Source organism: Photinus pyralis, unplaced genomic scaffold (assembly GCF_008802855.1).
Source record: "Photinus pyralis isolate 1611_PpyrPB1 unplaced genomic scaffold, Ppyr1.3 Ppyr1.4_LG2, whole genome shotgun sequence".
Taxonomy (NCBI): domain Eukaryota; kingdom Metazoa; phylum Arthropoda; class Insecta; order Coleoptera; family Lampyridae; genus Photinus; species Photinus pyralis.
Genome location: NW_022170403.1, coordinates 50,779,022 through 50,838,851, shown reverse-complemented (window position 1 = coordinate 50,838,851; position 59,830 = coordinate 50,779,022). Strand labels below are relative to the sequence as shown.

At 34.8% G+C, this 59,830-nt stretch overlaps 4 protein-coding genes across 12 annotated transcripts; 2 read left to right on the top strand and 2 right to left on the bottom strand.

Moving 5' to 3' along the window:
• Nucleotides 1-2,178: 2,178 nt before the first annotated feature.
• On the bottom strand, nt 2,179-12,248 carry LOC116163757 (gametocyte-specific factor 1 homolog). Of its 2 annotated transcripts, XM_031477860.1 has the most exons (7): nt 12,048-12,248; nt 6,197-6,281; nt 5,497-5,662; nt 4,063-4,185; nt 3,611-3,781; nt 2,570-2,757; nt 2,179-2,342 (listed from the first exon to the last, which is right to left on the bottom strand). In XM_031477860.1, exons 3-7 carry the CDS (start codon nt 5,638-5,640, stop codon nt 2,264-2,266), a joined length of 705 nt encoding a protein of 234 aa, XP_031333720.1. In that variant the 5' UTR covers nt 5,641-5,662; nt 6,197-6,281; nt 12,048-12,248; the 3' UTR covers nt 2,179-2,263. The 2 variants fall into 2 exon arrangements, with proteins under 2 accessions (XP_031333720.1, XP_031333719.1); XM_031477859.1 differs by lacking the exon at nt 6,197-6,281.
• A 6,716-nt stretch (nt 12,249-18,964) lies between these two features.
• LOC116164935 lies at nt 18,965-25,016 on the top strand. Its single transcript, XM_031479196.1, has 3 exons — nt 18,965-19,275; nt 19,329-19,548; nt 23,822-25,016. Exons 1-3 carry the CDS (start codon nt 19,141-19,143, stop codon nt 24,781-24,783), a joined length of 1,317 nt encoding a protein of 438 aa, XP_031335056.1. The 5' UTR covers nt 18,965-19,140; the 3' UTR covers nt 24,784-25,016.
• Nucleotides 25,017-28,763: 3,747 nt separating this feature from the next.
• Nucleotides 28,764-37,747, bottom strand: LOC116164764. The gene is made up of 4 exons (XM_031478984.1): nt 37,646-37,747; nt 37,274-37,591; nt 34,790-37,226; nt 28,764-30,412 (listed from the first exon to the last, which is right to left on the bottom strand). The coding sequence occupies exons 2-4, from the start codon at nt 37,559-37,561 to the stop codon at nt 28,914-28,916; spliced, it is 4,224 nt and encodes a 1,407-aa protein (XP_031334844.1). The 5' UTR covers nt 37,562-37,591; nt 37,646-37,747; the 3' UTR covers nt 28,764-28,913.
• Nucleotides 37,748-40,373: 2,626 nt separating this feature from the next.
• LOC116163189 (LIM and senescent cell antigen-like-containing domain protein 1) lies at nt 40,374-55,345 on the top strand. Of its 8 annotated transcripts, none has more exons than XM_031477043.1 (8): nt 40,374-40,510; nt 40,581-40,671; nt 46,829-46,945; nt 46,995-47,300; nt 47,354-47,612; nt 47,663-47,804; nt 47,855-48,063; nt 53,943-55,342. In XM_031477043.1, exons 2-7 carry the CDS (start codon nt 40,649-40,651, stop codon nt 48,055-48,057), a joined length of 1,050 nt encoding a protein of 349 aa, XP_031332903.1. In that variant the 5' UTR covers nt 40,374-40,510; nt 40,581-40,648; the 3' UTR covers nt 48,058-48,063; nt 53,943-55,342. The 8 variants fall into 8 exon arrangements, 7 of the variants coding, with proteins under 7 accessions (XP_031332903.1, XP_031332904.1, XP_031332900.1 ...); XR_004143690.1 differs by lacking the exons at nt 40,374-40,510; nt 40,581-40,671; nt 53,943-55,342 and adding exons at nt 43,318-43,636; nt 51,512-51,681; nt 51,728-51,937; XM_031477044.1 differs by lacking the exon at nt 40,581-40,671 and having other exon boundaries at nt 40,392-40,510.
• Nucleotides 55,346-59,830: the final 4,485 nt, after the last annotated feature.

Sequence of the window (59,830 nt, the reverse complement as noted above, 5' to 3'; positions counted from 1 at the left end):
CTCCTTTCCTCCTTATGAAAATAAAACTTATTTTTTGCTAAAATTAAAAAAGTTATTCTTTATTGAAAAACGTCCGTTTTCCGTAAGGCCGTGACTCACCTGTCACTCAGTGCAAGGTGTATGTACCATGTGATCAAAAAAGAGTTGCTGTCAGTCAGCTTATGGAATTTTTGTTTACATGGGGAATCACATTTTAACTTGCACTTCCAAAGGCAACTATAAACGTCAATCCTTCTTTGATCACCCGTTACTTGCAATTGTCAAATTAGATATAAAATACAAAAGTTGTATAAAGTAAAAAAAAACGTACTGTGTGTTGGTTGAGACTGCATTGTATCTCAGCTGTTTTTAAAGATAGAGACTTGCGGTTTTCGCGACCTTGTGCCACTTTTTTGTAGAACTTAATACCAACAACAGAATCAATTTAGCTATGTTTGTTTCTGAGATACAGGGTGAAATCGAAAAGTTTGACTTTTTGAGAGACCATATCTAGGATAGAAAAATGGTAAAAAGTGCATGTTAGATATTTTTACGTACAATCCATGGGCATAGTATAAAATTTTTTGGATCACTGTTCCTGAGATTCGACCAAAAGTTGATATTTTTTTAATGCAACATTCCCCCCAGCTAACGCCTACGAATGCTGCAAGGATCAGACTATACGTATACCGCACTCATAAGAAGGTAGGTAGTAGATGGCGCAGTCTTTGAAGATAATCATACAGAGAAAATATAAAACGGCACCACATTATTGTAAGGTAGAGATATTCAGCACCGTGAACAGACATAAATCAAACATTTTCACAGTTGGATCTATGACATTAACAGGTAATGACAGTTCGTTAGTTTAGTGGACAACAGAAACTACCAGCATACAAAATTCACTAGTCTTATTTTTCACTGTAATACTTGCTCGTGTTTCAACCAATCACACTGAAGGTGAAAGCTTCCCTATACTTTCTACCACTACCTTCTTAAATTGAATGGAATATAGTTAATATACAATTCATGACAAACATAATGGAGTGTCTGTGGATGTTAAAAAAAATAGGGTGGGAGTGCCCAAAATTATTTTCCAAATATATTGGTTGTAATGGAGATGCCATTAAAAGACTGAAATACTCACATGTACCCTTCACAAAATTGACAAAATCCAGTTATTAACACGTTGAAGGACACATATGGGATGCGTTTAATTCAAATTGTGACAGTATACTTTCTTCAATTGTACTTGCCAATTGTTCATTTTGTATTGCTATTTCGGGTTGAGAAATAAAACTAGTCATCATTCTAAAGCCCTTCCGTCCCGTTTTTTATTGAAGCTGATCAGCTTCCTGGCGTACTTTGTTGGGTGTCTCATACGCTATATGGCCACGACGCTGATAGACGTCAAGCTGGATACTCACCCTTACCAGTAATAGCAAAGAGTACTCTTTGGTAATAGTAACAAGAACAAGGTACGAAGAATCGCATACGATTTTCAGTAGCGGAATTTTTTGCCACTCTGCTCGTATTCGGAAACCATACTTTTAATCCGGCTCATTTTCAATAGCACTGATCCTTGAACCCATAGAAATCGATATGCAGTACCTATCACTAACTTGTCCTTCAGAAAATCACTAAATAACAAAAACAAACAACTTATAAACACGACTTCCCGCCAAAACGACAGTGAACAAACAGTGACGCCGTACAGCGTACCGCGCCAATTTGCATCGCGCGAATGCATAAAGATGAGTGATGCTGGTGGGAGTAGAAAAACCCTTAGTTATGACAGTATAACAAAAATGGAAATTGAAAGTGTGACAGAAGTATTCAAGTATCATTGGGTTATATTGCAAGATTGACGCTGCACAGCGTTTTGTCGAATACACGTACTTAAACGGAGGACGCTGTACGGCATCATGTCAAGTTTGTATGTAAATCTATAATGCTGTACGGCGTAAGTGTCCCTCAACGTGTTAAATAGACGAACGCTTACAGAGAGTAAAGGCTTCCTAGTGGACAATAGCATTTTGCGAGGCATTTTGTGTAAGTTTGATGGAGTACGTGCTGAAAGGGGGACCTTGGGATTTGACTTCATCAATTGAAGTCAACTGTCTTAAAACAGTAGTCATGTATTATTTTGATACACAGTGATTCGTTTTCATATAAGTTGGATTACATATGAACTCAGAATAGAAAATAATATCATTTACTTGTTACTGAAACACAAACATGAATAACAAAAAGGAACACAAAAGTAAGCGTATATTTTCTAAAACTAACAATTTTTTTGGGCCAGTCCTCGACCACGTCCAACCTTCTTAACAGATCCTGTGGGTTCTTGCCCTACACCCGCCCTGAAACACAGAATAACAAACTTAGTGAAAACTTTAATTAGAATTAAAAAATGATTGTCTAGGTATTTGTTTTTTGATATTCAGAAAAATGTACCACACATGCGCACTAAAATGTTTACATAAATGTTCAATTTGTAAGACTGCAGATAATTTCTCAATTTTCCAAAATTAATAATCACTAGTAGTTTATTATCTAATCTCTTATGAGCATGCAACCCACAACTTACATCTTTGCGTAAGAAATTTGTTCATTCTCATCAGGTTGCTTAGCTGCCATTTTAGGATATGCCACAGTACGCGATCCAATATCTATTTGGTTCATCAAATGAGACATGTCATTAGGGTCTTCAACACATTGCTGGTTTCCTGCTGCCATACTCATTCCATGGGGGCGTCGTAATTTTTGGGGCAGGTTCTGGAACAAAATTAAATCAGTATTTCTATTAGTATATCCTGCACACTTTCAAATGACTACCATGACACTATAGGCAAAACATTAGTGCACTGCACATTAATTTCTTTTATTCACCTAGTATGTATCAACATACAATGTATTTATTTAGATGCCCACTATAGGAATCTCAGTTATTAGAAGAGAAGAACGTTTTACAAGCTGATTACATACACTGTTTTAAACACACTTTTTCGATTTCAAGATATTTGAGAAAAACGAAAATTTGATGATTTAGTTTTTAAGACAAATTTTTTTTTGTCAACTACCAATATGGACACCTATGAAGAAACAAAAGCTAACGCTAATAAACAAATGAAAATCGGGGCTGCTTACTGACACCAAAGTAGTTGAACAACATTTTGTCTACTATAAGCACAAATCAATTAATATACACAAACAAAAGATTGCTAACCTTATGCATTTTATTTAGGTATACTTAAAAGCGCCCTCTATTGAGCAGCAGTATAAAGAGGTACCGTCTGAAACTGTAAAATGACGCTTCTGGATTTATGCAATAGATAATAGCATAATTTTACAGTTTTAGGCGTGACATGTTTATAGTGCTGCTCAATAGAAGGCGCTTTTAAGTATACCTAAATGTGTTACTCATAAAATGCATAAGGTTAGCAATCTGTTATTTGTGTTGTAAGGAACATTTTAGATAACTAGCATTGTTCCGTAAAAAGTTGCTTGACAATCAAAACTCGGTGTCCACAGCTTTGCCCCTGCTTGGAACCATGCGCTAAAATTTACAGTTCTGACAGTTCACAGGAATACCCATTCATTAATATAGAACGTTTTGTTAACTTTTTACCTGTTCTAATTCTCTCGGTGTTGGTTCCTTTTCCTTGGTGTCAAATTTTTGAATTCGTTGCCTCTCCTCCATTCTGAAATGTCGTCGTTGCGCCTGCGGTAAACCATTCTTGTTCCTCAGCACTGGTTTATTCACACAATGGGCCTCGGGGTTGTAGGTTGGACGATATTCCTAAAAAAGAATAGACGAGATTTTGATTTTTGGTTTCGAGTTGCTAGACCTGGGATATGACAAAATATACATCTGTTGTACAAATTAGCACGTTTTTAATAAAAAAAAATAGGGCAATACAGTGTAACTAATGGAAGAAAAGGATCAGATCAATATTTTTTAAAGGTAAAATATAGTTCGCCTTTGTAGAAAAAGCACTACTGAAAAAAAAAACAAATATACAGAACTAAACATTTAGAATCAGAAATCGGAAAGGAAATTGCTAAGAGGTAAGTACTTACGTCATCCCAAGTTTCAGTAGATTCTAAATTCAGCTTTGGAACGGGAAATTTCTCCTCACTGGATGAGCTTGTGAATATAAATTTATCCAAATTTTGTCTGTCAGGGCAGCTCTCCAAATGAAACTAAAACATGAATCCTTTATAATACATACTTACAATACATAACTAAATATAGATATATATGGGTCAACTTTAAAACCTAAGCAGTATAATATCGATAAAAAAAAGTGATAATCAACATACAAGATTTTAATTTAGAGTATCTAAAATTCTAAAACGAATTATTTTATTTCCCATTATAGTTTTTTTAAATATAATCATTTTAAATTACCTACTAACTTGATTTTGTGAAGTTTTTTCAGAATTGTTATATCTATTAGCCCTATGCTTTCAATACAGAATGTGTGGTCACAGATAGGGGGCACTGTAGTTGTGGGTATGCATAGTGGGTATGTGAATCTCAGGGTAAACTAAAGTCGTGGAGACACCAAGTGCAGCTTCTATAACAACAGCATAGTACAGCAAGCTTTCAATACCCTTCATTATCTTCTATACGTCCACAAATAAAAATTCGCTTGCTTTTTTGGTATATCTAGGCAATTAATTGGTTGACGTTTATTAATTGCAAGGTTACCAGTCTCAAATCGTGTCTCATTGGGCAGACTCGTTTACCCTGAAACTCACATACCTAGACGATGTCCTTCACCATATCGCCCTTTGTGAGTACCCTCTTCCGACAATCCGTTCTTGAGGTATATACCCGATCACGATAAGAGGTCGAGGAGGGCTATGGTTGGTAGAAATTAATTCCTTTCGTTGAGACCTTTCATTAGAGGACCATGAAGGATAAAACTAGTTCCACTCCCCCCTCCCTTCTCCTGCTCCCCGTACTTTGGTAAGAGGACAGAAAGAAGGGCAGTAGTTGGTAGAAAACGGTTCCTTTTGTTGAGACCTTTAATTAGAATACAATGAGAGGTCAAATTAATTTTTAACCCCTCCCCCCTCAGGCCCCGCCGCTCACTGATCGCGAAAAAGAATCGCACGGGGAAGTTATAGTTTGTACAAACCAATTTATTTCGATGAGGCCTTTCATTAGAATACCATGACGGGTAGAACATGTGTTACCCCCCCCCCATCTTTTAAAGTTCTTAAAAAATGCGTTAAAAATAAATGCAATTTTGGGGACTTGCATAGGCACAGGTTCCAATATAGAACTTCGCATTGTTAATACAGCATTGCAAATTGTCCGATGAAGCAGGCCCGTTTACAGACTTGTAGGCGAACATTGACTAACAGCTACGTTGGCCATGTGCGACTCATACACATTATGTGGCGAACTCAATGTAACAGCAACGTTTGTCTAATTCGCCATGTAATGTGAGTGCATTCAATTTTTCTGCACGAGATACGAGTTGTGTAGCAAAGAATACTTACTGGCATTTCTGGCGCGGGAATGACATGAGTCGAATTGTTCGGGCAGACATCACGTTGCATTTCGGGATGCTGCTGTCTGCATTTCACAAGATGCTGTTGCATCCTATGCGCCAAGATTAAATGGGCCGCATTGTATGGGCACATAAGTCGTTTAACATCATCTCCCCTATAACAAACAATTATTGCTAATGAATAGAGTTTAGGGTACTAAAAACAATCATAACCAATAACCATTACGCAGATACTTTTTCAATTATTGTACAAAGATTTTTAGAGCCCATTGAAAATGTTGCCAGGTTTCGACCCGGAACTCAGGAATTGTGTAAAGATTAAACAAAGGTGATAGGTAGAAGATCTATGTCCACGGCATGCAGATAGGTTGTGAAAATCTCCCAGAATGTAACCTCGAGTTCATTGTCAAGGTCACATTAGAAACAACAGGTAATGGCGAGTATTAAAAGACTTGCAACATTGAGTTCATCCAACCACTTTCTCGGCTAATAAGGCGGTAACTTGATGTTTTTAAAATTAGAAGAACTAGAAAAACATTAACATTAGCTAAATTTACTTTCAATAAGCAAGTTTAAATAAAGCAGGCAAAGCAATACTAAATATGAAACATGCTTGACAATCCTCGCACCGTTACTACATGCCAACATTAGCATACAAGAGTGAAGAAAATAACATTATCATTACATACCTTCAATTGAGCATGTAAATGCCTTAGTATTGCTTCACATGCGTCAGGCTCGTAGTTGATTTCGAATGCACATAATGGTGTTAAGCTAGAAAATGGTGAAACCTGTTCATTAATGTAACTTTAAATTTTTAATTAGATATAGTGTATAATAGAGGTGTGTACAAACTACTGGTTAAATATGTATATTGTTGTGTAACGACATCTTGTAGATCTTATTTCGGTTGAAACACCTAAAATAATGATGGGACACCCTGTATATGAAAATTATTTCAATTTGAGTAAAGTAAACCTGAGGGATAATTTACAAGTAAGCACAGAATTGGTTTATTTGAATTTGTATTTCTGTAGCGTTATTATTCCTTTTAGAATTATTGTAATTCATATTCAATTTAGTTAAGATGCTTTAAATGTGGGCACATCTGGTCGTTTGCGATAAGAGGTTTTTGTTATCGGACGTAAGTCGCTTTAGGTGCTGATAACAAGAGATACAGGTGGTCTACGATGTGCGCAATATTTTCGACGTAAGTGGAGACGCGTTCCTTGGCAGCCGATGTTATCTAATCTAATCATGATTGGTGCATTATTTCTAAATACCGGAGGAAGGAATTTATTCTATGATAGGAGTGGTATTCCCTTAAAAAAGGCAAAATTGGGGCTGCTGGTGTTAGTTCGTGATGGCGAAAAAAGTGTGTAAATTAGTTTACGCCAAGTTACGGGCGTATGGCCCTTTTAATTTTGTTGAAGACGCAGTTCGTCAGTTTAGAAAGAAAGTGTGTAAAAGAAACTCGAAAAGAAAGCAGAACAGCAAAGAGAAGAGCAGTCTTAATACAGCATTTAAATTATCCCCGAAGTTGTAAAACTTTGTGGAAAGTTGTTTAAGTTCAACAAAGCAGTTGTCTGCTTAGTGAAAGCTCTTTGGTGAAAGTGAAAAGTTTCTACCGTCTCAGTAGCCGCCCGGAATCTTTTTCATCTTGTTTATCATGCTAGTTCCAATTATTGAGTCCAGTTTCTTTAAAAACAAAGTGAAGTTTCCTGAAGCTGTCAGCGAGTGTTTTTATGTGTCTTTGATAAGTGTGCTTGAATATCGCAAATCACATACGACCAGATTATTTGGATTTTTTAAAAAAGAAAAAAAATCTCATAAGCAATTTTAAGATTTTATTTTACTTGTCGAACGCCTGCGTGCAGAATAATTTGTTTAATCCAGTTTTGCAAGCTTGTCTTTCTTCAAGGAATGTTGTTTTAATTTTTACATTTTTACATTACAATGTGTCTCAGAATAAAGTTTTGTCTTTGTCAATCAAATAATTGTTTATTTGTTTAACCAGACACCATACAGAATAAAAATTCCAATTACATAGCACTGGGGCTCTGAACAAACATTAGAACTTAAGATCTAATTTGATTTATTATTTCATTTAGGGGATCGTGAAAAAAGTCGATATCATTCACTGAGGAGAACTTATTTAAAGTGATTATAAAGTGACTGTGTGTTTATTCGAACCCATTGGGCGGTCCAGGTAGTGTTCCTATCAGTTCTCTTTTCACATCCAAAATTTATTTCAGGTGTCAAAATTTGATCGAGGACACTGAGTCTTCTAAATCATTAATTTAAGTAAATTTAAATAAATTCTACCTTATTTGTGTATTGAAAAAATGATCAAATGGGATCCATTAAGTTGTAAAGAAGAGTTCAAAAATCGCTACTTTGAGCATTCCAATGCTACCATTCCCAAGTTATGAGCTCTAAATCAATTTTGAAGGTGTAAAAATGGGCGTGTTCATAAGGCACAACTGTTGTGGAACAGTTATCGATACGTCTTATAATTACGTCGCTAGTTTTACGCTCTTTAGGGAGCAGTAGGCCATTTTTAATAGCGTTACATATGTCAAAGTAGGAATCGTGACATAAGATCACAACTGTTACCGAAACACTACGAGGTAGCGTATCAGTGGCTGTTATGTCTTATGAACGAGTCCACTTCTTCACGTCCACTTGTCACATAAAAGTTAAATGCATAGGTATTTGCTAAATTTAAATGTCATCATCAGTCACAATTTATGATCTTCTTTGGATCTCACTCGCCACCAATTTTCCAGTTCTTGTGATTATTTTATAAAAGGATATTAACTGTCTCTCACTCCTGTTGTGAGACTGAAATTCTTAGTAGCACTCATATCACTCAAAAGTAGCGAGGTGCCACGTTTTGTACGAAATATATACAGGTTGTCCCGGATCCAGTGGATTTGCATGGGTAACTTTGATTTATTGAAGAAAAGGATTAGGTTAAGTGACGTTTTCCATCCAAATCAGTTATCAGAATTTCTCTCGGAATTTCCATATCACGCTAAATGTAGAAGCCACTTTCTTATTTCTTATGGGCACCATATTGGATTTTTACGAAAAGAGATAAGAGGACAAAAAAGAAATTAATTTGAATGCATTGTCACCATAGCCATGTTGATTCACCTTGATCTAGTTCCCGTGGATGTTTTGTTGAGAAATGTGACGTCATTATTAATTATGTATGCGCATACTACATCTTCGCGCCCAATCTTGACAGATTGTAGACCACGCAGTCTGTGGCCGCGTTTTTTTTGTTACATCCACACCGTTTTCTACGTTACAAAAATCCGGAATCTGTGACAATTAAGATAATGAACTGCAACCTTACTTATTAATGTTTAAAATCGGATCCGCCATTTTGATGACCCTGTAGTACAAAAATGGCTGCCGAAGCGGAAATAAAATATGAAAGCCGCAGCCTTAATAACAAAAGTTAGGATAATGAGTCCACAAAAGCCCTTTGGCATGGGGAGGTACATTATTAGTGAAATTAGTATAATTCCTAACATAGCCTATAATCGGTAAGTTACATTACATTGAAGTTATGTAAAAATAGCCTCTTGGTAAGGGAATATTCTTATATTTTTCATACGCTGCTTAGTTTTTAAGATAGAGCGCCAAAATTGTCAGTATATTTGACAAGAAAAATTTGAGATAAATAGGGAAAACCGTTATTCAGTTTTGCAAATGTTGATTAAATACAAGTAGGACCTAGAATATGTATAGTTCATATTTCAGGAAATACTCAAACAATGTAATCTATATAAAATCAATCTAAAGTCTGAGTAAATCATAGACATCGATGTCAGTCAGATTTAAGTTAAATGAGCAAATTGAATTAAAATACTGTTACTTTGAGTATTTCCTGAAATATGAGCTATTATTCCACAGCATACTTGTATTTAGACATTTTAAAGACTGAATAACGGTTTTCCCTATTTATCTCAATTTTTTTCTTATCAAATGTACTGATAACTTTGTCTTTTTCTAATTAAAACAAGGTACGGAAGAATCATACGATTTTCAGTTGGAGAATTTTTTGCCGCTCTGCTCGCATTCGGAAACCACTTTTAAACCCGCTCATATTCAATTCACTGATCCTTGAACTTGTAGAAATCGATTGGCAAAGGATTGACATCGCTATCTCTTTTCGGTCTGGAGTTAGAAGAGGAACAGACGGACGAAACCCTCACATAAGGGCTCGTATGAGGGGAATTTTTTTTTCTTTCGAAAAATTCCCTTAAAAAAAGGCATTTATTGGTGCAAAAAATATTATCCATCTATTTCAAACAAGTTGAAAATCAACATACGCATGATGAAAGCGCATTTTTGGTAATGCAGATCAGTATTTCATTATCAAAGTTTAAAATTGCCGATCTCACGAGGAATCTAACCCAAAATCGAGCCCAAAATAGACTACAGCCTGCACATCTACACTACATCAGAAAGCTTTTAATGAAAATTTGAAATCTTTAGCTATTGTAATTGCTGAGATCTCAGTCGGACAGCCAGCCATAACGAATATAATAGCGTATTTTTTTCAGAAAATGCGCTAAAAACAAACTTTCGTGCTATATCCACTTATCCAGGGGTGGGCAGTATTGAAATATCCCCTTATTAAGAGGCTATTTTTACATAACTATTATTCTTTCTACTTTTTTTATATTCCCACAAGGCCACAAATAACCGAGATATAGAGCTAAAACTTTTATTTCATTTTTGGATTTTCGCGCTGTTGCCAGGTTCACGCAAGTCATAGGTCAAAATTGACATCATCAATCTCGGCAGTTTTGAAAAGTAACTACAAGTGTAAACCTCATCACTCTATTTCTTTCAGTTCTCAAAATATTCCCATATCGAAAACAAGCAATTTGGAACACCTAGTACAGTACACATAAGACAACATAATATGCCAGTAATACACATTGGGCCGTATGAATAAAAGTAAGCAAATGCTTATACTTGCAAAATTCAAAGTAAATACTCATAACTACCCCTTCATACTGGTCTCTTTAGCATGGTTTAGCAGCACTGCACTGCGTCCTGTCCTTCTGCTTAGAAGCGCTGCTAAGTCGCCCAGTGCGAAGGAGCACTTACCGAGTATTTACTTTGAATTTTGCAAGTATAAGCATTTGCTTATTTTTATTCATACGGGCCATTACCTATATTGATACTTTAAAGATCTTCATATCTGATCTTCAATTAAATTTTTTACTTATTACGCTTGTGAACATAAACAAAACATGAATAAATAAACCTTACCCCACTCACTAAGGTGTTCTATTAGATTCCTGCCTGCCAAAGTTTATGTTTATTATGTGTCCTTGATGACTTTCTTGCCAAGTTCAAAATAACCAAATTCAAACTTGTTCCACACCAGTAAACAAAATATTTATTTAGAAATATTCTCGCTCGAATAGTAGAGTATCTTAAGGCCCATTCTCACATAGGCGACGCGTAGCAGTGCAGCATTTGCTGCTTCCAGAAGTTTGTGTGCTTTTAAATGGGGTAATTCTCACTATAGCAGCGGCGCGGCGTGTCAAAATCTAACTGTCGGCAGAGCGTTGTATGCCACGTCGCTGCTATGTGAAAATTGAGAAGCAGCATCGGCTGCTGCCGCATACATACGCACTAATGGCCGTTTGCACCGACAAATTTAAGTGTAGCTGAGCTTAGCCTAGCTTTAAAATCCATGGCAACCATTGTCTAAATAATCGGTGCCATGAATTTTAAGCTACGCTTAAGATAAGCTCCACTTAATTTGTAGGTGCAAACGGCCATAAAACATTTTATTCACAATAATTGTAAAAAGGCCAGTGTAAAATAAAAGAACTAATTGTTGCTGTGAAAGACTATACAGACTTTTATAGTATTCTAATAGACGCTCAATAAATGGAATTCGCCTTCAGAAAAATGCTTTATAAAGTTTTTGCACCCAGTATTTCCACTTCGTTCTTTTTTGTTTCTTTTTCAACTTCGGCCAACATTACCAAAGCAATCATTTGATGATCACTAGGTGAATTACTCGATGAAGACATGCTTTAAAACTGAACTGAACCAGGCCGTTTGTTCTCTCACCAAAACTACCAAAAGGATAATTTGTTGCGCCGCGCTGGTACGTGTCGCTTATGGGAGAATCGTCCTTTAATCTACCCGATCCATTACGCCAGCACTTGCTTCCATCTCCAATTCGAGGGCCCATTATATGATGATGTCGCTGTGATATTACTTAATCACAGAATGTGGAAGTCTGCAGTTATAGCAGATGAACGTAAACTGCTTGAAAGTAAACAACACAAAAGAACAAATTGAAGACAGCGATGAAAGAAACTCAATCTCGAACGGAGATTAAATTCATGCTAAAACTTAAAGCAGCAAATTTCACAAACAAAACAGCGAAAATGGCGTGCCTACAAATATTCCGAATGGACAAAACATCTGTATCATTGAATAACTTTCACTTTAATATATTTGATAACATTAAATAAACAAAATGGCACTTACTTATTGGACATCATCTTGAGGCCGATTTGTATATAGGTAAGTTAACACAAGAATAAAATTAACTTAAAATAAACGACAAATGTTATTTCTTTGCCAAACAAATGTTAAAAATGAACGACCGTCTTCTTCAGATGCAGTTCGTAAATTAAAGCACTTAGCGTTAGCCGTTAACAGTTAGCACAGACTACAGAGCCATAGACCATCAACCAACACTTGCGTCTCTGTTGCACCGTGACTCCCTTAGCAATGCGCAACCGCAAGCCCTTGAATTTGAATTGGTCAGGGGTACACCTGTTTCGTTGCCCGCTGTTGCAGCGCTTACTTTAGACCGTATTAGACGATGCAATTTTTATTGCAATTCTTGCAGCAATTCATTGCAATTGCTGCAAGACATTCTGACATTTTCTTGTTTAGAACTGGTGCTATTTTTCTTGCAAGTTTTTTCTTTATTCATTGTTTTTTTTGCAATTTAGTAATATTTAATTTTTAAATTAATTGAAGTGGTACGCACTGGAGGTTTGTTATTTAAAACTCACCTAACTGATTATTTTATAATTATATGAGCAATTCAAAAATTAATATTGCTGCCGCATCGATAATTATTGCTTCTGCTGTTACTCTCTTTAAAAAAAAGAAAAAAAAAGAAGACAACGACGCCTTTTGGATCAGGCAGTGGCTCGCCAATCATGATCCCTCAAAGGGAAACCTAAAGTCACTCAACGAATTTCAATAACCTGAGATTTATCTAAACTATTAGAATGGATGGAAGAACTTTTTCCTATTTCGGTGTCACAATGATGATTTTGTACAACTGTTTTCGGCCGAAAACAGTTGTACAAAGACAGTGATTATAGTCGTTTTTTTTTTTGGTAACTCATCTCTTAAGTTGGCAGTTACTAGTTAGTACAAGTAGGTACTTCGTTGGGTACTTCCCATATATATACTCTTATATATATGATACTTCCATGTTATTGAACTTCAAAATGTCAGTCTTCTCTTATATATATGGTCTTACTACGCTGCCAACCTAAAACAACGGCATAAAAAGTGTTCCCAACATAAAACATGTTAGTTCTAATGTTCCCTATAGTTTCTGATAATGATTTTTTTAATTAAATTAAAGCACCGAAATAGAAAAAATAGTATGAAAAACGCGTGTTACAATGCTTTATTGTAATACTCCTATCTTGCGGACACTCGTGGCTACGCTTCGCGTCGCCACTCGTGCCACAAGATAGTCGTATTACAATAGGTCGCATTCACTTGTCATTCAATAGGTATACTATTGTGAAACCACTCGACACCTAATAAGTCCTGACATTGCAAACCAGGACGGCAAAACATCGGTTAATAATAACGTTGCGCTTTCTAGCTACGGGAAATTCATACAGAAGGTTAATGTATGACTTCAGAGTCAATTATTTCTCACTGTTCAACGGTCTGTAGCGCAATTTATAAGAATTTAAAAAAGGACTTTCATTAGTTCTGTCTATACACATTGACAGAAATCACATACAAACTCAACTCACATACGTTGAGAAGGGAATTAAACTCTGCAAAACAAAAAATAAATAACAGATTGGCATTAATCAAAAGTTGCTATTATATATGAATATTGAAGTCTTGTACTAAAATATGATCCCGGGAAAAATTTAATACAAAACTCTTCAATAAATAATGACATTACTTGACTAACTCGACCCCAAAGGGGCCCCGTACTTCAATACTTACTTCATCGCCAGTAATGTGTGATTTTCCTGACGTACGTAAAAACTATAGTCCGTCTAGAAAGTATCCGGAAAAAGAAAAGTTCAATTGTAATTATTTAGTAGCTATATATATTTATAATACTTGCATTATAAAATATAATAAATAATTAACCTTATTTGGGTATACTTATACAATCTCCATTTAACTGTAAACACTTAAATGAAACGTCCAGGTACACCCGAAACTAGGTCTCCGCCATAATGTTCGGTGATGGTGGTCAAAATCTCTAAAACTGACCGAAGGAAGTCTTTTTTATTTCGTGGCGCTGCTCGTTCAACTTCAGTTTTCATTATTCCCCATATTTTTTCACAGAGACTAAGATCTGGTGAAGCTGCTGGTCATGGAACTGTCGTCATGTCATTTGGTGTTTTTTGCATCCAAGCTTGAGTGTAGGCCGAAGTATGGCATCTTGCATTAACCTGGATGAGAACGCCATGGGAGGTTTGGACATTTTAATGGTAACAGATCCTTTAGATTGGATTTTTAGGTGATTTCCAATTTGGAAAGAATTACCTTTTTTTGGATAAAAAGGCATTATTAAAATTATAACGTTGACAAAAATCGATTCTTCGTTGCCTTACCCTATAGGCGGTTTTCTTCAAACTGGTCCATGCCTCATATCTTGTTCAATTTTTATCCTCTTCATTGTCTCATACACGACACTAATTTTTTAACGTTTCGAAAGGCTTTTCTATACAAATATTCCACCTTAACAATCAACAATATTTGACAAATAATGTTGTCACACAACTTTAACCCTAGCTTACTATCGGAACAACTTATACTTTGTACATTACTTTTGTCTTAGAATCTTGTAAAAAAGAAATACATTAAGGGGGCTAGGGATAGAGGATAGGCAACACACAATGGTCACTGAAATTTGCAATAAAAGTCGAAACTTTTGAGTAATTTTTAAAGCCCAAATATTAATTCTAACTAGAGGTCTTATCGGAAATTGATAGAGATATAGAAAGTCATTATGTTATCAAAAATCTCTAAACCTTCCCCATATAGTTTTATTCGTTGAAGTTTTTAAAAATAACAGCGACTATAGTTTCGGCGTACTGCCATCATCAGGCGACTAGAAGTGTATCACAATATAGCAAATTTGAAAACATTAAGAGCTAGTACTTACTGTGAAAGTTAACAGGAAAACGGTAAATTACAAACGTTGAAGACGGATAAGACGAACATGTTGTTTTTTTAATTATAAACTGGCCGAAGCCAAGTGAAAAACCTGAAGGGTGGTTAAAACGGAAAGGTTGTCCTAAGTTTCAAGACGAATTCGTTTTTTGATAACATAATATATTTCAACCCCCATTTCGAGGAACGATGGATCCAACTCAAAAAAAAAAAATAAAAATATAGAAAGTCATTAAATGTAGCGATTTATTTTTTTGATAAAATTATTTAAGTCGTGTATACATGATAATCTTGAATTTACTAAGAACGCGAATACTCGCCTTAGTAAAAAAAATATTTAAAAAGTAAATCCGCACAATTTATTTAGTAACTAATTGGATTAAAAATATATATTACGAACTGCTTCAAATTATGAAATAAAACGTAATTTTTACTCAAAAGTTTATATAAAATATAGCGACGGAAGAAATGCAATACCTTCCATACAATGACGATAGGCAACTCAGGTAGCACTTTTACCTGGAAAATATTATCACCTAATGACCATTATACTTATATACAATGGTTTATGACCCTTATTAGACCAGTAACAAAAGAATCTCAATGCCTTCCATTTATTCGTCTATTAGTACCAACGATAATTGACCGATAATTAAAAAAATATTGTACGTCAATAAATGTAATATTCAGGAGTAACAACGTTTTAATTTTTTAGACCCGTTTCATACATTTTTTTCATACATTTGATGTAGGTGTATTGTTACCTACTTATCAAAAAAGCAATTTAATAATATCGATTACATAAAAATTATGTACAATTTGGACGATGTACCTATTATAGATAAACATGACGAATTGTTTGTTGTCGGCACCTTCTTGAATCTAGCAGCTCTGTTAAAAAACTGTTCATAAAAAAATTGATAATCTTGTGTCTTACATACTTTAGGTGACAAATCTCAACGAAAATTTCAACTAGCAATTTTGTCCACCAATGAAATGCGGATTTCGTGTCACATTTCCATGGCAACCAAGGAATTTATCGTCAATTTTTTGATGTAAAAAGGTAATAATGTTTTGACATAAAACGTCACTTTTTCGTTGAGGGTCACTACGGTGTGAAATTTTCTTACCGAATACCACAGTGCTTGAATAGAATTTTTTTCTTGCTCACGAATATTTTGCGAAAGTTCAAATATTTGTGAGCTCGAAAAGTTTCCGGAAATAGCAAGCATTACAAGTGATAATTTTTTATTTCAGCATGTCGTTAGTAAAAAATTGTCAAAGTCCTCGTGTGAGATCTTGTCGAAGCTACCACATTCCCTTCGTCGGTACTCGCGTCCGACGTCCCGTGCATCTCCAATTTGCGTTTGAAGTTTTACTCCACCATCAGTAAGATCTTGGTGGGAGCCACCACATTCCTTTTCTCGGTACCCACTTCCGACGTCTCGCTCACCCGCAATTCGAGTTTAAAGTTTTTACTCACCATCAGATTGTTTTCAAAATGGTGCCGTTGGAAAGATCTTGTAAACGGACACAATAACTGCGTGGCGAAAATTTGTTTTTTTCCTTGGTTAACCTCATTTTACAAGGCGCACGTCTGCGAGGGGTAGTTGACTTAGGAATTGGGTACCGACAAAGGGAATGTGTTAGCTTGCGATAAGATCTTTTTGATGGTGGCTAATACAATACTGATCTGCCACACAAAAATGCGCTGATCTCTCTTCGATCCCACACGAGGACTTTGATAATTTTTTAATCTACCTATGCTTTTGATAATTCCACTGTAGGTTTGACGGCTAGCCAAATAAACTATTTTCGTAAACCATCAGGCGAATGGCGTGTTGGAATTGGAAAATTTCCGAAAATCTATTAAAACATTTTTTGTAATGAAAAATGAGTCATTTATTTTGTTGTAAATTAGATCAGAATTCAGATATATAATTTGATAAATGGGGGAAGGTTGAAAACGCAGCAAATACCGGGCTACATTGCGGAAGCCATGCGAAATATCGAAAACTGTTCATCTAATTGAAGAAAAATACCATTCTTACATCCGCGCACCTGTGAAAATCGTTATCATAATAGGTATAAGAAATCTATGGGGCCGTAGTTTGATCGGATGTGATAATTGTTTAAATAAATTTGTGCTATGACCCACAAAAATTGAACACCAGTTTTTCTTGTTTCGGAAATTGTTCCCTTCATTACCCAAGTCCAAATCTCAAAAAGTCATTATTGTAAATCCCTATATAGGAAGTAAGTAGGAATGATATCTTAGAAAGTAATACATTAGTAATATTTTTATATAGGTATGTAGAGCTTTCAGCTTTGATTTCCTATTCTATATTCAAAGGTTTCCAGTATTAGTAAAACTGTAAAACATCAGGAGAAAGTTAAAATTCCATAAATCAGTTACTTTTGTTGAATAGCCGATAATGAGGGTCTGGAATCTGGTTTTATTGTAGGAAGATGAGGTCATTTGCAGGTAGCTTACTTATGCCTGGTGAAACTTGTCGAATTGCACGATTGGTTGCCTATATAATTATTTGCGTAGGCGCAGCTTAAATTTTGAATGGCCTGTCCCTAGCCGCCTTAAAATTATGAAAAATAATAAATTCCGGGTAATTTCTAGACGGACTATATTATTTGACATACAGGGTGACAATTTGAAAACTTACCACCCCCCATATCTTAGTAAATAAACAAGATATTTAAAAAAATCAAAATCCGTTTCGGTAATTCGGAGGGGGAATCACAATTACATAGTTGGCGACGCACCCCCTCACACCCCTGCGCCCCAACTTTTAAATCTTAAATAGTGACCCCACGTGTGTGATACGTCGTTGGAAAAAATGCTTTCCAACCATACCAAATAGCATTACATTTAGGTTAGTAATTATCGTGCAAATCAAAAAATAGACTAATATATATGATACATTTTCTAAAGTTGGCTTTTATTTCAATAAATGTTCAAAATGGTTTCCGTTCTTGGTAAGACAGTATTATTACTATGCGATCAAAAATGAGTTGCTGTCGAGTCGCCCTTTGAAATTTTTGTTTACATGGAAAATCGTATTTAACTTGAACTTCCAAAGCCGACTCGACAGCAACTCATTTTTGATCGCCAGTTATAATCTATTCTCAAACTCTTGTCCAACCTTTTCAAATGTTGGTTTTGCAATATTTCGGCATTCTTGAATTATTCTGTCTTAGTTCGTCTATGTTCGCCGGTTGCGTTTTAAATACGACAGATTTCAAATGTATCATATTAGCTTATTTTTTGATTTGCACGATAATTACTAACCTAAATGTAATGCTATTTGGTATGGTTGGAAAGCATTTTTTCAGAGCTTTCCAACGACATATCACACATGGGGGGTCACTATTTAAGTTTTAAAAGTTGTGGTGTCTGGGGCGCAGGGGGTTGGAGGGGGTGCGTCGCCAACTATGTCATTGTGATTCCCCCTCCGAATTATCGAAACGGATTTTAATTTTTTTAAATATCTCGTTTATTTACTAAGATATGGGGGGGTGGTAAGTTTTCAAATTGTCACCCTGTATATTTACATTTTATAACGGATGGTATCAAACTTTCTTCCGTCTTTCCGGAGGGAGATTAGACGGAGGTAACGCTTAAAACTATCTTCCGGAACACAGTCATGTGAGTGCCCCAAAAGAGAGTATGATATATGTTGATGATGATATTTGTTATCTCCGCATAAACGATTTAACGTTTGTGCGTGATGTTGGATTCTTTTCCCTTGCTTTCCGAGTTTCCGCGTTTATTTATGTACGTAACAATGCGTTAAGCAGGGCTACTGCTGTCGTAGCGCCAATGTGGTGGTAATATTGAACGCGCACCTGTCGTTTGGCGTCTGCTATGGTTTCTCAGGAAAAATACTTTCCTTGTGCCCACCCTCATTCAGAACTCACGAGTCGTCACTGTTGTAACCACAGTCTTTTCACCGGGTTGCACTGTTTTAACGGCTACTCCAGTTCAAAAATGATCTCACTTCACGTAGAGTACATTTTTAAAAAAATCTAACCTAATATTCTCTCCCATAGGCCGTAATGTAAATAGTTTATTTCTACATTTTTATAAGTACCTATAATTGTGATTTTTCACTTCTCCGGTAAAAGAAAGCAATACTAATTCACCTAAAGGGAGATTACATTTACCATGTCAGGTTCTGAAACAGATGAAAGTCAACATGAACTGTCTTATTACGCAAAAGATAAGGTCAAATTAATGAAAGAAACCTTAAAAATTATTAAACCTAAAAAAATTAAGGCCATGGCACCTGAATGCATAAAGGTTAATTTTATCACTTGCGTTGTAACGAAGAGATGCTCACAATGTTATTTTAGCATTTGGGTATTGCAGAAATTAATTCAATGTTACTGGAGGAACTGCTAGGAATATCCAATAAAAGACTTACCTACATTTTTAATGGCGAAGATGTAGACAGGGAAACGAGTTCATCTGACTCTGAAGAAGACAAAATAGATATAATTTCCTTAGATGATATTTCGGACGATGACAGTTTGGACCTTACTAGTACTCGTTCGAAACAAAAATCTTGCGAAGGTATTTTTATGCAGTGTTGTGTACTGTATCACACTCGGTATCACACAATTTTCCAGTCAGTTGTCAACTATGCAAAATATATGTAATTAATCGTAACCTTTCTACACATAAGGTGAAACCTATATCGCCTTAGCAAACAGCAACTATCCATATTGACTGCTTTCTTTCAATCCGAGTTCTCCAAAATTATGTTTGATAATATCCAGCTTTCGCTTCCTATTAGTATGCGTGAGGCTATAATATTATTTGGCTGCCCCTCAGATTGCTATGTATTTACTTTGTATAGATTTTTTCGCTTTCTTTTCCTAGCTGCATTACCTACCTTTTAGCTGTGTTGATATTTATTTTCATTCCTCTGTATCAGGGATGGCCAAACTTTTGACTTGTGAGGTCTACTTGTGTTCATAAAAATCTTCCGATCGACTGTAAGCTGGAAAAATGATGTATACAGCTACCTTCCTTTAGACACAGGAACTTTTCTTTGCAGCTCAGTTTCCAAAAATCTGCTACCAAATATATTCAATATTTTAAGATTAATATTTATTTCGAAATCCAGACATTTTCAATGTACCTATATGGACATGTCAGATGTAGAATCACAAACAATACAACATACAACAAACAAAAACGTATTAAAAAATAAAAATAAATAAAAAATAAAAATCTTGGTAAATCTAAACTACCATTTAACAACAGATGTTTGATATTACCTACTTTTAAATTTGTTTAAATTAACTAGTGTATTAATATCGTCTGTTAATTTATTAAAAAGCTTTATGCCGACATAAACAGAAAATTTTTGTGAAAAAACTCTGTCCTATGCTGTGACCCTTGTAGGAGGATTTTATTCTTGCTGCTTGTGTTGTGTGCCGAGACCGTACCTGCAGTGTTCGCGAGGATATATGCTTTCATTTGCACTAGCTTCCAAAAATTGTCTATGTCAAAAATATTACTTTCACCTTTTTCTAATCATTTCATTTATCACCCGCGAACTAGCTTAATTACCTTCGCTGCCTACCGGCAGACCGCCGTCGACCCGAGGGACTATATCTTAGTTCATGTGCCCATTGGTTCACCTTTTCCTGTGAATTTGCGCAAATCTTTAAGTCATCTGCAAATACGCACTGGGCTACAGTCTCTGATGGTATTGGAGTTTATATTGGCTGAGCAAAAAAGTAAACTTAATATAACATTTTATTGCAATGCACGCAATCAAATCAACAACTTAATTACTATGACAATGAACGTCCATACCAACTTAACAAGCAGTACTTTACCTTGTTTAATGCCAACATTTCAACAACACTGGTTTTAATTGATGGTAACTATTTTCGGGTTCGCTTCACCCATTTCCTAAGGGTAAACTTGTCCTTATCTAAGACATTATGTCCAGAGCATATTTTATATCACTTCTACTAGGCGGCACTGAATTCAGTATTGGTGTGCAATACCTACTGAAGGCTCACTTCAGTGTCGCAGGGTCCCAGTCGCCGCACTAGGGCACCTCTCGGGTAGACCACCAACCGGAAATTTTTTTTAACAGTTTTATAAAATATGATTTTGTGCGAAACTTAGTGGTTGTTTACTTTTAGAGTCTCCCAGTGACTCTGAAATTGGCAATAATAAGTTAATTTTCGAAGAAGAAAAGTGTTTGCCACTGGTATTCTTACAAGCTCTAGGCAACAAAAAGTCTTTACTACCCGGCACTAGTGTTGCCTACTTTATAGCTGAAAATATGCTCTGGTTATGTCTGTGTTTAACTGCAGCATCAATCATGGTGTCAGGACGCTCTGCTCTTTTGACTGTCTACTTGTACAGTCGACATGTAGCATTCTCAGTTAGGTATATCCATTTTGTGTAGATGGTGTTTTAGCAGATTTCTTGTAAGGATCCCAAGATCTATTTTGTTGAGGGCGAGGGGGCATCCTGTCATAAAATTGTGTACACCAGATATCCTTTTTAGACAGGATAACCTTGGATCTCCCCAGATATTCTCCGATATTCCCTGGCCTTCAGTATAGTAAAAAGTGATTTGAAACCTCGTTTCGAACGCCTAGCCTAGCGAGAGGTCTATAGGTATAACTACGTACTGCGTAATTAGTAACTGGATTTATGTGGAATAGGTAAATAAGTACGCACGTGAGCAATAGTTAGTATACGTACAATAAACAATAAAAAATTTTTTATCTTATAGCAGATGTTAACTAAATTAACATTTTAATAGGTTTGAATAAGTAGGCTAACTCGCTTTTTAACCGTAAGGGTAGGTAAAGTGATTGCTTTAACCGCAAGGGTAGATGAAACAAATGATTGTGCATTCTAATGACATCTGTCATTCTTATTAAAAATGGGACGCGGAGCATGAAATAAAATGAAATTAAGAATAGAATACAATATTGTTTCTTTGGCAGCGACGGACATAAGTTTGCTATTTTTGACGTCTAAATTAAATTCAGAATTTTCTTAAGCTTTATACCTAATGATTTATATGGCTTCTGCTGTAAAGTAAAGTCTTGTATTATACACGACGATAAAGGGAAACTAACCATCTCGTGAAAGTTAATTCACTCAATGGTTAAAACATCCAGTGGCGTAGTAGGTACACAAAAATTTGGTTTGCTTCGTGGAAATATTTAGGCATTGCATTGCTTTTTATAACACAAACAAACAAACATATAACATATTAATAAAAAAATAACATAAGTGCAAATACCTTTGTGTTTTCTATAACTTACGCCGCCACTAGTAATCTAAAGCTATTAAAGTACACGATCATTGCCGATCGCGCGACGTCACATGCGCGGCCCGAAACGTTCTTTCTCCGTGAGGCCTGTACATATATAACCTCGTACATAACTTTTAAAATTGCAAAATTTTGCAAAATGGCAGAAGTGCAAAAAATATTTCAAAAAGAAGTTGTATCATAAAAACTCGAGTAAAAACTGTTTCTAATTAATTAAATGTTTATTAGCTACTTACGTTCGAAAATAAATGTGATGCGCACTTTTATAAATCTCGCTATATCGCTGAGAGAAATGTAGTATATTATATTGTACATAAACTACAAGACTTAACCTTTTGAACTTAATAACCTTGCCCAACACCATAAAATGCATGAATTAAAAACCCTTTGGGTCGAGTCTGATCATGCGCGTTTAATCGCCTGCAGAAATCGTGGTTAATTTTTACGTTCTTAGATATCCTCGGGATAATTTCAGATGTCCTCGGATAACCTCAGATATCCTCGTGCATGTACACCAGATATCCTCTACCGGATGCCCCTTTGGTTGAGGGGTTCTCACTGATTTTTTGCATACTATATGTGGGTTTTTTGGTTGCCACCAAAGGGCTCTGAATCTTTTCGTCTGCAGTACTCGAATGCCCTGGAACCCACCATAAAGTAACATGGAATATCAATTGTTGCACCTTTTTTTCTCCATATCCAGAGGTTTAAGGAGTGGCAAAGGTCTCAGTTTCAAAGATATTGCAGGACTTTTACTCGGAGGTTCAGAGATGTGGCAGTTGGGGTTGCTAAATCCCTATCCTTGTTTTTCAATCTTTTTGTTTTGAACCATTCGTATGCCACTGTTTAGAGCCTCTCTTGAAAATGGGTTTTGTTTGCTCCCATGCTTCCTTATTATGCTTAATGTAGATGCTATATGGTAATACTTAGGATGTATTTTATTGGCATCATATCCGATGGGTTCCACCAATAGTGATCGATAACTTTTGATAATTATCGACAATTTACTTTTGATTATAATCGGTGATTTTTGATAACTTCCAAAAATAATCGATTATTTTTGACACCTAACTTCTCCGTAAGTCATACATCTTACAGTTTGGGTCCAGTAATTATTGATTAATTGGCAATTATCGATAACTGTTAATCAGAAATAATTACACATGTGCCTCAAAATTACCGAAAATTTTTTTGAAACTGCATGAGTTTATATTCATATATTGGCCAAAAAGAGCCTGACACTGAAGGCAGCCATAACCTGTGTATTGCAGAAGTAGAGGTTCAAGGTACAGACGCGAAAAAATAAATGTTGTTTTACCTTGCATTCCTTTTCTAGGTAGATTACATTACATTACAGTATCCCCTCGTATTACTCCCTATTTTCGTTCACTTTCTTACAAATTTTAAGCTTGTAAAGGTTCTGAATAAAATTACTTTACAGAGCCGCACTATACCTACATCTATTCTTAACCAATAGGCAACCAAAACTTTTATTTGGAAAACAGATTTGCAGTTTTTTTTCTCTTGCAGATTCGTCAAAGAAGAATAAGTCACTTAAAAGAAAATTAGAGAAAGGCAACGATGTAAACATTAAAAAGGAAAGGACCAAAAAAAGAACTAGCACAGTTCCTAAGCAGGACGTAATCAATGAGTCTGAAAAATCTAAGCTAATGAGTGTTTTAGAGTTGCTCGAGTTACAAGCAAGGGCAAGAGCGATCAGATCCCAACTAGCTATCGAGGCGGAAAATTCTAAAAGTGGTAAATCAAGACAAGAAAGTAAGGCAGTAAAACAAGAAGATTCAGATTCAGACGCAGTTATAATCAATAGCCCTAGTCACAATGAAATAATTATCACTTCCGAATCTGAGCGGGAAAATGAAGATGCAACAACTGTAACAAAGACAGTATCATCAAATGAAACAAAGCAGAAGGATGCCGAGTCAGATATTAAACAAAGAAAAGAAAAGCTGTTATCAAAATTGCAAAAGATTAAATTAATTCGTCATAAAAATACTGCTACAACTGAAACTTCTGAGAACGTTCGCCCTCTGTTAGAAAATATTACAAATCCGGATACAGATACACCTACAGAACAAAATAAAACTGAGCCTACAACTGTTGTTGATACATGTGTGGAGAAAGATATAGATCACTGTGATAATGACGAAATAGTGATTAATGTAGACGAAGATGAAATTGACAGCATGGATAACGTACAAGTAAGAGTAGAGAAATCGGTAAAATTGCAAAAAATAAAATTAATTCGTGATAAACTGGCTACCAATGAAACCAAGATCGATGACAATGCTTGTTCACAAAAATTAGAAAGAACAGAACAAACAAAAGATGAATCTTGTGATGCGAAGGGTAGGATGGAAACTTCTAGTCTTGATTTAAAAACTGGTTCCATTAAAGATATAAACTGTTGTGATAATGACGAAATAGTGATTAATTTGGACGAAGATGAGATGGAGAGTATGGATAATGTTTAGTGCTTAGGTACTATATCCATAAAACTTGATACTTTTGTAAGTAGATACGATCAATGGCATAGGAGAGGGTTGAGTAATTGTGCGCACCCTGGTATTTCAAAACTTGACTAGTTTATAATGCAAAAATATGTTTCCAGGTAATCCAGTTTATAGGTACAATTACCAAACTCCTGTATTGATTAAGCACGTAATGATGTAATGACCTATGTAAATAAATCCACAAAGAAAATTTATTTTAGAAGTCTGACAGAGTTGTTGAGCTTAGATTTTTAGGTTAACTGGAAGAGTATGTCAGATTTGTCCATTAGCCAATCAGAAGACAGTAAATTTTTAAATCTACGTTGTCCGTTTTCAAAGGAAAAGTTGGTTGATGATATCCAGAGCTTACTATAACTACGAGCTGTCTGTGATTACTGACGTCATGAAAGCAGCCGGTTACTTTCTGTAGTGCTATATGTGTGTGGGTATAAACATACAAGCATTTAGTCATTTCTTTTTTAACTTGATTCAATTTTCTCATTTTATTTGTAAAGTAACACCTATCCCATTTTACTTAGCTATATAATTTGCTGTCTGTCTGTCTGTGTGCACGATAACTTTGTGTAGAGACGTCCGATCGCTTTGAAAATTGATACACATGTTGTTCAGGATATAAGAAAGGTTGCTATTGTTTTTCGGCTACGTAGACTAACGGGCAAAAAAGTTACAGCCCAAACCTCCAAAAAAGGGTTTCTTTTATAATTCTTGTTACAAAGAACATACGAATGTCCGATTTTCTGTGTTAGTAAATATTCCTTAAACCTCAGGTGACTGCAGATGAATAAACCAAAATTACGCATGCTCAACCAACTTTTGTATTTGCGCAATCCCAATTTTTTTATCTATTAAGGTATTTAAATGAAATTTTGTAGGTTGGCACCTCAAATAAAAGTAAAACTAATTCCGATCAAAAAATTTGTTTCACGCATGCGCAATCCGATTTTTTGACATCTCTGTTAGTTATGAACCGAATTACATGAAATTTTGTATGTATGCCCGTCCCCGAGGGGGTAACATCTTCCTGCAATACTGTCACAAATTGTCTACAATCGCTTGCAATGGAACGTCCTGTATTGCTTAATAATCTAAAAATATAGCATACTATAACTTACATACACTAAGGATGATATTCCAAAAGGCTAGAAAGAGATTTAAAAAATGTCAAATGATTTGATAAATACAACAAAATTTCAAAACATTGTTTGGATCTTTCAGTTTTTTAAATCTTTTGAATCTATTTAAAATCAATATGGAATTTTTGTAGTGTTATATTTTGGAAAGAGATTTTTATTATGGTAGTTTTTGATTCAAATATTTCAATTTAAAATGTACGTAGGAAAATCAAAAAATTGTCAATAATGAACCTATATTTATTAAAGGAGATATAGAAAGATGTTTCTTACAAGTTTCTTTATAATGACTGTTAAATAATCTGCTGTTTTAATATAAGTGTACGGAATCAGGTAAAAAATTTATAGGACATACCCTCATTTTTCTGAACGCTCTGTATATTTTATTCGAAAAAGAACATATTAAATTCGCTTCCAAAAATATAAAACTCAAGAAATTTAAAAAATGCATTAGATTTTTCAAAAAAATAAAAAAATTTCAGTTTGTTTTTAATTCTTTTTTTAATATCATTTTGAATTTTTTGAATCCCTTGTATTTTCCCCATTTATTGCGATTACGTTATATAGTAAAAAAGAAAATTTTGATATGCAATTTTTTAGTTTATACAGGGTTTTCTATAAAAAAAATGAGGTAAAGTCCAGGAACTTTTTTGTTGACATCGTATATGTACTTATTTTGAAAACGGCAGACTACTCTGCAAGTAATTTTGTAATAAACATTTTTTCGTGTCTCTTTTCATTCTGATATTGACAATTTTTGATTTTCCCTTGTGTCTCTTTAGCGAGCGAATATTTTCAAATTTTGGAGTTTGATATTTTTTTAAATTGGCCCAAAATGTCACTTATATTAGAAGCTTTTTTGATAGCAGTAAAAATTACGAAATTCTTGCTTTATATCATTTTTGAATAGTTTGGCTTTCGGTATGTGTGATTTGAGTGGGCCACCTCCCTATTAGATTTATTGGACTGTATATAACTTGTTCCATGGAAACACTGTTCTTTTTAGCACAGTTCCACAAAAATAAAAAAATGCACTACTGTGGCCACTTCGTCCGTATGTCCTTCCCTAGTTCTATTTTTTTGCAAGGTTTGCATCAAGGAAGGAATTTTTTTTCTGTGCTGCTTATGAAAAAACTTAAGGTAAAAAACCCCATTTTTTTCATATGCCTATGCAATGTACCATAATTTAACGCTTATGCCCCTCGAATAAAAGTAAAACTAATTCCGATTCAAAAAATTTGCTTTACAAGCAATGCTGATCTGGTGGGACAGAATCAATCCCTGTAAAAATGTTGTATGTCAGGCATGTCAAACTCGCGGCCCCCTGTTCTGAAGCCTGCGGCCCATTATGATTATTGTAATTTATAAAATTTAATTGTACCGTGTGTCCTATTTTTGTTGAGACTGCAGTGTATCTCAGCTGTTTTTAAAGATAGGCTTGCGGTTTTGTGAAACGTAAAATACGACAAACAGAACCAATCTATAGCTGCGTTTGTTTCTGAGACACAGGGTGAAAACGAAAAATTTCTGAGGTTTGACCCAAAGTTGGTATCACGCTGTATATCTTAACGTGAATTTCTTATCATTCCTTTTCCTGATTACATTGATGTATCACAACCTATTTTACTACTTAAAATAGTAGGCCATGGATTCATGGAGATTTTGTTTTGTTTATCGTTTCCATTGTAACTAAAGCAGTCGATGCCAATCGACAAAAATGGCTGACGGTACACGTCATTTCAAAATTTTGAAAAATGGTAAATAAATCTAGAATGATACATTAATGTAATCACGAAAAAGAATGTAACAAAATTGACGTTAACATACAAGACAAGGTGTTGCATTTAAAAAATATCAAATTTGGGTTAAATCTCAGAAACGGATGTCCAAATTTTTTTTACTACGTCACTCGATTCTACGTAAAAATACCTAAAATAGGCAGTTTTTACCTTTTTTCTATCTTACATGGGTATAGTCAGATTCCACAAAAAGTCCAATTTTTCATATTCACCTCAGAAACAAACGTAGTTGGATTGATTCTGTGTGTGGCATTGTTTCACAAAAAAGTGGCACAGGGTCGCGAAAACCACAAATCTCTTATCTTTAACAACAGCTGGAATACACTGCAGTCTCAACCAAAATAGGACACACGGTACATTTTCTTGAGCGCGTACTAATGATTTTAATTTTTCGTTTTTTTTTGTATTATTTTGTTAATAATACAAAATCAAAATATGTTTATGTGGATTTTTTGATGATGTGGCCCGCACCTATAAGTGTAAACTTTAAAATGGTCCTTGATGATAAATGCCTGATGCATGTGCTATAAGATCTTGAGGATCGTTCGGTATTCAGTTGTATCTGATTTTTTAGTTATACCTATAGGTAAATTATTCTCTGAAAATTTATTATTTTGGCATAATTCGAAGTTGTAATCTTTCATAAACGCAGCATCATGGTTACAATTAAAATGACAAAATTGATTAAATATAAAAAATAAATAACTAAATGCTTGTATGTTTATACCCGCACCCATATGACTCTTTAGAGAGTAATCGGCTTCTTTCATGACGTCAGCAATCGCAGGCGACAGCTTGTAGTTATATAGTAGGCTCTGGTATATCCCATAGCATACTTTTTGTAAAATGCAAACCAATGCATAAAGTTTCAGTCTTTAGCACCTATAATCTACATATCTACCTGCGCATGATGCATATACGTTGATATACTAATTAAAAATAGCTTACAGCAAAGAGATAAATTGAAATGCTACAATAGAAAAATGGGTCGGTATTAAGAAAGTTTGCACTATTAACCTTGAAACATTTTTTAATTTCGCAAAGGAGTACTTTACAACATACCAAAACACAGTATAAACACATTTACATTGTAACTTACTTCATTTATTACACATTATTTTTATATATTTACAAACAAACAAAACACAAACGTCAACAAAAACTACATCACTCTGGCATTTGCCCTTGTCACTCTAGTCGGCCTCTCATCCTTATTCTGCTTTTTCCTATATATAGTTTTTTTTTCAGCTGCACATAATTCGTTCATTAAATTCTTGCAAGCATTTTTGCCCTCACTTTGTTTAACGTCCTCCTTAGTCGATCTACCTCCAACAACGCCGTTTTGTTGGGCTGTGGCTAATTTTAATTTATTCGTTAATAATTTGGTTCGAGATTTCAATCCTTGGGCGGCTTTAAGTGCATTTGGAGTGTACGCATTAGGACTAAGTGGGACGACAACTGAACTGTCCGCCTCGGTAACATTGATCGAAATTTTGTTAAGTATTTCTTCTGCTTTCTTTGTCGTTTTGGGATTAGTGCGCGCAACAGGTTCTTTAGGGCATAATGGAGTAAAAACGTCCGTTTGGCTGTTACTAGAAGGATTGAGTTCCTCTTCACTATCGGAAAAATTGCATTTTATTCTTTTCCATGTCTTTTTAGGGGGCGATTCAGGATTGGGACTGTAAGATTTGTGGAAAATTACTTTTGATTGTTTACTTTCGGGAGTATGTAAGCAGTGGTCATTGCTGTCTAAACTTAATGTGACCTTTGTTTTAACTTTTGGACATTCCTTATATTTCGGATTTCTTAATAAGAGGGTGGCATATTCCAAGTATATTTCGTTAAATAAGTATGGATTGCAACAGATTTTGGTGGAAAATGAATTCATAAGTTCTTCTAGTAGACCTTTTGCTTTCAACAGGTTGTTTTTTCTACTGAAATACTTTGTATAATCTAATAGTACAGCATAGTATGATTCTACCAAAATGCTTTTAGAATCAAAAAAGATATTGGACGACACCACATCGTTCAGCTTTTCAATATAATTATCTAAACATACTTTTTTATAAATTTGTTTCACCTGTTCAAAACAAGTTACCGCTGCTTTGTCGTCATTACTTGTGACATTTAATATGGCATCTAAATGCACAACGTTTATGATTAACATTTGATATTCTACACTTAAGCAGTAATAGCAATGACACTCATTAGAGTGTGTGAACATTGTTGGTAAACTGAATGTTTTTGCGAAGGATGGAGAACCTGTCCGTGCAAAATCTGTATGCGACTTAGGGCAATCCAACAAAATTTCGCCAAATCTCTCTGTTATTTCACCCATTTCTTCTTTAACTGTGATGTCTTTGCTATTGTTTGAAATTGCTACTTTTGGTATTGCGTAGTTATTGTGGTCTAAGCCGAGAATATTCAGTAGGCCGACCAATTTCACTTGACAATCGTTAATACGTGAGCTCTGCAAATCGGCATGGCCAAGGTAACACAAAATGATAGCTGTTCTTAAAGGTATTACTAATTTCTGGGCGAGGACCAACAAATCACGTGAATAACAGCGAACTTCTCTTGGTAAGTACATCCATTTGTAATTATGGATGATAGTACAATTTACTTCAAACAGCAAGCATAATCTTTCCGGTGATGTACACCCTGCAACAAAATAATTGAGATAAATACGTAGTCTAACATCCCAACACACAACGTGAAAGGTAGGTAACCTCATAGCAAGAAATAAAAAATGCAGGTCTGTATGTATTTCAAAAAATAAAGTTGATGATGGCCTCAAGAAACCGAAACGTCTAACTTGAAATGTAATTATGCCAGATTGTGGGGGGAAAAAAGGTTGCTATGAAAAAGTATCATTTGTTTTCAAAAAGCTCTTCAAATAAAGTCACAAAAAAAGAAATGAGCGAATTTTTTTGGGTTTTTCAAATTAACTTAAAAAATACTCGGAATTAATTTCCTTTGTAAGTTGCGCTACGTTGTGCCCCAAAATGCGCAACAGGGCTTCCATTTAACCGACTTCCGGGATGGCAATATGCTCATTGCTCATTTGGAATTGCATGTACTGTATGTCATTTTGTATCGTAATAAACAAAAAAGACAAGGCGCTCCATTTAAAAATCGAAAACTAGGCGAATTTCCGACTAAACCGGAACTAACATTCTTGCATTACCTACCTATATCTAATCCCCAAATTTCATTTCCTTATTTTAAAAAGTAAATAAAGTTATAGAGATAAGCCAGTTTTGAAAATCACTCCATACACACGTATCGTATTGCAAAATGTCATTAAAACAGCTACCTTTTTTTTGTAATTTTGGCCTTGATGATGGACTACCATAACGGACTATCCATTTAGTAACCTTCTTGTCACTATCAGAGTTCCAACCATTTAAAAAAAAACGCAACGTCCGACGTATTTTCTGTATGTGTTTGCCGCAATTAGTAAAGTATTAATTATGCACTGGAGATGTAGAAAAGTAAAAGTTATGCACTTTTTGCTTTCCAAATAGTATCCTAGGAAATAATTCTTGGAGCCCTCCCCCCCCCCCCCCTAAAACTTTAAAATTTGAAAGCCAACCAGCACTTCTTACAGGTACAGTTACCTAGGTACCTATTGCAAAAAACTCCACAACTAAAAGTAGGTAATTCAAAACCGCAGCTGTAGATCCATATGGACGGGCAGACAAAATAAATGCAAACAGAAGCACCTTTTTAAATTAAAACCAGGTGCCAAATTCTTGACAGAACAGCTTTCTAGCTCAAAACCAACTTTTGTTTGTGTTCAATACTTATAATTATTTTTACCAATAATTCATTCTTTTATTGTCTAAAGTCAAGCAACGATGCTCCGGGTTAGTATTTGAATGGGCAACGCAATTTTTTGCTCATGCATTTCATTTGCTTTTATTAGAGGGACCTACCATCAAAATTTCGTTCAAATTGCTCCTACGAGTAAGGCCCATCCCACACGATTCCCCGCCGCAAAAGTTACCATTGCCATTGTTGCCATTTTATATAGTGTATGAATTTATCGATCGTACATAGAGGGAAAAAAATTTTATTCTTTAAAAGTAGCTTAAAATGATCTAAAAAGTCGACATTTGATGAAATTTTGACATGTTCGAAGAACGGCTATCGCAATAGCTACCTAGCTCGCGCTAGGAATCTCATTATTGATTTGTTCTCCTCAATCATCTTAACTACTAGCAATTTTGTTAGCTTGCGATAGCCGTTTTTTGGACAATTTCATCATATGACGTTTTAGATCATTTTAAGCAACTTTTAAAGAATTAACATTTTTTCCGTCTGTATGTTGACAATTTTCCGAGAAAACGGCTCGACGGATTTTGTTCAAATTTTGTATATGTATATTAGCAATACAGAACAGAAAAATAACAGGCCGGATTTTTGAAACAAAAATTCGAAGCGCCGCAAAGGCGTCGAACTTTTTTTTTCAAATTGCAACCTAACATTTTTATTAAGTTATTCGAAAGATCTTATCTTTCTGTGTACAACCTACAAAAATTGTGCCAGGTTTTATTACAAAACATGATAAATGATTTACAAAAAGCGCATTTCCCCTTGCATTCATTTCCCATTTGTAAGATGCAACTTCTGTTAAAATCGTAAAAATCCGCCCACAAATATGAAAGATAGCGTTTCAAATGTGCAATCCATTTTTGACGTGCCACTTCAATTTCAGTTTATAAGAAAAATTTCATTTCAAACCTCATCCTTTTCTAAATACGAAAGTTGGAACTGCGAATGCGCAAATCTAAATTTTGAAACTAACGTTAGATTTTCCTTTGTTCCAAGCGCCTATGTATCAAATTTCATTTAAATGCTTCCATAGATAAAAAAGTTAGCACTGCGCATACGCAAAATAAAATTTTGAAACTGGCTTTAGATTTTCCTTTATTCCAAGTGCCTATGTATCAAATTGCGTTTAAATGCTTCCATAATTAAAAAAGTTGGCACTGCGCATGCGCAAAACCAAAATTTGAAACTGGCGTTTGATTTTCCTCTATTCCAAGTGCCTATGTATCAAATTTCATTTAAATGCTTCCATAAATAAAAGTGAGCACTGCGCATAACCAAATTTGGAAACTGGCGTTAGATTTTCATTTATTCCAAGTGCCTATGTATCAAATTTCGTTTAAATTCTTCCATAAATAAAAAAGTTGGCACTGCACATGCGCAAAACTAAAATTTGAAACTGGCGTTAGATTTTCGTTTATTCTATGTGCCTTTGCCAATGTATCAAATTTCATTTAAATGCTTCCATAAATAAAAAAGTGAGCACTGCGCATGCGCAAAACCAAATTTTAAAACTGGCGTTAGATTTTCCTCTATTCCAAGTGCCTATGTATCAAATTTCATTCACATACTTTTATAAATAAAAAAGGTTGCAATTCGGTTTACAAATGTTCGAGATGCGAAAAGGGCACCGTGAATTTTGAATCGATTCGACTCAACTTTTGGCATTGCGTATTATATGGCAGAAGGCTATGCCCATATTGAATTTCATGCAATTCAGTTCATAACTAACGGAGATGTCAAAGCGATCAGACATTTCTAACCAAAGTGATCGTTCACACGGACAGATGGAGGGACAGACGGACAGACCAATAGACAGACGACAGACAGCAATACAAAATTACAAACGATCTCTAGGATCGTTAATAAACGGCAAAAGTGTAAAATTATGGAACATGTAAAAAACGGTTTGTTGGTTTTTTTTACAATAACTTTTTTAGCAATAAAGGCAGAAAAAATTCCTTCCTTGGTGCAAGCCTCGACACCATAACGAACCAAATAGCGAAAAAAGTAGACCAATAGCTCTTAAGATAAAGAACTAGTAGCGTCTCAACGAACGAGCGGACGGACAGCCGGACGGACGGACGAACAAAGTGGCCACAATAGCGCATTTTTTTTGTGCAAATGCGCTAAAAACTGAGAAAAAAAAGTTGAAAAAAGTAAAACATCTGATAATGAACACCAACATTCACGACAGCTGCATAGTACGTTGCTAACATTGGTTGTCGTGTGATCACTGAAGTTAATACAACGTTTCGCGCGGCCATTACGTGGATGGGTGACCGCTTGGGACACCGTGCGCCGTTTTTAATTTTTTTGCTCTCTTTTGCGATTTCTATCTCAAAGATCATTTTTGCAGTTAAGTGAAATTGAAAATTGGTTTGTTTAGAATTCCTTCTTTTCGATACCTTCATGTTCATTATAATTACAATAAAAAATCGGGAAAATCTAAAGGAAATTTTGATGGTAGGTCCCTCTAACAATAGTAAATAAAATGCATGCACAAAAAATCGTGTTGCGCATGCGCAAACCGCAACTTTCTTATTTATGGAGCAATTTGAATCAAATGTTGATGGTAGGTCCCTCTAATAAAGTAAATGAAATGCGTGAGCAAAAAATCGCGTTGCCCATTCAAATACTAACCAGGAGCAACGTTGCTTGGCTTTAGACAATAAATGAATGATTTATTAGTAATAATAATAATAATAATAATAAGTATTAAACACAAACAAAAGTTGGTTTTGAGCTAGGAAGCTGTTCTGTCAAGAAGAATTTCGCACCTGGTTTAAGTTTTACCAAAGAGTAGGGTACTCTTTGGTTTTACTTTAAAGATATTTAAATCGGATATGGTTTTCATATCTGCACTAAGCATATTGTACATTACATTACAAGCATTGACATATGCTGGGTTTTTTTATACACCTCGAGATTATGTTTTTCATATTGTAAGCTAGTTCCATGGCAAGTACTATATTGATGAGACGCATTTTGTGTTATGAAGTTTATATAAAATTGGAACAATCACAGCGAAAAACCTAAATTAAAAAAATTAAAGAAATGCGCCCAAACGAAACTTTTTGGGCCCTTGGTTTATTTGGAAAAAATCGAGGAAAAAATCTCCAGTTTGGTCTTCTCTAACTAATAAATAAGTTCGGAGTCGTTATTATATGATCAAATGGACCATAAAAAATTGAATAAACGTACCTTTTTCTTTTGTGTAGTTCGAAATAGTCTTGGAAATCTGTAAAAGTTTTCCTAATGAGCTATCATTGTGAGTTCCCAAAGCAAAGGAGCATGGCATAAATAGATACAGAGCATGCAAATATTGCACCCATGCACTCAATATGAGATCCTCTTTATTGTCGATTTGCTGGAACCATTTTAAAGCTTTTTCGTAATTTTCGTAACCTTCCTGTATTTGTTGATTCTTCAGATACATAACGCTCACATTTACATAAAACATGACCAACACGTCATGTGACTCAGAGGTCGCGACATTCAACCTTTGGATTATTAAATCAGCCTCGGCTAATAAGCCTCTTGTGCCGTTGCTGTTGAGATTTGCGTTTTCGAGTAGAAACCCAATTGATTTCAGCATGTAAAGGTCGTGCTGTAACAGTCTTGATATTTTCAAACAAAGCCACCAAGCTCTAGTCGCTTGCAATGAATTGCAATACAAGCGAAACTCAAAACCGATGTTTATCGCTACATCAAAAATCTCCATCAATAAGTCTATAAGGTGCGGCGTGACGGATGTTGGGATGTGTGCATTGTATACATCAAGAGCTTGTACTAAATATTTCATAATCTCAATCTGTTCTTCTACATTTAAGAACGTATAATATGCAACCATGTCCGATGAATCATTACTGAATTCGTTGGTTGTTGCACATTTGGTCATATCATTGGAATTCTTTCTCCTTATCTCAGCAACCTGAGAGTAATATTTCATTGTGCATAGTCGCGCAAAGGAGAGTTGGTGAAATACGTTATTAGGAAGTGTTGCAATTTCTTCTTCAAATCTTTGCATAATAGGCGTCAGAAGATCGTACAGTTCAGGATGCATGGAAGCTATACTTTTCCCCCATGCATTTATTAACACATCTACGGTCGTTAATACGTCACAGTATTTGTATATCTCCTTGAAGGCAGCCAACATTGCTACTCGACTGGGCCACATATTTGCGTAGCTTACCAATTCCAATGGAAGTAATCTATTTACTGTTACAAGTTCAAGACACTGTTCGAACTCCATAGAAATGGCAAGGATTTCGTTTCTGTTTTCCTTTAAAGCTTGCCGGATCGTAGTCTCTTGGAATGTCTGTGTACTAAATTCTGATTGTTTTTCTTTAGATTTAATTGTCACCCACTGTTTGAATGGGGCATGATGCGACTCTGGTCGAAGCAGAATATAAATAGCACAGAACATTAATGATTTACTATAATTATCACAGTCAAGATGAAGTTCAATTAAACACTTCAAAGATGTCGCCAATGCGTCTATCGCGAAAATTTCTGATGAACTAGTACCTTCCAGCGTAACTAAGTTTTTCACTAAGAGAATGAAGTATCTTTGCGACTCACCATGCTTCAAACAGTATAACTTGACTGCTACATTATAAATTAAAATACCAATCTCGGCCCATAGCGATTTCCAATTATCACAGCCTCTGCTCTTTAGAATTTGTAGGTTTTTACATGCATGCTCCAAATACAAAAATGTTTGATTTGACATAGAATTTGTTACGGTCACTTCTTGGTCAATTGAAAATTTCGTAAACCCTCCGATTAGCGCCATGACGTTAGTGGCAAAATGTATATTAGTATCCACATCACAACGACCACTAGATGTATGACAAGTAGCATCACTCTTCGAAGTTGTACGCACTATAACCCCTAGCAGTTTGTATAAGGCTAAATGCGCACCCACATCCATATTTAATTTCCAATCACTAGGAGACGCTCTAGTGAAATGGTCGAGCAACTTCTTTAGAATTATGTAGAGCAATTTACATGCATACTGGAACTCATCTGACTTTGTACGATAACGACTGAAATTCCGCAGGCGTTCCTCAAGCTTTCGCATTAGTTTCGCACCATTGGGTGTAGCAAACTCAACTAGCAGCTCACTTGCAGACAAAATCACTTCGAGTACTTCCAAGGATATACCTTCCACCGCTGGTTCAATTGACAATCTAATCTGTGCTGCTATACTTCGGATTGTCTCAAACTCATTTTGTCGAAGCAAGTTCTTTATAATAAGCTCGAGAATCTTAATAGATGCAGGAAATAATTCTTCTCCCCGAATTGCTTTGAGAACATCAAACAGTGTCAAATAATATTTACATTGTAAGTCAACGTTACACGTATAACATCTTGAAACTTGTAAATATTTACACGCCTTAGTGGCAATTGTGATATGATTCGCGAATAACTTGGAATACATTTTCAAGGCGTGTAAGCACAACTGAAAGTAGATCGGATCGTTCCTATCAAATTGAGTCAATGTCGACATTTTGGAGAGCGCATTGTGGAACAGAGAACAAATGGTATTGTAGGTCTTCTTCAATTCTTCATTTTCTAAGGTGATAAAATTATTTATAGTAATTTGTTCCAACTGAAAAACCATATCCAATCGATCCTGCAAATAAAAATTGAATTTGCGAAGATAAACAGTAGACGTTTTACCTTTTCCATACAGTACTTAAATATGAAATAGACAGCTCGCAAATACGATAAACAAAGCTTATCATTCAATCTGTCTATGTGCAGGACACAGGTACGTAATAATTTCAGTAAATCATTATCAACAATTTTCAAAGGAGCTTTTCCAGTGAACACCCGACAACATTCTATAACGATGTTTGTGGCAATATTGCTTCTCTGTAGAGATTCATCTTCAATAACACAACCGTATACGAAACCAAAATTTCCTTCAGAAGCACTTTGCAATACTTTTCTAGTGTTTTTATCCATAAAAACCAATTGAATAATGGGCAAGAATTACTGCAAGAAATTAACGATTATATAGAAAAAGAAAATGCTGGAGTAGATACGTACCTGGATTTGAAATGTTTTCAAATTTATGTCACGTATATTGTACAAAAATTGAAATGATTTTAGTTGTAGTTGTAAAACTTTAGACTTTAGAGGTTATGATATTTCAAATTTGAAATGTCAATTTTCCGTTACAAAAAGTGAATATGTACAGGACGATTCATTAAATTACCACACTTACAACATAGAATATAAAATATGCTACTCTATTAGCGTACTTTGTAATGTCGTGGACAGAACCCATCCTTTATCAAGGGAAACTTGGAAAAGTGAAATAAATTTTAAACATATTTAAAGAATAAAGTGTACAAAATCGTATAAAAGATGTAAGTTCTTTTTAAAGTGATTATTTCTTATCGCTCGATATCAAGGGGATTATGAAGTCACCTTGCTCAATATGGAATGGACTATATATTTTAGACGGGACGGGAGTAAAACACTTCTATTTTTCTGTGGTCATCACGCGTAACTCTGGCAGCCGAAGCCGCTAGTTTAAGGAAAACGAAATTTGTCATTTTTCGGTGATATCTCAGTTATTTTCAAAAGATTTTAGTCACAAAAAGGGGCAAATTTGCCCCCATTTAACCTACACAGTGTTTCTGAACGTTACGGAGATCCCAATGATGAGCAACGAATGTGGACCACCCTGTACATCATCTCAAAAATATCAATAGCATATTGATATATGATAGTGTAGTATTATCTTTGTCAATAGACAGTCTGTCATATGACAATTAATTCAGTTCATCGTTGAACACCATGTACCTACATAAACTTATAAATGTTATGCTGCGTGCACTGATCCCAGGTCAAAATACACAAAACACTACAAACCTAGCTACCTACCTCTTTAATTCTACTTCTCCCAGCTGGCTTTATGGTTCAGTGGTAGAGCGTTGGACTATAAATCCGGACCTGAGTTGAGGTGAATTTTACATCTCTGGCAGAGATGGGAATTACCTTAGGAATCATTCGACTCTGATCTCAGTCTTTCTCTACACGTTGGGTATAAGGTATAGGCACAGATATACGTAAAGAATACGTATATCTGTGGTATGGGTAAGTTCAAAATCCTCAAATTCCAATCCGGCTTCCGCTAAATTTTGATCTACAATTAAAATGCACTACCTTACCTATCATTATCAACGACTAGGAATTGTTATTCAAGGTGGAAATGTAGCTTTGATTTTAGGAAGTCTGTCGAGAGGTCAAGTCCTCGGAGAAGTTTGTTTAATTTAAAGAACAGGAAGTGTATATTTGTTTTCTCCTGAAGTAATATTGGTTTACTTTTGTAAGCTTTTTTACTTTCCGACTACATACAAAGTAGGTATGTATAAAGGAAAGTATTGTAATCGTGATAAATTTTTGATATGCCAATATTGCGTTTTCTGGACGTTTTGAAGCACACAGACCCCAAAAAAAGTGATTTTTAGCTTGACGTCTGTGTGTGTGAGGGTGTGTGGTTTGTTTTTTGTGGCCACGATAATTAAAAAACCCCTGAACAGATTTGGACGAAATTTGGGGTGTATAGGGTGGTATGGGGAATCGAAAACGTCCTATTTTGGTTTTAATCCGTAACAATCTTCATGGTTGTTGAGAATGTCAAAAGTTTAAAAGAGCTATAACGGCTTGAAAAATATTTTTAAAATTTTTTTACATACACTGCCCAAAATGACTTAAAAAACTGTATAAAACAGTTCATTGCAATTTTTTTGTGAGTTCCTTTGTTTTTGAGAAGTTTTGAATTGAAAAGTTAAACTATCTATTTTATTTTTGTATATTTGTCGTTTTCTCTAAAAGTAAGCATCAGAGTGAAAAATGTTAATTATAAGAAAGATGTGTCTTGATGAGATCTACAAAAAAGGCCTCAAACTTTTTGCGCCTGGTGCAAAATAAAGGCGGTATAGATGACATTTTCTAAATGTTATACTGACCAAAGATAATTACAATGACTTTTTTAAAAGTAGTCGAAAAGTCAAGTCGGGAGTTTACATGACCACTAGTTTTATTGTTTAAATATTAAGAAAAAAATACACTAGAGAAAAAGAAAAAATATATTCCAGTCACGTGACCTCATCACTACTTTTCGGGTTAATTTCTACCAATACGATATATATCTTGGTTAAAACATGGTGAATCTCTCAATTACCAAATGAAAACAACACCATGGCCATACTGTCTTTATACAGTCACTGAATCTTTGAGTAGGAATTTTGAAAAAAAAAACTTTACAAAATAGAAAAGGATACATTACATATACACAATATCTTGTTCAATTCTTGATACGTCTCGAGCAAACGCCAAAAAGATATCAAAGCTTTTTTCATACCGATCTGTTCCTGTTAAATTAACTATTAACAACTGAAATTTAGCCATCTACAACAATACAAAAATCATAAACTACTAGAAAAATTGTAAAACTGTTGTATAAAAAATTTTCTACAGTTTGTCATTATACTTTTAAGTATCCACGAGGAAAAACACCAAGTCTTCACCACATTATAATTTAATAAATAAATGCTGACATTTATTAAATTATAATGTGGTGAAGACTTGGTGTTTTTCCTCGTGAATACTTAAGAAGATTCCTACCACATACGAGCTATTGATCATGTTCATTTCCAATTCTTGTCATTATATGTATAGCTTTGTTTACACTTTTTTTTAAATTCTTGATTGTTACACCCTGTATTTCGTTTCATGTAGATATAGAACCATCCTGTATAGCGAATTAGAATAACTGGTGAGCGTTGTTCATTGGCCAAGAAATGACTGCATATTACCATTTTTAGTGGGCCGAATTAGGTAATCCGAAAACTGGGTGTGTAAATATATAAATAAATAAGAATTAATTGCGAAATTTTTTTGGTAAGTAGGTTTCTTATCCCACAATATTTTGTCGTGTATCGTTGTATAAGACGTGATTTTATTTTTACAGATTGCCACCAATATTTTCATCTTTTGATTTTCATCTTTACCACACATCCATAAAATAATCAAAAAACAATGTCTCCAACTCCTATGCCAAGGTATAAAAGTTGATTATTATAAACTAAAATAACTTTATTAACTAATTAATTCTATTGTGAATTCGGGAATGGCAACAAGCACATATTTACTTAACGGAATGAACTAAATCTTCACAAAATCCGACTAGGTACTGCTACTTACCTTATTTAGATACAAATGGAACAATATCTATGATACGATACCTAATGCACATACTTAGTATGTGTGTAATCAGATAACTTATCAGTGACTTATGTTATCTTTTCTATAGCAATTTTAGGAATCAATGTAATACATAAGTAACGGAGAACTTCATGATCTGCTGTACAGTGTATCAACACCAGGCATTAATGCACAATGCTGAATATTATGTACATGCAAACATGGTGTAAAATAAAGGTTGTAATAATGTTGTCCATGTACCTCGAAATTAACTTTTGACATAGTTATTTTTCAAGGGCCTTATTAGAAATATGTTGGAGAAAGTGTGATAATGTTGAAAGGGCAATAATTTTTTTTCTCATGGTCACCTCCATGTTTTCATATTTGGTTAATACAGGGTGTTCCTAAATATTATAAATACACAGGGGTTAATTTTTTAACTTATTTTATGACTTAAGTTCATGCAAACGCTTCGTTACAGGGTGTTGAAATTACAAGATTTATAAGTTTTTTCTTTATATCTTCTGCTGTTTTTGAGATATTTCGCGCAAATTTGAAATAAAGTTATATGCTCATGTCAATGGTAGTGAGAATTTACAAGACGTTGTTTTTTCAAGGGTCATGTTCGATTGTGTACATTGTGGATTTGCATATGTTTATAAATTAAAGGTCTAAATTGTACAGGGTGAGCCAACGATTGCGCGAAGTAACTTAATGCCTTGAAGATAAGATTTTTCGATAGAGTGCTTTTATATTATGATGTGGTTGAATGTTCTCTACATTTTAAAAATATTTGGAATTATACAGGATGCGCTTACAAAGTAGGGCGCCAAAATGGTACATTTTTTAAATGGAACCCCCTGTATTTGAATGCATTTTTAGTTCTACGTGTAATTGTACGACTTTTTTATTATATGGTTAACATCCGAATAACTAATATTTATTATTTTTAAAGATAATTCGATTTGTAAGACAAATTTGGCATTTGCAAGCGTCAATATACCATGCGATCAAAAATGAGTTGCTGTCGAGTCGCCTTTGGAATTTTTCTTTACATGGGAAATCGTAATTAACTTGAATTTCCAAAGGCCACTCGACAGCAACTCATTTTTGATCACCCGTTATTGTCAAAATTGTTACTTAAATTTTGGTTCCAGGTTCTATATACCTTTTATCCTGGGTAAAGTAAAAGTCAGACAAATGCATCTACTATGAACATCCAAAAATAGCTTACAATGTGTTTTTTGTAGGTCTAAAGTTACAAAACTTCATATTAAAAAATTTCACTTTTTAAATGGAATACCTATATTTTTCTGTCATATTTTAGCTCCTCCAAAAACTTTCAACTTTTGATAATAATGTCCTATACCTATCTCTGATAGTTTTCGAAATATCTTGGGTTTTCCTGATTTTTATATTCTAATCTTAAATAAGTTATATGTAATTTACATAATAACGAGGTGGCCATCCAAAAAAATGCAATTTTTATCTGCCTCGTCCAAAACGAAAATCTGGAATCAAAATTTAAGTAATAATTTTGACAATATACTGACGCTTGCAAATGCCAAATTTTTCTTACAAATTGAATTATCTTTAAAACTACTAGTTTCTCGGATCTTAACTGTATAATAAAAAAGTCGTACAATTACACTTAGAACTGAAAAATGCATTCAAATACAGGCGATTCTATTTAAATAAATGTACCATTTTGGCGTCCTACTTTGTGGGCGCACCCTGTACCCTGTATAATTCCAAATATTTTTAAAATGTGGAGAATATTCAACCATATCATAATACAAAAGCACTCTATTGAAAAATCTTATCTCAAGGCATTATGTTACTCCGCGCGATCTTTGACTCACCGTGTACGAGTACATGTGCTGTAGAACTATAGCACCTTGTAGATCGGTAACGAAGCGTTTGCGGACTTATGTTTGTATGAACTTTTAGTCATAAAATAAGTCAAAGAATTGGCCCTTTCCGTATTTATATCATATTTAACACCCTGTATAACAAGGTTCTTCAAAAGAGTATTAAATAATAAAGAAATGTTGCTATGCTTTCTTTTAATTATAAAACCAACCGCTAGGGGTTTAGTCGCAGTCAATTTATGCATTGCAGTGCTAACAAACTATTGAGTTAACAGTTAACACAATGTGGGATTGCCAATTTATATCAAAATTATTACAACGTCTGCGCCAACCAACGCGGTCGCGGTGGCGGTAGCAGGCAAAAGAAGTGCACATACTTTATACAGGCTACGCATACTGAAGCGTAACTCTGCTGTAAAAATTTGTAATTTAGTTGATTTCATAATACAAAAAAACCTTTTCGCATATCTTGACGTCTTTAGTTGTAGTTGTTTTTAAAATTAAAACATAAAGAAAGGAATGACATTTCTTTGAAAATGTCAGTAGACCTAGACGCACCCTGTATATATAAAATCATTAAAAAATACCGTAGGTACTTATCCACGTATCATTAAACAAATAAATGATAACCGTTTGTAGTATCTTTCATATCGTAGTTGAATTAATCACCATTTCCACTTTCACGTGCAATTATCATAATGTACAGCAGTTTCAATTTACCGCAAGATCAATCTCCGGACGTACCAGACCTAAAACCTCTCGGGGAAAGTCTGCTATACCAAAGGCGGGTAGAATCGTACGAGAATATGCTCAAAGAAAATTTCCATGATTACGATGACTTAGACGGTGACGATTTCGAAGATTCCCAATCTGAAGGATCTATTGACAATGTTGTTGACAAATTACACATTCGTGATTTGAAAGTTACGATAGAACAAAAACAAAAGCATCGGTACAGTATCATTTTATTTGATATTAATTGGTTAATTGTTGTTTTCATTATTTGTATCTAGCGGAACTGCGCACTTATTAACGAGCGGCACAGCTCACTCATGATTTTGGACTTTCTGTTCGTCCGTCCGTCCGCCTGTTTACCTGATAACTCGCGAACGGTTTCGAAATTTCCAGTTCTGTTTTCAGTATTATGTTTTATCATCACCCAAGGAAGAACTGATTAAATTTTTAGTTTTTTGGAATGTTTTTGAGTTGACTTATCATCAACTCTTGCAAGAATAGGAAATCTTTACAGATTTGAGATTGAGTAATCACTGAAAATAAATGTGTGACTTTGCATAAAGTAATGTATCTCAAAAAATATCTGTTTTTGAAATAATAACTAGTTCTTTCAATGAAATAGTTTCTAAACCAAAGGGATTTATCATTGTATGTAAAGTAACCCTTCTTTTCAGTGCTTAATAGGACATAGTTATAAAAATAAGGGATTTCTATTCAATTCCATGTTCCTTTTTGAACCCCCTGTATTTATTTATAATCAAAATATGAACACAGTGGTGTTCAATTTAAAATAAGTAAGTTGGCATCAAATTCCGGTTAACCGGAAGTGTCATTAACTTGAAAATATTTTAGCTGGATTCATTGACTTAGTATACTCTCAAAATATTCCGTAGGTTTCCTTTTCAAAATATAGATAGCCGGCATTCGTATTGTCACCTAAAGTCCTAAACAATATACAACTAATTTTTATTTCCTGACTCATGTTTTAAATGTCTTATATATACGCCGTTTTGTAACCAGTGAAATTGTCCACACATTTATCAGAATTGTATCTCCTTAGTGAACAGAGCAGAATCAAAAAAGAAGAAGTAAAAATACAGGTTTTCTTAATTTTTTGTTTGAGGTTGTAGTGTTTTTGGTTCAATTTTGAAAGTGAATACTTGTGTTGTACATATCCTTTGTGAATGTACTTAATTTTTCTGGTTACACACATGTTTTATCATACTAACCACGAGTTTCCGGCATTTTTTTTCTGAAGTTGATTTTAAAAATAGACATTAGTTGATTTGTTTGTGGGTAAGTGAATAGTCATATCTACCTTGAATATGTCAAGTTGAAAGAATTTTTCAGTGTATAAGATCAAAGGTGGTTTGAAAAGCGCTAGTGCATTTGTTTTAAGAAGCACCTTGAGAGATCTCTGCATAAATTTAGAGTCTATACCTATGTCAGCTGTTTTGGTTTTTACCTACCCCTCCGTTCGTCCGTCTTTGTTTATGAATTATAGTGTGTATTTGAATGCTTGATGAATATACCGCTAACCATTTCAAAGAAAAAATACACATTTGATATTGGTTTTTCTAAAGTTCTAAAGTGGTCACACATTCACAGAGCCAACTTTGGTCAACTTTTTTCAGTACTTTAACATACTTCTATTCTGTTTCATTTTTATACTTCATCATGTACATTGCTTTCTATTTTTACGCTTTTTCTTTACCATCATGTTGTGGCTTTATTTTACATAGTGTCCCCTGATTGGTCGTCTCTTGTAAAAGACAAAACATTTTCGAATTTAATTTTGAGCTATGCTGAGTCCTGCATGGTCGGTAAATAATTTGTGACATTATTTGTTTCGAAAAATCAAGGGTGCCTTTGAAATTTTCAAAAAAAAAGTTCTTTACTAGTAAAGTGTTCTTTGTGGACTAAGAGAAGTTGTTCAGAATGAAAAACTGAGTGAACGTGCAATTTCAAAGCCCTCTACTTACTTTGATTTTTTAATGGATTTTTTTGAGGGAATCCGAAAAAATGTTACTTAAAAACACTGTTCAAAATAGAATGTACCTAATGACCGTGTAGCAAATTTGAAGCTCTTCATATTGGCTACATGGTCATTAATTATATTTGGACAGTTTTGTAAGTAACATTTTGTCGGATTTCCTAAAAAAATTTAGTTCAGAAATAAAAAGTAAATCTAGTGCTTGGAAATTTTGCACATTTACTCAGTTTTCCTTTTCGTAATAACATTTCCGCGTATCTCATCCCCAAAGAGCACTTTACTGATATATACAGTGCGTTCGAGATAAGAGGGTCACCTCAATGTCTCTTTTACTGGCGAGATAGGAAAAATATCTCAAATCTAATCGAGAATCTAATTTTATATGAGATATTACGTTCTATCGGATCGTATATTGAAACTTCCAGTTTAACCGGAAATCGTCGCAACTGTTATTTTTGAAATGTCAATGCCTTTGCTTTTTAAGGTATTTGAAAAGAGCATTCAATTTGCTGTACAACAACATAAAATATGGTTGATCTACAAACAAATGGAGGAATTCTTGATTCAATATTTACAAAACATTTAATCTAGCATACCGGGTGCTGTCAGGATGCGCGGTGTCCGTTGTGTTCCACGGGCAGATCGTATTGCGCAAAAGTAAATCTTCAAAAAGAAACATTGAACAAGTTGATGTAGCTATTTTCTGTGTGATATGGTACACGGTTTGCTAGATTTCTAAATATTGAATCAAGAATATTTCCATTTTTTGTATATCAACCATATGAATATTTTATGTTGTACAGCAAATTGATTGCTCTTTTTAAATATGTATTTTTTAAAAATACATTTGAAAAACAAAAGTTGCGTCGATTTCTGGTTAAACCGGAAGTCGTGCCGGAAGTTTCAATATGCGATCGGATAGATAGCAATGTCACATGTAAAATTTTATTTGACAAATCTCGCCAAATAAAAGACATTGAGGTGACCCTCTTATCTCAAACGCACTGTATATTTCTGACAATTATAATAAAAATGTACAAAAAACGTTTTTTGAAAAATTTAAAGGCAGCCGTGATTTTTTGAAAGTAAATTTATCTCACCAACCAAACAGGGCTGATCTTCAGAAGCTCAAAATTCTATCTTTTACAAGAGACACTGAATATTTTTTGTATTTTTCTTCTGTTTTTAGATTATTTATGTAACACAAGGTAATTAAAAAGTGTGTTGATGTTTTAAAATTATGCATTTAACATCAAAAAATGAACATAAAAGAATCAACATTTTCTTGCTTAGTTAACATTAACAACGCAAATAATCAAATAAAAGGGAGTTGAAAGGAATTTGTATGTAAGCCCATAATAATAATAATTTGTTTGAAACTATTATTTATATATTTTAAAATTCTTTTTGTTTCAGTTTAACTGGAGGAATGTCATTTGATAACATGATGTGCTCAAGATGTGGGGAAGGTTTTGAGCCCCACGAAAAAATTGTCAATTCCACAGGAGAGCTATGGCACCAACAGTGTTTTGTGTACGTATAATTCTCGGCGCCTTTATCGTATTTACCTATGAATTCTTAGATGCGCGCAATGTTTCCGGCCGTTTAAAGAAGGCATTTTTTACGAATTCGAAAATAGAAAGTACTGCGAGCACGATTTTCAGGTTTTATTTGCACCATGCTGCGGAAAATGTGGCGAGTTTGTTATAGGGCGCGTGATAAAGGCGATGAACGCTAATTGGCATCCTAATTGTTTTCGATGCGAGATGTGCTCCGGGGAGCTAGCCGATTCGGGTTTCATTCGCAATGCTGGACGTGCCTTATGCCATGAGTGTAATGCCAAAGTAAAGGCGGTTGGTTTGGGCAAATACGTTTGTCACAAGTGCCAGTTAGTATTAGGGTTGTGGACACGCCCACTTGTTTACATTTCCAATTTTGCAGTGGCCTGATTGATGATCAGCCTTTAAAGTTTCGAGGCGAAGTTTACCATCCGTATCATTTTATTTGCACTGCATGCGGGGTTGAACTTGATAGCAGTGCCCGAGAGGTTAGAAGTAGGCCCGGTTTTGCGAACAATGACATGAACGAGCTGTACTGTTTACGATGCCATGATAAAATGGGTATACCTATATGTGGTGCTTGTCGTAGACCAATCGAGGAGCGAGTCGTTACAGCCTTAGGAAAGCACTGGCACGTTGAGGTTGGATTTCTCACTATCCACTTGCGCAAAATATAATGTCTTCATTTTAGCATTTTGTCTGTGCAAAATGTGAAAAACCATTCTTTGGGCACCGTCATTATGAGAAAAAAGGATTGGCATACTGTGAAACCCACTATCATCAACTCTTCGGTAATCTCTGTTTTGTGTGCAATCAAGTAATTGCTGGAGATGGTAGGTACTGCTGTGCGTTCAAATTGGGTCTGCAATTTTTTATTTTTCAGTTTTTACGGCTCTTAATAAGGCGTGGTGTGTTCATCACTTTGCCTGTTCTATGTGTGATCAAAAAATGAATCAGAAGACGAAGTTTTATGAATTCGATTTAAAACCCGCTTGCAAGAAGTGCTATGAGAAACTGCCCATTGAATTTCGTAGGCGGTTAAGACGACAACATGAGGCAACCCCTAAGAAACTTGTTCCAGCTTAAAAATAGGTACGCGTTTGCGTAAGTATAGTTTTATACGTAAACTATATTCATTTTAAAGCGGTAGAGCGCATAGGGAAGCTTCGATCTTCACTGTGATTGGTTAAAACACAAGTATTACGCAGGAGAATAAAACAAGTGATGAAGTTTGTTAGGCTGGTAGTTTCTGTTGTCAAATAAACTGTCGAACTCTAATTAGTCAAACAGTCACATTTTAAAAAATTCACATAAATAATAGTAGGTGTCAAGGGCACAATGTAATTAATTACATTTTGTAACTTGAGCGCACGCACCAGTCTGAGAGACCGATAGATTAAAGAAAATGACATACGAATTTATGACCAAGCTGTTCAAAAAACTATTAAACGGCTTATAATTGAACGCTACTCAAAAGATACAACAAAAAAACCCGTCAAGCTTCGAAATGGTCCTGGCTTCTCTCGCATTGGCGAGCATCAAGCATTGAGTTCCACCTTTCCCTGTGCTAGGTTGGGTGTCTTGAGTTATTAAGGCTCCTCTGTAGTCAATCCGCCATATTGGAAAAATAGCTAAACTTTCTTATGAAATGCTGCTTTTGTAGTTGAAATCTAACAAATTCTCGATAGTGGATATTCTTTGCAATGATGAAAAGAAGGGCAGTACTTAAAAAAAATTGAAATATCGGTCTTAGTTTTTTAGAAAGATCGATGAATAGAAAAATCGTTTTTTGTAAATAACAGCCGTTGTAATGAGGGTAGAAAAAGGTACAGCACCAATTTGGAAATCCGACAGTATTTCTTACGGCGGTACTTAAAGATATTATTTCCATCTATTATGATAAGGCATATATTTTAAAAAATATGTTTCGCGATCTTCAGAAAAAAATCAAAACGCTAACGTAAGGATAGGCAACTCAAATTGCACTTATAACGCCTGAGGCGACAACTCATTACTTGAAAGGGAAAACAAAAGAAACTACCTGGCATTACCCTACACATTGTTACGCCGTTCCTAATGATATGGATTAGATAAATTACTATTTATTATTTATTTATTTGAATGCTGTTGATTTGTAAATCATAATGTCACATATTCCCAAGACGAAAAATGGATATCCTATTATAGGTACATTGGAAATAATTTTTTATTTCTAAAACCTTTTGCATCCCATCAGGATGCTTCAAGAAATAAAAAAAAACCTATAATGAGGCTGTAATAATATTTCCCTTTGACGGGGCGGGGGTACGTACAATACTAGGTACTTCACATATTATATCATAAGTAGTGCTGAATATGAACTCTGTTTTATAACAATGCTTTCAAACTACCAGAAGCGTAGCACTTTGTTTAGTTGGATCAAATCAAATATGACTAAATTACATGTTTGTGTATATTTCCCATCTAAAATTATCAGTTTCCTCAGATAGTCCAGTATGCGGAGCAGTCAGAAGGGCCGATTCCTGCAAAATGTGGTGTAAACGATTTTAACGTTTTAAATGGTCCATTTGGGTCCAAATAACATGTATTTGCAGAGTGGACACCAATTGTTTCCCGGCACAACTTTTGGCAGCCAAAAAACCTCAAAACGTTCGAACTTTTTTCAATTTTTCACTTAAAACTCGAAAACGGTCCATATTTTATGAATAACACTTCTTTAGTAAATTAAAGAAAACAAAATTCTGCGTCGATAAAAAAAAACAAAACTAATCGGTCCAATAGAAAAATGTTTACAAGCGATCAAAAAACGCCCATTTTTTCCAACTTTTCTAAAGAAGTGAGAAAGAACGCTAATGAACTCCTAAAGGAACGATAAAATCCACTACCTCCCCTCCCTAAAGATTGTAGAACATCAATCAGAGAGTTAAAAAAGTAGCAACAATTTAAAATTGGACCAATGTTTGAAATTCGTTGGAAAAAATGGGCGTTTTTTGATCGCTTGAAAAAATTTTTCTATTGGACCGATTTTGTTTGTTTTTTTTTATCGACGCATAATTTTGTTTTCTTTAATTATTCATAAAATATGGACCATTTTCGAGTTTTAAGTGAAAAACTAAAAAAATGCCAAAAATGTTGAGGTTTTTTGGCTGCCAAAAGTTGTGCCGGGAAACAATTTGTGCGTACGCTTCAAATACATGTTATTTGGACACAAATGGACCATTTAAAACAATAAAATCTTTTACACCACATTTTGCAGGTCAAAATGATCTGCATACTGGACTAAGAGTAAGTCTTCGTGAAAATTATCTATTTCGAGAAATGCGACCAAAAGCAAAAGATGCACATGCCCTTTGCTTTCCATAAAGTTGCGGCCAATAGATAACAAATGACACATAGGCATTTTTTCACTTATTAGCGGAACATAAACATAGGAAACGTCGTGGTATGTTATATAAAAGAAACGCTACCGATATAAATACAATTTTCCTTTTTAGTTAAATTCCTAAGCGGGATACGATAACTAATGGCCGACACTGACAATTTTATTTAAAACAAAGTGTCACTGTTTTGCTCATGTAAAGTCAAGTTAGTGAAAGTGGTGGATATAAAAAAATTCTTGCACTTTTAAAAAAATTCGACTATTTATCTTTCCGTTTGAGAATACCTTTTGATGGAGTCCCACAAACTTCACATCAACTTGGCGAATTTTTTTCAAATATCCAATACTATGTAGCGACAGAAACCGGTAAATTTTTTACTACTACCTACTCCTTTTCTCAATATGGACTGATATCAACTTTATCAACGGGAATATTTGCCCCTCAAAAAATAGGAGGATCAAGTAAATTTTATTTTTACCATTGAATTCAGGGCAAAAAAGTGAAGTCATCTTACCCCACAAAAGATGTTCGGAAAAATTCTTCATGGGTCGTGCATAGATATAAATAAGTAATACGCTAAATGTACAATTGTTATTAATTTTTGAAAAGATAAGGATTTATTTAGAATCAGTATAAATGTTATACTTTTAATCATTGTAACAGAATTTTAAATGTTAGCTACCATTTTTATGAAAAACATACAATTTTTATTGTTGTTCACCCTTGTAAATAAGTAAAGAAAGATTTATTTTAGGTGTTCGCAGTGCCGGTTTTTTTAGGATCTACCATACCTAAGTGAATTTATTCATGCACATGTACCTAATAACTATAAAAATCTATAAATCAGTAAAAATGATTAGGCCAAATCACAAGAAATAAAGGGGCAATTAAAAAATGTTGTAACACACAATGCTAATCTATTAATTACTAATTACCTGAAAACCAGTTAATTTACAGAAGGTGTCATTATGGAAAAATGCAGTAAATGCATTGAATAAGTAATTTATTCAACGATAACAGAAATAGGTATTTGTGCATCTCCAGTCAAATATTGTACAGCTTTTCGAAAATCTTGTTTACATAATTAGTCCTTGATCATTATACATGGTCTATTGTGTTTAACAATAAATGAAGAGAATATGCAAAACTGAGAATTACAGATACATCGTTGGTTTCACTCAAGGAGAGCATGTAGCAATGTGTATTGTTGGTGGTCTAACCAATTGCAATAACACTGAAATACAAATTGACTACAGAGGAGCCTTAAGCTATGTACAGGTGCAACTGTAAGTGGAAAAGCCAGCTCTTGACCATAAACATCTGTTTTGAGGTCAGTTGTGCTAGCTCGTTGGTTTTCTCATTACCTTTTCTTCCAGTATGCCCTTTAACCCATACGAGCTCAAACGTGGTGCTGCTTGCTACTTGCTCCAGCGCATGGTGACATTCGGAAACCACCCTAGAGATAATTTTACAGTGGCGAAGTACCTGCAGAGCAGCCCTGTGGTCACGGGAGATTCTACTAGTTTCGTTCTTTATGTTATGCATAAATAGTATAGTATATTATTATTATTATAGTATTACGAGCATGTTACGCCCCTTATTATTCAGAAAGTTTACGTTTGCGACACGAGATAGCTTGCGAGCGAGTGGAGCAAGATTATTCCACGTGAATAAGGGTTATTTATGACTTTATAGGTTATACGATTATCATTTCCAATGTCTCCGATGGTTGCAAGGATTGCGAAATCTGTGAATTTTTTTAATGGAACATTAACATTGCATGCAAAATCGTATGTTCGAGTTTAAGATAAACGCACTGTATATGAGTGCTACTAGCTTCGTTGACGTTTGACGTGTAATTTGAGACTGGTAGTCAGTGATCTGCATTAATGCCTAACTGTTGTGTTGTTGGCTGCAACAATAATTTGAAAAAGGCCAATGTTACATTGCATAATTTTCCCCGAGAAGAGAAGGAGCAGTGTCGATATAAAGCATGGAAAAATAGAATTAACCGCAAACATTTTATGCCGAATCATAATCATGCCGTTTGCAGTGTCCACTTTAAAGAGGATAACAAGTTTAAAGATTCTAAACTTAAAATTAGGTAAGTTATCAAATGCACCGTCATATGGCACAATGCAGTGAAAGACAGAATAACCAACGCATTCAGAATCACACACGGAATCTGGAACTTCTTACGAGAAAAGTAAATACCGGACAACTTGAAAATGATAATTTACAACACGATCATAGCACCGACAATCTTATACGGAATTAACACTTCAGCGCCAACAAGAAGCAACAGACGAACATTGAGGAGGGCGGAGTGGAAGGCACTCAGGATACTAAAGAAAACAGCAACCTCACAAGAAAGCAGAGAAGAGAACTATTAGAGGAAAAGACGATTGCCAGGAGACTGAACATGAGGCAGATAAGATACTGGGGACATATAAACAGGAGGAACAAAGACCACATCCTACGAGTTGCCAAGAATCAATGTGCCTCAGAATGGAAGGTAGGACGACCCTGCCAGACATGGAACACCACCATAAACCAAACGGTAGAGGTCTCGGGGATTACTTGCACTGAGCGTTAGTCTTACCAATTCTAAGTGGAATACAGTAGGAAGTTAGTGATATGGAAGTTCAGCTCTTTGTAGTAGATACCAGGGACTGTTCCTTCCAATGTTTTAGATCCATCTATGTAGATAAATATGCTGGTTGGGAAGCCACTCCCTCATCTAAAAAGATGTGATAGTTTTTCCCTAATATGAATTGAGGAGTGAGTCGCCCTTCTCGGATAGGAAATCCCTCAATCGCCTTGTCCAGAACTTGAGAGTGGCCCACTTCAATACCTCTGCTATTCAACAGCCTCCAGGACGCAAGCAAGGCACTCTAGTCTTTGTACATGATTAAGAAGTGCGAAGGTTGAGGAGAGTCAGGTTCTAGGCCATCAAACAATTGCACCATAACAGAACATAGGTCTAATGTACAGCCTCAGGACAGCCTTTGAGGATGGTCCCCAAAGTCTCCCAATTGTGTGATGACTACATATTTCACTGACTCTGAAAATTGTAGGTGCTTTTGGAATAGCAGGGAGCTTGAAGACCCTCTAACTCTTTTTATTGTGAAGAGAAGTAGCTCCGTTTTTATCAGGTTGGCCGTTCTCAGAGAACATGCTTGTTTAAATGACTCCACAATGGAGTTGGAGAGAAGATCTACTTTTCTATCTGTAAAGTCGGCAGAACTCGAGAGGGTGCTCGCTCTTAAAAAAAGCGGTTAAACGTCAAAAATTTTGAAAAACCTTTGATGCGGATATCCACATCCGGTATAACCGGAAGTGAAACGATCGTGATAATATTTTCTTTCGATAGATCATGAAAAACTATGTCGGTATGCAAATTTTCAGATTTAATGTATCAACGAGGGCCTGAAAACTTTTAGGTAACGGTTTGCGTGAAACAGGCTGCATACCCCATTACCTTTCAATGATTTTTCATCATTCTAAAAAATTACAATAAAAATGATAATACTAGTAATTGTTAACGTTTATTTTAACAAGCGTTTTTTCAAAAATGTGTATTCTTTACAGGAGCATGACACAATACCTCTCCATGAATGAAGATATAAAAAATAGCTAAATACTAAGTCAATAACCATGCTATTTTAACATTTGTTGTTGTAACCAAATAACATCTTTTAGTTAACTGTAAAACCAATAAATTACCTATGGCACTAGAAATTCTATAACTGTTTTATTAAATAACATAACATGTAGGTTTTACATGAGAAAGTTTTATATTTATTTATGGAATTGTACAGCTTTACGGTCAAATTTTTACGAGATTTATTAATTACAATCAGATAGAATTAGTTCAATAGCTAGGGGCTGTCTTTCGTGTCACAATGAAATTATTCCATGGAAATAAATTTATTTATGTAGGAAATGGGAGATGGATTTAACCAAAACATGAAAGACCTGCTCTTCTGTTTCTGCGAAGTAAGAGAATGAATAGAAAAATTAATATTTCAATTTTGTTCAGAAAACACTACCGATAGTAATTTACAATAATTTTTCTATTCCACTATTCCACTGAGGACATGTAAAGATACACTACTGCCAGATTTTATTAATTTTGTTGAATTCTACTTAAGTAAAAATGTGAATTAAAAACTGCTTTTAGTAAAATAGGCTTCAATCTTTCAATATACAAGTCACAAAGGGCCGATATTTCTTGTCTCAGTTAAACTTATATAATACTTTGGAAAGAGATAAGTTTAACTGCAACATGGAAGATCGGCTATAAGTGAGAATAATAATAGCAAATTATTACGTTTTATGTGTATGTATGCTTGTGTACTATAAGTAACTTATATTCAATTGTTTTAGGACCACTCTTTCTGTATCCCAAAAAAATTATTGGTAAAAAATAAAGGGTGCAATATTTTTATGCTGTAAATTGAGATTTTTGTTAGTATCATACGTAAGGCTTCTGCCTGTGAAGTACAGCAGCATTCTATCTGTTTCTGATAACTTTAGGGGGACATGAAGGGATTGGTCATTATTGTTATATTATACTAAGTAACCCCTATTTTTAAGTTTCATTGAATTATCAATGCAAGAATTGTGTTCAACAATCACTTTTATTTGTAGTTATCCTAATGAGAGGTGTAAAATTGGAAAGTGGGATTTGGTCAATCTTTATTATAGGCTTATTGTAAAGGAAATAGAATCAAATTAGTTCATCCATTGATAATAAAAATGTCCTATTTATTTCATGTACTGGCAGTACTGAATAGGATCAAACAATTTTGTATATACCGATAATCTGTTTTTCACTTGTTTCAGACAAATTTTACATTAGGCAATAACTTTTCAATTTGAATTCCTCATTATATATTTAGCTTCTAACATACTATTGTTAGTTTATGGTAATTACTTGACTAATAGTTAAATATTTTTGTATATCCATGATGTAACATACTTAAAAATTGAAATATAGGTATTTTTTTAACTCAACCATAATTTCACATAAATCATTTTTAACAGATACTCGACGGCTCTCCATATACTACAAAGACTACAGTTGAATAAAAGTAATAAAATTATTTCCAAACTTCAGTTACCCTTGGCGGCCACCTTCAAGATTAATATGAAAATCAGAATCTCAAATGGACAGGGAAAAATGCAAAAATCCGTGTAAGTGCGATTTACATAGAGAAGAAAACGTCTGCTGTTGTAGACTAGACTGTGATCTGAAGAGAGTTACCAATTGGGTGACAGTAGAACACATAAATGCAAAAGTGGACCGGTCTTTTCATAAAATAACTTGGAATATTGCACATAGGCTAATGAGAATTTATATAGACACTATTAATAGACCGATGATGCAACATTTTTTCATCATTAGTACGTGCATTTTTTTCCTATTTAATGCAAATATTCGCAGCGGCTGATATTTGTCCCTATTTCTCTGTTTGTCTATATAGTGTAAAGTCGATGGTAATAGTGGAACTTGGAACGTAAAAAAGAATTCTTGCTATATTATAAATGATCAAACTATATGTTGAAACTATTAGAGCAATAAACTGAAAACGTATATTGTATAATTATGACAGATGAACTAAATATTTTATCGTATCATAGTTACAATAAATTGAATAGGTAACTATATTTATTTCAACATTCCCTCCTAAATCTTTAGTTTATCGTTAAAATGTCACCTAATTGATTCTCACTAGTAATGTGTTTCACTGATAAGACTTTCTCTTCAACTTTCTTTTTGAATTTAAATGTCCACCGATTTGTAATGGCTTTTCGGTTTTGTGGTAAATTAACCAAAATCCAAGTGTGGTTTTCTATCAGTAATTGCATTTCTTCCTTCATTGCCGGTTTCCAATATCTACTTTCTGGTGATTGAATTGCCTCTTGATAGGACTTTGGTTCATCCACTTCAGCAGTCATTGTTTCAATTAATCGTTTTGTGCAATGAAGATTTCTTCGATTTCTAAAGTTATATCTTGGTTGATCCTGTCCATCTTCTTCTTCCGATTCTCGCAATTCATTGTCATCAACATCAATATTTTCATGATTCTGTCCATCTTCTTCCGATTCTTGCAATTCATTCTCAGCATCAATATTTTCATTTTCTACCTGCTCTATTTCTTTTTCCCGAACAAATATGTTCTCTCCTGGATATTCTGCTACGTAATTTGGCTTCTCGTCAAGGTTAATGTCAAAGGTGATCATTTTTGATATGCTCTTCTCTTCATTAGAATGGTCCGTACAATTTACTGGTTCAAATACAACATCTCTACTACGAAGTATTTTCCTGGTAGAACTCAACCAAACACGAAAACCATCCATCTCATCAGAATAGCCAACAAAAATACCTTTTTGACATTTCTGGTCCCACTTCTTTCGTACTTGCTTTGGCTTATGTACAAAACATGTAGTACCAAAAACGTGCAGTTTGTTTAAATGTGTAGACTTGCCCGTGAATATTTCAAGAGGTGATTTACCATTTTCATTACTAGGCCCCGTTCTGTTCAGCAGATAAACAGCTGTGTTGACTGCTTCGGCCCACAATCCTTTAGGTAAATCTTTCGCCGCTAACATTGTTCTTGCAAGTTCGACTACAGTGCGATTAGAGCGTTCTGCACATCCATTCTGCTCGCTGGTATATGGATTTGAAACACTGAGGATTACTCCTTCAGATTTTAACAACGTTGTCAGATTTTTGTTGTTAAATTCTCCTCCACCGTCGCAACGCAACATTTTTAGTGGTCTTCCGCACTGATTTTTCACAAAATTCAAGACTTCAGCAATTCCTTTTGTAGTTTCTGATTTTTCCTTAAGAAATTTGATCAATCGGAATTTTGAGTAATCGCATGTAAAGCAGATAAAATATCTCGATCCTCCATACGAAGTGATTTCCATAGGACCACATAAATCAACATTCATGACTTCACCTTCTCGTTGAGCACGTTGTTGCCGTAGTTGAAAAACCTTACGATGCTGCTTACCTTTTACACATGCTTCACAAAAAAAATCTTGTTTGGTGTACTCGATTCCGTTACGGTTTAACACTTTTTCGACTTGTACTCTGTTTTGATGTCCGAGCATTTCATGCCACTCTTGAATTGATTTCAATTTCGAAGTCACGTTTGTTTCTTTCGTATTACTTAATTGTAATAAACTATTCTCTGGTACTTTCACCTTCATTATCATTGTGAATAACTGACCAACTCGTCTACCCTTAGCTTTTGTTTTTCCATCACTGACGAAAAAGCACTCCTTTTGATTTGATTTGAACTCGTATCCTTTGTCTAAAGCTTCTGTCACCGAGAATAGATTTCTACGAGCAGCTGGAACAAAGAGAACATTTAACATTCGAAAATCAAAAATTTTACCATCAACAAAAGTTTTAACTTCTACGACGCCTTTTCCCAACGCATCCATCGATGTCTTGTTTCCAATGTGGACCTTGACTGGTGTCTTAAATTGTTCAAAAGATGAGAACCACTCGCCATGATATGTTAGATGATCAGTGGCCCCCGAATCAACAATCCAAAAATCTTCGTCATTTTCCGCATTCAAGACTTCCGTAATGAAAGCGTTTTCTCCAGATTCCTCGTTGTAAAACTTCTGTTTACGATTGGGACAATTTCGTTTTATGTGATTCTTGCCTCCGCAACCATAACAAGTAAACGTTTTCTTTGTAGTTGCACCTTTTGTAGTATTCTTTTTATGTGAAATCTGTGATTTGCTCCTATATCGACCAGCTAGTAGTGCTCCTGTACTTTCTTCTGATGCCTCGCTTTGTAGATGTCTTTGTTTTCTTCGCGATTCTTCGGATGTTAGTACATTCACCAGGTTATTAAACGTTTGTTGTTCGTCTGGTCTGGCCCACCATGCCTGCTGTAAGTTATCATAATTATCTGGTAGCGTATCCAGAAGTTTTACTACTAAAGACATGTCATCTTGTTTCACATTCAGTGCATTCAGTTTCAAGATAAGAGTTTCGAACTTTGAAATATGAGTTACCATATCATCTTTCTCATTCATTGTAAAACTAAAGAACTCCGCCTGTACTACATGAGCAGCTTGTTTGGTCTGTTGCTCAAATATACTATGAAGTTTTATCCACATCTGTCTTGCTGTATTGCATGTCACCAGTAATGCCATTATTTTGGGTTCTATTGCTTTGACCAATGCTTGACTAGCAACTCTGTCCGCTTTATCCCAAATCTTCAGGTCTCTAATATATTCTGCTTTCTGCTCGGCAGTAGCTTCCTCATTCAGAGCCTCTGGCATTCTGAGATCTCCATTACATATCTCGTAAGCATTTGTATACGCTCGCAAAACATTCCGAATGGCGAATTTCCATACAGTCCAGTTATCAGTTCCTCTCAATTTTTCTATACCTCCTCCTTGATGCTCCATAGTACTTCAACCGTGTTAACCTTTAAAGCGAACCACGCTCTGCTACCATGTTGAAACTTTTCGAGAAGGATCCATTGGTATAACAGCAGATATTCGCAAAGCATTTTTAATGGTAGGAATACATCATAAAGATCGTGATGCTTTACAATTCTTATGGTATGATACCAGTGGAAACATAACAGGATATCGTTTTCAAAGGGTTCCATTCGGGTTAACGTCTTCATCTTTCCATTTAACTGCTACAATTCAACATCACTTGAATGAAATTAAAGGTAACGAATCAACTATTACGTTGTTAAAAAAGGGCTTTTACGCTGATGATCTGGCGGTTTCTATGTATGATATTAAAGATGCAAAGAAATTCCAAATTGAAGCTCAGCAAATAATGGAATTAGCAAAATTCCAACTTAATTCGTGGGCGACTACGGGCGATGAACGTGAACCTACATCTATTTTAGGGTTACAATGGGATACCAAAAATGATCTTTTATATATAAACATTGAAGTTGAACCCAATATTTGTTACACAAAACGTACACTGCTTGCAAAAGCCCAAAGCGTGTTTGATCCAATTGGATTTCTCTGTCCAACACTTGTAATAATAAAATTAATCTTACAAAAGGCTTGGAAAATCAAACTTTCGTGGGACGAACCTTTACCGTCTGAGTTAACTGTTGAATTTCAAGAGTGGTATCGACAATTACCAAATTACATGTATTTGTAGATGCATCAAAATCAATTTATGCAGCATATATTTTTCTGCGTTCTGAATATCAAGGTGCAGTTGAAGTACAATTAATTCAAGCGAAGAATAGAATTGCACCTACAGATCGTATTACAATTCCGCGAATGGAATTATTGGCAGCATTAATTGGAAGTCGTCTATATCATAATATTGTTAGAGATTTAAATTGGACACATCTTCCGGCATATTTTTATTCTGATTCAATGGTGGTTTTATGTTGGTTAAAACAACCTACTATGGAAAAATTTTGTATCTAATCGAGTGCGTGAAATTGCAGAACTCACAAATC

Coding starts and splice junctions, on each gene's coding strand:
- LOC116163757 (XM_031477859.1), bottom strand. Junction 4,186..5,496: donor TTCCCGCGCCAGAAATGCCA/GTAAGTATTCTT, acceptor TTCATGTTTTAG/TTTCATTTGGAGAGCTGCCC. Junction 3,782..4,062: donor CTACTGAAACTTGGGATGAC/GTAAGTACTTAC, acceptor ATTCTTTTTTAG/GAATATCGTCCAACCTACAA.
- LOC116164935 (XM_031479196.1), top strand. CDS start 19,141: ATGTCAGGTTCTGAAACAGATGAAAGTCAACATGAACTGTCTTATTAC. Junction 19,276..19,328: donor TGGCACCTGAATGCATAAAG/GTTAATTTTATC, acceptor ATGTTATTTTAG/CATTTGGGTATTGCAGAAAT. Junction 19,549..23,821: donor GAAACAAAAATCTTGCGAAG/GTATTTTTATGC, acceptor TTTCTCTTGCAG/ATTCGTCAAAGAAGAATAAG.
- LOC116164764 (XM_031478984.1), bottom strand. CDS start 37,561: ATGGATAAAAACACTAGAAAAGTATTGCAAAGTGCTTCTGAAGGAAAT. Junction 37,227..37,273: donor TTAAGTACTGTATGGAAAAG/GTAAAACGTCTA, acceptor TTTTATTTGCAG/GATCGATTGGATATGGTTTT. Junction 30,413..34,789: donor GAACTACACAAAAGAAAAAG/GTACGTTTATTC, acceptor ATTTTGTTGCAG/GGTGTACATCACCGGAAAGA.
- LOC116163189 (XM_031477040.1), top strand. CDS start 43,383: ATGTACAGCAGTTTCAATTTACCGCAAGATCAATCTCCGGACGTACCA. Junction 43,637..46,828: donor GAACAAAAACAAAAGCATCG/GTACAGTATCAT, acceptor TTTTTGTTTCAG/TTTAACTGGAGGAATGTCAT. Junction 47,805..47,854: donor TCAAGTAATTGCTGGAGATG/GTAGGTACTGCT, acceptor TTTATTTTTCAG/TTTTTACGGCTCTTAATAAG.